This window comes from Harmonia axyridis, chromosome X (genome assembly GCF_914767665.1).
Source record: "Harmonia axyridis chromosome X, icHarAxyr1.1, whole genome shotgun sequence".
Classification (NCBI taxonomy): domain Eukaryota; kingdom Metazoa; phylum Arthropoda; class Insecta; order Coleoptera; family Coccinellidae; genus Harmonia; species Harmonia axyridis.
Genome location: NC_059508.1, coordinates 18168445 through 18240533, shown reverse-complemented (window position 1 = coordinate 18240533; position 72089 = coordinate 18168445). Strand labels below are relative to the sequence as shown.

Sequence of the window (72089 nt, the reverse complement as noted above, 5' to 3'; positions counted from 1 at the left end):
ATCACTGGAATTTGTTGCCAATTATTTTAAAGATAAGAATCATCAATATAATTTTTAAAAATCATGATTCATGAATTACTTACGATTGTCAAGCAACATAGAAGAGACTGGTTATATTGGATATGAGTATGAACGAACATATTAAACACTCATTTATTCCTTAGTTAAATGTATATTACAACGACAAAAATATGATCATAACAAATTAATAACATTTGGCAAAAACTAAACTTCTAAAACAAGGAGTAACTACACAGTACCCTCGAAAATATCCATTAGAAATAATAATAAATTACAGTCTTGATAAGAAACTTTTCGTCAATACTTTCCATTATGAAATGGGAGCTACATTCAGGTCTTTCAAATTACAAAAAATATTATTTTACCTACTTTCATTTCGTTGTTAAAAAAAATCAGATCATTCCACATTATTACAAAGAACTTCGAAATTACTCATTTTTTACATATACCAGATTCTGTTGTGTAGCCTCGAATTTGGCATTGTGCAAAAATATTTCGTCTTCTTCGAGGAACCTTAGTACAGAAGCAATTCACTAAATATTCGACTTCAATTGTTGTCCCTGATGTGCTGGGTATAATTCTGATTGAAGATAGATCTGATCCTTGAGGAACCAATCTCCTAAATTGTTGTTTCACATGGTACATTGCTTGGCATCCAGTTTCGTAAGTTCCAGCATTGTTATTAAAAATCCCAATCCATCTATGAGGATTTCTTCCGAGTCTCACTTCGGGTCGGACTCCTATATTTGTGAATCCTGGAGGAGTGGCATCTTTTATTATCCTGCATGCTTCTTCTTCAGCTTGGGGTGTGATATTTTCTGTACATGGTAGCAGATTAACCATATCAACTACCGGACAAAAAAAAAAGTTTGCCACAATGATAATAACTGCTCTGATCATCTGTAACCAAACAAAAGAATTGTTTTCAGCGAATATAGAACACATAATTTGATACTAAATTATTCTACAGAATAATTTAGTATCGAAGTGAAATATTCAAATAATTCCTCATTATGTATATAAAATTTTCGTGCAAATAATTCATAACTAAAATAAATAATGTTCTAATTCAAATTGATTCAATGAACTTGAACTTACATTTTTGTCTTGATGGCTCAACAACACAAACTACTTCTGCGAAAAGATTCCTGCATTATGCAAATTTATATGGTCCGTTGTTCACCCCTCTCGTCTCACTATATAAGATGTCTGAATAATGGTTCAGGCGAAAATGGACTGAAATAACATGGATCTCTTTTCTCTTCGAATTCTCACAATATGTAAAGTTATTGAATCCAAACATTTTTCGAGAATTGATAAATATTCAACATTTATATATTTTGGCGAATAGTTGTATAATACTCACCTTCTCAAACTATTACGAAGCTTTATAATCAAATAAAGCATTCTATTTCTGAAGAAAAAAACATATTCTTCATGATCCGATGAACAGAACCACAGTTGAATATGTTTCAATTTGATTATGGTTATCATTACTAGAAGTCATATAATAATCACATATTAATTTATCATTTGTAAAAATACGCTGTTGAGATTCTTACTGTCATTTTTATTTTGGACGAATCATCAAATTTAATTTCGAATGAATTTGGTCTTAACGTTCATTATAAATAAAATAAAGTAATTTCCACAAATATTTTTCTCTCTATGAAAATTGCCTGTTACTTGACGAAGTCACGAAGTGTGTGTACACAAAAAAGGACTATTTATTTACCGGGTGATTCACTATTCATGGAAAACTAATCATGATTTTGTGCTGATAATTGGCATATTGGGGTTTGAGACAATGATCTCTCCCTCTGAAATAAACCTCTACAACTTCCGGTTATACAGGAAACAGACTACTACTTCCTTATTTCCAATTGCACAGCCAGTATATCATTGCATCATTACTAAAACTAAAAGTCGATGTTTCGATAACTATATTCGACAGTTTTAGAATGAAGTACCAGATTTCAATTAAATCAACTTTGTAGGTTAGAAAACATTGGGAAAATAACATTTCAAAGTAGGTACCCATATATCAAAGGAATCAGAGAATGGATTCAACCCTTTCATGAGTTTGTTCTGCATAAAACAAGTTGACTTGAAGACTCGATATTAATTGTTGAGCAGCTTCAGAATTCGAAATGAACTGTGGACTTTTTAGTAGGATCGTGACCTACATAATTGTTTTGATTGATTCCAATTTGATGTAATTTTTTTATATTTTAGAAATGACGTGAAGTACATAATTTATTTAGGATATTATGAATTGAAAATTATTATGGCAAATAATATTCTATCCATCCGCCAGCCGTCCATGTAAACGATAATTGTTGTAAATAATGAGCTGAAGACTTGAGATCTTCATGGTTATAGAGGTTGCAAAAATCTTGATTGAGGTAGTTGGTTGACAAAATCTACAGTTTAGGCCATCTGAAATACTGTATTCAATAATTCGAACAAATCCGAAAAAATCCAAACTCGGAAATTAGTTGTAAATAGTGGCAATGAAAGTTTGTGCAAAATTTCGGTGAAACCAGAAAAAAAAATTTTTAGAGACACCTCAAACCTCACAAATATTTTTACCAACAGAAATTCTATAGAACTTATTCCATCAACGACCTATACCTATATGAACAAAAAATTTTATCGACGACAACAGATATTCTCTCAGATATGTTCTTTGAAGAAAAATAGAAGTTTTTTTTAATATTATTCAATGGTACAATTTCCACTGAATTCAAAATTGAGCTTTGTTATGTTCCGATAAAACTTGTTTTTCTATATCATAGGTTAATTATATTCTGTTTTCTTGAGGAAACCAAATTTCAGATATCTTCAACTCCTAAACCATGTAGTCCAATATTGAACCTAACCGACTTCCTATTTTCAAAAGTTTCTACGTCATTCTGTTAGAGAGTTATAGTGTATACACACACAGATGGTTGGACGGCCATATGTGATTTTGACCTATTATTCTTCATCGGTGGGACGAACCCAATAATCTGAATCTATTATCAGCTTGATAGTAGAAAAGCACGAATATTCGGACAAATTATCGAGTATAGCCCTTGGTACAGGCGCAAAAAAATGAGATTCATCTTATTTTTCAACTTTTGGAAACAAGTCTACTTAGTAATATCAGATATCATTCATCATAAGGGATCGAAATCGAACATAAAATTCCAATAATTTTTCTGTTTCTTTCTCTAAATTGTCATGGAGAATGGCAGTCTTTGGATGGAAAATAAAGGTACCTACATACAGCACAATTCGATTTTGCAGTGAGTTATATAATTTTTCATTCATCCATATAATTCCCAAAGCAAAAAAGAATTTATAGATTATCATGAATAATCATAACATCATATTCGCACTGAAATGTTCATCGCAGATCTTAGGTACGAAAATATTTTCATTCGCATATCCGCAAGATAAGGAATCTCTTATCTATAAATAACTCGACTTATCGCAGCGCGCTGATAAATACCTTCAATGGGATCAAGAATGAGATGTTGCCGGATTCAACGTAGTGATTCTGTACAAATTGAAATCTATATACAAACAGCGATCTTGGAGACGCCTAACAGCGATTTGAAGAACTAAGTAAAACGACAATGTATGGCTCTCCAAAGGCGGTTTAATGTATATATATATATATATATATATATATATATATATATATATATATATATATATATATATATATATATATATATATATATATATATATATATATATATATATATATATATATATATATATATATATATATATATATATATATATATATATATATATATATATATATATATATATATATATATATATATATATATATATATATATATACATTAAACCGCCTTTGGAGAGCCATACATTGTCGTTTTACCGTCCTCTTGCAATCCGACGTCCGATATACGGACGTCGAATTGTTTTGCCCAATTCTCAATGTATTATGACTTCATGGCACGTCCTGAGTGCGTATGTCAATTTTTGCCGATGACGTCAGGTATTCTCATCGTGTACAAAATCGTATATTTCAGTTCAAACAACGAACGACCGTAGCGCTGACTACTACCTCTCGCGTATATGTTATATACATCTTCCCCGTTTCATATTGAGAGCATTTGACGACATAAAGTTTGGCAACATAGTCTCATAATAATTCTTATACAGTGCGATCAAGGGACGTCCGTTATACTTTGTTATCTAAAAAAAACTGTTTTCCATGCGTAGCGTCGCTTCTCGATGAAGTGCTTGGAGCTGCATTTATGAATACTCACGAAAATCGTCTATCCACATATCACCGTGTGATGAAGTGATGATGATGTGAGAGACAGAAAGGAGATGATAGTATATAGATTAACTAACTTCGTGAATTTCATAACGACCAACCGTTATGGGATGTTTAATTGATATCTTTGTTTTTTATGGAAATTGTTGATCTGCTATATAAATTATTTTTTTTAAATATTATTGATATTAAATGAAAAATAACAAATAATAAGGGTGTGGTAGAAAAATCTATCACAGAAATTGGAATGACCGTCGATAAAAACAAACAACTCGAATCATTGATTCTCTAGATTGAATGTATGATATTTTCGAAAGTAATATATCTTTTATTCCTGAAGGCTACCTCACACGGTCAATATTATTGAAGCAATATCCATATTTATCAATATAATTAACGTGTGAGGAGTACATAGAAATAATCATATCTATTGATGGCGATAATTTAAAAAAAATAAAGAAGCACTGACCTGAAATCAGAAGCTTTTGCGCGTTTGTCTATATTGGGAAAAAGATAAATCCAATTTGAATACCCTGAGGGCTATTGATTTGATTCTACTGGTTCATGAATTCATCTTTCCTTTTTGAATCTTAATTCTACGCTGAAAGTTTTGAAGTCGTTCCTTCCACCCTGTATACCTCGCGGACTATTTTCATACCTACAAACTACATTTTCATAAAAATTGGTCGAGTCGTTTCGGAAAAGTTCGTAAATTATCACCGTAACACGGAATTTTTACATATAATATTTTCCTCGTTGAAATTTCAAAGTTCATCAACTTCAATGGTTAGTTCGAAAAAAACGTTGTCTCAGAATTAGTATCTCATTATTCTCAACCCACATTGGAATTGATATACATTAATGCTCCGATCGGTCATGAATTATAACACAATATATTAAATTCTATTGCTTATACATCTTCACGAAAAAAAAATGTGATACAACTAATTCTTGGAATAACATTAGGCGAAAATATAGGGACCAATATGAATAAATTTCCAATTCAATTTCAATTTGACGACATACATCAATTCAATAATTGCAACCAAATGAGAGATTTAGGGTTTTTTAACAAAACTACAAAGAATCTATAGAGGCACTTGTATAGATCTATATATTAACTTATTTTGGTTAATCAGAATTGGGGAAAACATTCTTTTGACTTATTCGAATGTTATTATTTTTTTTATGATATTCCGTTACTAGCGTAACTATACACATATCTTATCACACTATTCCTAATAGTCAAATATATACATGTACGGCTTTTTCTGATAACTTTGGATTTACATCTTCCGAACGAATTAAAAAACTCTGCATGCTGAATTTTATCGAATGGAATTTGATGTAAGCAGTATATACTGACATAAGATACTATTTTTTCATCCAGAAAAATCTTATCATTTATGAATATTTCAATATTTTAGAAAGTATGCATCCCCACATTCTTTTTTGTTCTTTCACAACCCTCTTATTAATTTGATTGGAATTTACCAGCTCTTGAATGAGTGTATCAACAGGTCCGACTACTGTATATACTCAGTACAGAGTCAGCTTTTTCGACGTCCATTTCATTAGGGTGTATTTTCATGGGTCGCTTTTTGGACGTCCATATATAACAAAATGTTATTATGAATTAATTTATGTTGATGAATTTCTCTGAGAAATATTCGAAAACGGAAACATGATTCAAAACAGAAACTGTTCTTATATTAGAACATTGAACAACAAACCCTAACTAGAATATTTGAAAGAAACAAATACGGCATTGCATCATTTGAATTCTTACGATGATTCCTATTAATTTGGATCGGACTAAACCGGAAAAATGCGAAATTTTAGCGGGAAAAGATCTGGAATTGAGGAGTTCCTATGATATCGTTTCAGTGTTGTTGTGAGAGTGTAGGTATAAGAAAGTGCAAGATGAACCGCCACCTAACCAGAGCACGAAAAATTTTATCGAGCGCATTGGGTAAGTAGCTATTTTATTATAATTTCGGAAAACATATAATAATAACATATAATAGGAGAGTAATATTATGTAATACCAACAGAGACCAAATTCTATAGTCTATACCCAAAGTTTCTCGATTTTAATATGGAAATAGGCAATAAATATTGCTTAGCAATTTCGCGGAAGACGTTTTATCGAAATTTTGAAATATAACAATCGAGAAATTTCACCTGCTGAGATTTTATCTCGAGTGGTATTCGGAAACACTATACATGGAAAAATTATTCGCAAAGTAATATGATCACTTTCGACAAATTTTCATTTCCTAAACTATTTTGAATTTGGAGAAATGACCAAATAATGGCTAAACGAAGTTGTTAGTCTAGCCGGCTTGCATTGTCTTTCATTTTCTAAATAAAAATGGAATGAGAATGTCTAATTACTGAAGAATGAAAGGATAATTTTCACATCATATTTTTCTTTTTCGGAACTTTTTTTTCATTTTGGCTTTTCACTTCTTTAGGAGAACGAGAAGCAGACCTAAAAATGAATGAAGAATTGAAAAACAATTCATGGAGAAAGTTTTGTAATGTTGACCCTAAAGAATCTTTCAAAAACTCTGACTTTGAAGTACCAAAAGAGGTAAGCTTCTTAGAAAATTGCAATTCATTATTCGAAAATGGAACTAAATCGAGAATCAGAACTCAGTCCAATGTGACAGTGTATCAATATTGTCATATCCTCTAGAAAAATTAATCGATCAATTTTGTATTGATCATTTTATATTGATCTATCGATTTTATATGTGAACTGAAAGTCTTCGATTTTCTAGATGGAATTTGTTGAAAAAATCCCAGAGAATGAAAATGAGGCAGATGATGCTGGAGTCCAAGAAAACTTGTCTTATTCTTTATCCTTTTCGGATTTAGACGTTGACTACGTTCCGTCCAGTTTTGAGGTATATGAATATTTTTTGAGATTTTGCAACTTCATACGACTGCTTTCATGTTTCAGATCTCGAATGAGGATAATTGCAATTCCCAGGTTAGTGAAGCATTCTCTGTAGCATGTTACATTTTTTTTTCATTATGGTAATTTTTATTCTCTCATATGCACATATTAATATTTTGAGTATGATTCAACTAGCACTCCTCACTCGAAAAGTGCTAGTTGTATTATGTAAACTTCCATACTGCCATACTGGTAAAATGGGGTGAGTAGAAACAAAATATTTTTTCTGAGGGATCAATGAACGCCAAGAGGTTTTCAAGAACGAAAACAACGGACTATACGAAAACCAAACTTTCTAACAGTCGGTGGAGTGGGGAGCTTTTGAAAAAAACCTGTGTGGTATTTCGAGCTTACAAGATTACTTAGAGCTGATTTCAAAATACAACAAAGAAAAAAATATTGATCAAATTTTCGAAAAATTGTTTTGAAATGTTCATTTGCGGTTTTGTATAGAATAAAGAACGATCTTTTCCAAAAGCTCAATACCCAAAATGGACAACTCAGAGAAAAAAATAATTGTGTTTTCGCTTTTTGAGTGCTCGTTCTATTTAAATGAGTGCTATAATCGTTTCGCCTAAATGTCTGTAATTTTCGATTTTCGAACCGATAATGGTCTCATCTCAAACAACAAGGTTCGATTCACTGATGAAGAATCCGTAGTCAAATTCAATTTCGCCCGTAGGGCCGTCCGTTTACACGATTACTGTCAAAGGAAATGTCCTAGAGACTGGAAATTTTCAGTTGAGTTCGTTAACGACCAAAATAATCAGGGTGTTCCATAAAAGTGGGCATTCGAAATTTTGTTCCCTCAATATCTTAGACAATACTGAACCCATCAAATTGAAATTTTGAGGTCATTTGTACCATATCCATTTCAAGCTTCATACGAAATTATGTGGCAATCGCTTTACCAGAACCATAGAAAATTCAATTGAAATATCGAAAAAAAATTCAATTTTTTTAACAACTAAAATCAATTGGCACATGCAAAATATCAAAGGGATTGCATGATCAGAACCATAGAATTAAATTTTTTTAAATTATCGATTTTTCAGATAATCATAAAATTGTGAATTCGATCATGCTAAAATTTCACAGTCATATATTTAACACCAATCATCAGCCTCATACAAAATTTTGTGGCAATAGTACAATGAACGATTGCTCAAAATTTTCTGCACAGGACTTCTCATAATTTTTTTTAACAACTAGAATTGAACCAAATATTGATAAATTTCAGAACTTTCCTTTTTTTCTGACTCGTTCACGTGGAATGCCCCCAATTCCAGTTTTCCTTTACTTCATTAGAATCTCTGAAAATGGATTTTTCATCATTAAAACTTTCTGAGTTTCCACAAAATGAATAAAAGTTATATACAGTGTGTCCATTTAATAAAGTGCCACTTTTAATATCTCGGCCATGATGAAAAATCAGAAAAAATGCAAAAAGAACTAGGTTAGGATTTCATGGGAAACATTTTATACGGTAGATTTCAATCCATTTGTATCAACCCTGTGAGCATGCAACAGCTAAAATCTTGAATAGGAAGGGCTTTAAATGTCACTTTATTTCAAAGGTGATCCCGTTTATGGTTAGTAATTCCGAAAAAAAAAATGGAATTTTGAGCAAATTGGATTGGTAGAATGTTCACTACACTCCCCATTTTTACCACCCTTAGAATTCTTTTTCCGGAGACATTTGAAGGTGGTTGGGTATAAAACACATCCCAGAGATGTAAATGAATTCAATGTAAGAAAAGGCACTGCAAGCCGAGGAATTCAAGTTTTTCAAAACCTAAGGTTCAAATTTTTGTCTACAAAATAATGAACAACATTTTCAAAATCTTTTATAGTAATTGCAACTTTTGCTATCGTAACTAGGTATGCTACCGTTTTTATTTTTCGGAAGTTCTGACAAGGAAGGGCCAGTGTTTCGTTTTTGTAAGAAGGCATTATAATTACGGTTGAAACAAGGTGACACGTAACCACCTTTTCATTTAAAATTTTAGGGTTTGATGTCTTCACTTTTGCAGGGCTGATACAAATTGATTGGAAAAATCCCTACGAACTAAACTTTATCTCTTTATGCGTTTTTTCTGTTTTTGCATGGGGATCGAGATATTGACGGTGGTTCTTTTTCAAATTGACACACCTTATCTCATTGGTACTTCTTCCAGGATTCAGATATACTTAATTTCGACACGACCTCTGAAGCAAAGGACTTGGAAATTGTGGAAAAAGAAAAAAATATGAAACAGAAAAAAAAATATAAAAAGAAGGCACCTGAGAGGGACAATTGCTACTTTTGTGAGACTGAGGTTCTTAATTTTAGTAGACACATTGCAAGATGTCACTCAGCTGAGATAGAGGTGCAGCGATTACTTGCGAAGCCTGTGAAGAGTAAGGAAAGAAAAAATCTAATAACGAGCCTAAGAAAAAAAGGAAATTATTTGAGAAATTCCGAGGTATGTTCCAAGCCGATGAAAAAACCACCAGGTGGAGATACCAGTGAATATTTGCCTTGCCTTTACTGTCTCGGATTTTACTCTCGTAAGCAGTTGTGGCGACACAAGAAGAGGTGCACAGAAAATCTTCACTTGGAGAATAACATAAGCTCCACTTCAGCATTATACTTCAAAAATCATAAAACAGATCCTGATTTACGTGACAAAGTATTTCCTAGAATGAGGCCTGATAAAGTGTCTATAGTTGCCCAACAAGATGCACTTATTTGTGCTTTTGGGTCACGTTATTTGAGGGTTCACCGAGAGAAGCATTTCATAAATGTGACTTCAAGAAAAATGAGGGAACTCTCCCGATTATTAATCGAAGCCAAGAAACTCGATAAATCAATCAACACAATGATGGATATGCTCCAACCTAAATATTATGACACAGTTGTAACAGCTACCAAACTTTGTGCTAAGTATGATAAGTCTACAGAATGTTTTCTGTCGCCAACATTCGCCATGAACATAGCAACTTCATTAAAGCAATGTTGTGACTTGGCAATAGTATTCGCTCTAAAAAGAAAACATATTTATGCAACGGTATCTGCAGCAAACGCTGAATCGGCAATGAAAACTTTCGCACAGCTCATTGAAGCCAACTGGAGGTATGATATCTCAACCGTTGCATCGAATAATCTGCACATAAAAAGATGGAATAAAATAACCATCATACCCTTAGCCAAAGACTTGAAACTGATGAAAAATTACCTGACTACTGAAGCTGATAAAGCCAAACAAAAGTTAAGTAGTGAAAATGAAAACAAATCGGCATACAAAGTTTTAACTGAAACTGTCTATTGTAGGGTGTTATTACTTAATAGAAAGAGGCCAGGAGAATTACAGAGACTATTAATCGATTTATATAATCAATCATCCAAAAGACAAAATTATGAAGAATTTTCCGATGCTATTTCACCTACGGAAAAATTTTTAATGAATCGATTCAAGAGAATTGTTATAAGAGGAAAGAGAAATCGCGGCGTTCCTGTCCTATTCAGCACAGAAGTTCAGAAAGACATCTCAATAATGAATGAAATAAGACACAAATATGTCAGAGAGGAAAACAGATTTTTATTCGCCCTTCCTGACAGCGATTCACATATCGTGGGTTATAAGGTTCTGGCGAAATATGCAAAAGCCTGTGGGGCAGAAAGACACGATGCACTTACATCTACGAGACTAAGGAAGCACCTAGCCACCCTATCACAGATATTCAGCATGACAGATTCGGACTTGGAGCAATTATCAACATTTATGGGACACACTCCTGGAACCCATAAGAATTCTTATAGATTGCCTGATGACGTTTACCAATCATCTAAAATTGTGAAAATTTTGCTCCTCATGGAACAAGGTAATGTATTTGAAACACATAACTCATTGAAAATATTATTGCAACTATTAGTAAGCCAATACTAAATTGGTCAATTATCTTATCATTGCAGTTCAGAAATCACTTACGAAACAATCTCTACGTGGAATTTTATTATTTTATCCCAGAAATAGTATTATATAATACAGTACTTCTCACATGGCAACATGATTGAAGAAGAAATGATGAAAAAGAAAGAATTGATCTATACCTACCATGCATGCATAAGCATATTTGTAAAATAATGATGATTAATATTGTTGGTGGTGAATTAATGTATTTGCTATCAGAATGAAAATAATGAGAGCTTTTCAGAGCAATTTGAATTTCAAAAAAATTTCATGGATTTTTTGTTGTAAGTTGTGTGTACCGTTTATCTTCAATTCCCAAAAAAAAAGCACTAAAAGAGCGCGAATAAACTATTTTCATTCTGAAACCAGGTAAGGTAAACGAGTAGTAACCAAATTTCGAAACAAAATAGTCATATCTGAGATTATTTATTGAATTCTTTTACTAAGCGAGATATGTCAGACTCAGATTCTGTCCTCTTTTCGATTTTGCTCTGAAGTTCTGTATCTAGTATAGTGTCTACAATTTTGCCAGATTTTCGAAAGATTATCATCCTTCAAATCAGTTAATTTTGTTTATGAATTTGAAATACTCAAACATTTTCGCATTGAAAAAATTTCATTCGGATGATTAAAAACCGATTCAATGGAATTCATTCATTCATTTTGTTAAATCTAGATGCATTAGCCCAGATTAATAAACTTCAGAGCTAAATTCATACAAGAATTATATAGCATGTCATGAAATATTTTCAGGTACATCTGCTTCTTTCAAAGGGAAAACTCTTGATGAAATCGAAGTTGATTTGGAACAGAACCTAGAAGATGAACTAGAACCAGATGAAGATGCCATTTCAAGCGATGTGAATGATGATAGTAATATGGACTACGAAACACTTGAAAGGAGTAGTAGGCAGATTAACATTGAAAGAAGAGAAGAATCTGAGAACGAAAACCAGAAGGATGAGGTTCTGAAAAGAAAGAATAAGAGAAAAAACAACAAAATTCAAAGAACGCCGTGGACAGAGGAACAGAAGAAGGTTGTTAAAGAATTTTTCCAAACCAATATCCGAAATAAAGTAGATACCACCCAAAAGAATCGAGTGTGAAAAACTCATAAGCCAGAATAATGAATTATTGAAGAACAAGGACTGGCTTAAAATTAAGGTTTTCATACAGAATGTATATACCCTTAAATGTAAGGGTTGAAATTGAAAAATTGTATCAATTTCAATAGTTTTTTCTTGAATAAAGGTTCACGAATAGACGAGGTTTCATTTTTTCTTCTTCTTTTTCCTCAGTCAGGATATTGGGGATTCTAGAGCTGACCAGGCATATTATTCTTCTTTTGAATTACATTTGATATTCCTATCCGAATTTTTCTTCGAGAATAAGTATTATTCAATATAAAGCAATCGTTTTTCCACCCCAAGATTAATTTATTCACCCTGCCGAAGAATAAACAATATGAGTCGAATGAAAATAAGTGTTATTTTTCCAAAAAACAGATTAGGAAAATACTCGTTCCAGAAGATTAACTATTGATAGATGGGGAATAAAAATGGGGATTATATCATATCAACATCCAATGGTTTTGCATTGTATCGAATAATATATATTATGATATATAGGTATTTATTTTTAGTACTTAGGGCAATTCTTCCTTCTGAATTATTTCACTATAGATCAATGGCGTAACTAGAGTTGACTCATGGGAGGGGTAACCCCACTTTGGAAAAGCAAAATCTTTCTTTCTTTCTTTTTTAAAAAATTTTTGTATTGTTACTTAGAATTTTTTTATTTCTTCTAATCAATGGTGAGGTTATGTCCCCAATAACCACTTCTCGTTACGCCTATGCTATAAATATATACAAATCATCTATCTGAACCTCAACTCGCATAAAAATAATCGTTGAAATTCTGTTGCACTCTCAAATTCTGTGAATTACTTACCGATTCTTGGTAATGAAAATAACTATGGAGGATTTTTTTCTCATTACCAAGCAACGCTAAGTTATTCACAGAATTTGACTGTGTAATCCTATTTTCCTGAATATTATTATTCAAGTACCTAGAGGTTTTTCGGTCAACTCCATTTTGATTTGATATAAAAAAAAATCGCTAAATGAAAAAATTAAAATTTCGTCAAGTTATTGACAAATCTGACAAAATCGAAGTTCAAGACATTTATGTTTAGGTATGTTGTTATTTTTTGAATATTTCTGTGAAGGGTTCACCTTGGTTATAATTATAGAAAAATTATGCATTAATAGGAGATCGTCGATTTCATATACCTACATGAAATTACCGCATTCCTTTGTGATTATTTCATATCAACATCTGGTATTTTATGACAAATTTTTTCAAAGTCTTGGCCCTATTAACCTAACCAGCCTTGCTTCAAAAAGTAAGTTAGGATTTGTAAGGAGTTATTCGCATGGCTTCGATGGAGAAACCGTTTGATATTTAATGATTCTGTGTACATGTTCCTGTTGGGTAAGAAAGAAAGTAAAATCGTGAGGAATATAACAGAAAAATTTTGTGCTGAAGACATTAAAAAAAAATCGTGTTCCATGTTAGAAAAATTTCTTCAAAGAAAATCTCAGAAAAAAATATGAAATTCAAATTGCCAAACAAAAACAAATCATAAACTTTGTAGCTTTTTTTTCATTTCGATTTTGTTTTCAAAAATCCTCACCCTTTCCGTATTGAGTACACAAAAATACTGAGATATGACCTGAATCTGATATTTCTTGAAAGCTTGCACATAACTGACTCCACTCAATTCAATATTTCTCAAGAATGATGTTCAACCCTTGTATCTGGCTTATACTTCGAAAACAAGTCATATGTCATTGGACAAAAAAAATTAGACAGTTGATGGTGAGACACTTATTGTATTTATTCAATAATTTCCTACTGAATATGTTCGATGAAGGTGAACATAAATTTTCTCATTGAAAAATCCAATTTATGCTATTTGTTATTTGAAACACAATTTCATATTCTGTGATCACTTTACATTTTTCAATCCTTCCTAAATCAAAATGTCATCCCTTAAAGCAAAAAAAAAACGGTGGTCATATGGAACATAAGATTAGATATATGAAACTATTGATTGAATTCTTGTTTTTCTTTACCATACTTCTGAAAATGGATGAAACTTCAATAATACAAACGAGAAGCACCATAATATTCTACCCTATATTTTAGAGAATAAGCATTTCAAATTAGTAGTATTATGTATAACTCTTACACACTAGTTCTCAACATAGATTTTAGCTGACCAATAAAAAAAATGGGTTCTCATTTGAAAAAAATTTTTGGTTGTCTGACTCTGACATTAAAATAGAAACAATCTGCATGTTCAATAGAATTTTCAATCAACGTAGGAGAAGCATTGGTATGTCTTCTGATAGAAACTAGAAAATCAGGAATTTTTATGCAAAAATCTGCAAATTGATATCTAACATTGGAATTTTGGGGGTTTTTTCAGATTTCACACAACTTTTCTGAGAACAATATATAAATAAAATTAAAACAATGTAGAATTCAATGGGTAATCTGATTATCAATGATAAAATGATCAATGAAAGTTAGTATCAATTCCAGTTAAACCGAAAGTCGAACGAATCTGAAATTATTTCCAAGTATTTATCTCTTATAACAGAGCTTAAATATAAGAGTTTATCTTTAGTCTTTCTCTGAAATATTCTAACGAACGGTCTTTGCGAATCACCCTGGAGGTATCGGGTTGTCAGTCAATGAGCTTGATGTTCATATTAACCTCTTCATTGTTACAGCCTGTAATATTTCAATGTTCATTTTTGTGCTCTGAAGAAGGCAAAGTGTTCATCCGAAAGCTAGGCTGGTCAATATGAACATATGAACAAGTTTGAAAGCATATTCCTAATTTCCATGATTCTCAAGTGAGAATTCAATGAAGTCTACTGATTATGAGCTGAAAATGAAAGAAATTCCTGCGATGGACCATAAAATCTATCTGTTATGATTATTCCTAATATTTTCTTAACTGACTTGAGCAAAGGAAGTGGAAATTGAGAGGGAAGAAGACTGAAATCGAGGTTACTCGATAGGTGAAGTCATCTCATTAATTCTTTCTCTCTAAGTCTAGTTGTCATTGAATTACGATTGACTTATGTTTTTCCTATTAATTCATCACAAAGAATGAGAATATTCATAATAAATAATGATCCGAAATTTGTAAATCATGAATCCCTGATGAAAATATGGAGGTTTTGAAGGTTTCGAGAATGAAAAAATGTGAAAAATTAGATGAAATATATTCCCATTTCCTCAAAAAGTAAAAAATTCGATGAACTGATAATAAAAAAGAGGTATTTTAAGTAGATACCAATATCAATAGAATTTTAGAGGGAAAGAAACTTCAATTTTGGGGAAGTTTCACACGGAAAAGCTTTTTTTATGCATTTTCATATTTTGAAAACTTGGTTCTTCATAGGCGGTTATCTCATCACTCATCAATGAAGCAAACTGACAGAAATATAATAATCATTTCATAAAATGTTTACAATACATGATTATTCATAACTGAAACCTCATTTTTTGGAATATGACAATTAGGAACTTTCCAAGTAAATATGACATAACCTGTTAATCAATAATCAATTACAATAATTATTTTCTACCATTCAGAACTGAATTCGTTATAATTCGATGTGAAAATCTCGGCACCGTCCATGTATACTGCATTTCGTTTTCATTTTTAGAGAAAAATATCCTGCATATAAAATCGTATAACGTTACACCATAACCCCCCCCCCCCCCCCAATATTAATGAAGGAACAGAATAACGAAGCAGGCACCTCTCCGAATGCGTAATACAAATAAAACGTTTGGTCGTCAAATGAACTCATTGAATACAGTTGGGTGCATATACGTATCCGAGTCAATAGAACTTGTGCAGACGCTAAAAGGCAACACTGTGGGACGTCTAAGATACACAGGATGTACGCATTATATACTTTCGGTCGTCAAATTGAAAGAGGATGAAAGGGTATGAGATAGCACTGAAATAACTGAAAAAAAAATTGGTGTATGAGAAAAACTGAGTACGGTTACTGAACCCACAGGGGCACACTTCATTATATACCTGATGAAATTTACAAAAAGCCGACTATTTCTGATGGACGTTGTAAGCCTAGATTTATACTGGACGTCTATCAGCACCAGGATTTATATATATATATATATATATATATATATATATATATATATATACAAAGAGGCTGCAACTTGATACTTACTTGATTAGTCAAGCCCAAAAGCAAGTGATTTTGGGCACTACGCGGATAGTCAGGAGGTTCTTGACCAGCTCCTGAGAACAATCTTGGCTGAAGAATCAGCCCGGTTGTCTCACGTACCAACCCGATAAATGGTGGAAAAAAAAAAAAAAAAAAAAAAAAAAATATATATATATATATATATATATATATATATATATATATATATATATATATATATATATATATATATATAAATATATATATATATAGGAAAAGTAATATTTCTTGTGCTATATTTGATGTATTGAAAGTGTAATTTTCTTGGGTTTAGAGCATATTAAAATTCAAATATTTATATTTTATTCAGTGAAATCGACATATGTTTCGGCGTAAATAAGCCTTTTTCAAGATTGTATAATATCAGTTGGACATCAACATCTAAAATTAATTAAAATTGATTATTATTCATTTTTTTTTCCCTTATGTCTATGCTAACTTACTAGTCTAGCAATATTCCTATAATAAAAGTTGTACAAGTCAAATCAATAAAATTTAATCTTTACGAGGGTACTGTCAAATAAAATTTGATTTGTTTAATTCTTGACAATGCAGTTTCCCAGTTTATGAATTGCCATCTGTGTTTATCTATCTATATTAATAAATATGTTATTGAAGTTTTCATTTCATTTTGATTTTGTTTTACAATTGTAGTCACAGATGCCTCCTCTAGATAGGTTTTATATTATTGCAGGATGTTATGGTAAATTTTTGCTAAATTTTTCAGGTCGGTTCTGTCGTTTATAGAGTTTTTTTCCTTTTGAATGTAAATCATTTCCAGAAAAGTCCTAATTTTGCTGTTGGTTTCTTTGTGTAAGATTTCACAGTTGTCGAAGTCGAACCCATGGTTAGTTGTTAATTCATGTTTCTTTAAGGCTGTAGAATTTTTTGCATATTTGTGGCCGTTGATTCTTTCTTTTATATATTGGGTTGTTTGGCCTATGTAAACTCCTGAACATTCTTTGCATTTTAGTTTGTAAACACAATTGGATATTTTATCTTGCACATAAATCCAAAAACAATTTGAAACATCTCTACACCAAGCTAAAATCCAAAATTCCAAAAGATAAAATATCCAATTGTGTTTACAAACTAAAATGCAAAGAATGTTCAGGAGTTTACATAGGCCAAACAACCCAATATATAAAAGAAAGAATCAACGGCCACAAATATGCAAAAAATTCTACAGCCTTAAAGAAACATGAATTAACAACTAACCATGGGTTCGACTTCGACAACTGTGAAATCTTACACAAAGAAACCAACAGCAAAATTAGGACTTTTCTGGAAATGATTTACATTCAAAAGGAAAAAAACTCTATAAACGACAGAACCGACCTGAAAAATTTAGCAAAAATTTACCATAACATCCTGCAATAATATAAAACCTATCTAGAGGAGGCATCTGTGACTACAATTGTAAAACAAAATCAAAATGAAATGAAAACTTCAATAACATATTTATTAATATAGATAGATAAACACAGATGGCAATTCATAAACTGGGAAACTGCATTGTCAAGAATTAAACAAATCAAATTTTATTTGACAGTACCCTCGTAAAGATTAAATTTTATTGATTTGACTTGTACAACTTTTATTATAGGAATATTGCTAGACTAGTAAGTTAGCATAGACATAAGGAAAAAAAAAATGAATAATAATCAATTTTAATTAATTTTAGATGTTGATGTCCAACTGTTATTATACAATCTTGAAAAAGGCTTATTTACGCCGAAACATATATCGATTTCACTGAATAAAATATAAATATTTGAATTTTAATGTGCTCTAAACCCAAGAAAATTACACTTTCTATATATATATATATATATATATATATATATATATATATATATATATATATATATATATATATATATATATATATATATATATATATATATATATATATATATATATATATATATATATATATATATATATATATATATATATATATATATATATATATATATATATATATATATATATATATATATATATATATATATATATATATATATATATATATATATATATATATATATATATAACAATTCCTAGTAGCACAGCTTACCTTTGGCCTACTGGCCCGGGTAAACTGGGAAATAACTCCACGAAAGTGTGAAGCAAAAAAAAATATATATATATATCTGGAGACAATATATATATATATATATATATATATATATATATATATATATATATATATATATATATATATATATATATATATATATATATATATATATATATATATATATATATATATATATATATATATATATATATATATATATATATATATATATATATATATATATATATATATATATATATATATATATATATATATATATATATATATATATATATATATATATATATATATATATATATATATATATATATATATATATATATATATATATATATATATTTTTTTTTTTTTACCACCTTTATAGGGTATGGCTTGAGGAGCGAGAATGCCGGGCCGAGTTGGCCAAGGCATTGTTACTCACTGGTCAAAAATCCGCGTACAATTCTTGTCGTCCACAAAATCACCTCTCTTTGTGCATCCGATATGAGTCTCTCTTCCAATCCAAGATGGTGAGTATTTTCAACTAAATGTTCCTCAACCAGTCCATTCGTGCTGATGATAAGGGGAAGTATCGTAGTGCTGGTGAGTTTGTAGATTTCTTTTAATTCGAATGACAGGTCATGATATTTAGTCCTTTTTTCAGTGTAAGCTCTTTCGATGTTGTCATCCGCTGGAATGGTGATGTCGATGATTATCACCTTCCTGTTCGCTTTGTCGAATATGACAATGTCGGGTCGATTGTGTGGAACAGGCCTGTCCGTGGTAAGTAGAGAATCCCAATATAACCTAGTTCCATCATTCTCCAGTATTTCCCTTGGTATATACTCATGCACCTTCTTTGTTTCTTTTATTAGTCCGGCTTGGATGGCAATGGCCTGGTGGTATATCTTGGCCATAGCGTTGTGGCGATCTGTGTACTCTCTGGGAGCCATTACCGAACAGGACGAGGTGATGTGCTGAATGGTTTCAAGCGACTGAGCACACTTGCGGCATCTATCATTAGGTATGTTTTTCCCTATTATATTTTTCAGGTACGCTCTTGTGGGGACCACCTGATCTTGGTTGCCCTCCGTCTCGGCAAATAGATATCCAGATTTGAGGTAGGAGACTGATTTTTCTTTATTGACTGTTCTTCGTTTCAGGGCCGTCGGATATCTACCATGAAGGGCTCTGCCATGCCATTCTTCAGATAATTTCTCAGATGTAGGAGGTTCAGTTGGTTGGTTGCTGGATGCAAGGTTCAATGCTGTGATGTTCTCATCTTCTTTACACAGAACTCTGGAGAATGGTGTGTTTTTTTTGTAGAAATAGTTCCTCATTTCTATTACAGCTTTATGGTGTGCTGTTTCGACGCTTTGCAAACCTCTCCCACCATCTTTCCTCGGTATGTATAGCCTATTAACTGATGCGCGTGGGTGGTGTATTCCATGCCTCGTTAGGAGCTTTCTCACCTGTATGTCAATGTCCTTAAGGTCTGCTGCGGACCATTTAACAACTCCGAAGGAATAGGCCAAGTAAGGCATCGCCCAGGTGTTTATCGATGTGACCATTGCCTTGGCATTCAGTTTGCATTGCAGGATTTTGTTCACTGTATTCAGAAATTTAATCCTGAACGTGGTTTTGGTTTCAGCAGTCTTTATTTCCAACCCTTGTTTGATGCCCAGATACTTATAGGTTTCTTCTGTGTTTAGTCTTTGGATCTCTATTCCGTCCTGCACCAGCATTCCTTCTCCCTGCATGAGTTTACCCCTTTTCACATGTACGACCGCACACTTGTCAAGCCCCATCTCCATTTTGATTGTTTCAGTGAAGGATGCCACCACTCTAAGCTGACTCATCAGTTGGTCCTCATTGGCGGCGTAAAGTTTGAGGTCATCAATGTAAAGCTGGTGATTTATCTTTGTATTATGCCTCTTCTCTATTATATACCCATGGTGGCTTTTATTTAGGAGCTTGCTCAAAAAATTGATCGATAGGCAAAACCAAAGGGTACTAAGCCTGTCTCCTTGGAATATTCCCCTTCTGATTAGCAGTTCTTCTGTTGTGTATGTGCGCCCGTTGATATTCACATGCAGCCTCGTTCGCCATGAGTTCATCAAGTGTCTGAGAAGCCTGACCAAAGCCTCCGACACACCATAGAGCTGCAGGGTTTTCAGCAACCATGAGTGTGGTATCGAGTCAAAGGCTTTTTTGTAGTCTATCCACGCCATTGATATATTTCGTTGTTTCCTTTTAGCCTGTCTTGTGATGAGAGAGTCAACGGTAAGCAATTCCTTACAACCACGCGCGTCCCTACGGCACCCATTTTGTTCTCGTGCCAGTATGTTATGTTGTCCTATGTGTCTTGAAATGTGAAGCGTGAGCACTCCGGTGAGTACTTTGTACACCGTCGATAAACATGTTATTGGCCGGTAGTTCCTCGGATTTCCACTTTTTTCGCCTTTAGGAAGCATGTGGGTTATGCCAACAGTGAGTGATTCCGGTATGACAGACGGATTTGTTAACGCTCTCTGGAATATGTTCGCCAGGATTCTGTGGGTGCAGTCAAAATACTTCCACCAATAACTGTGTATACCGTCGGGGCCTGGAGCAGACCAGTTGTTTGTCTTTTTGAGTATTGTTCTTATGTCGTCTTCTGTGATTCTCATTTCTCCCATTGTATACTTGTTGGCTTCTAGTTCCGCCTCCCGGATCCAGAAGGCCGTATCATCATGCTCCCCTTCATTTGTTTCCAGGTTCTGTGCATATTTTCAGCTGTTGGTGGTTCTTCTTGTGCTGTTGTGGTACCCTCAAGAGATCTAAAGAATTGTTTGGGATTTTTTTGGTATAACTGATTGTTCTTATATCTTTTCACCCTGTCATTATATCGTTTTAAGCGATTACCTAATGCTTTTACCTTTTGTTTCAGGGTGTCGCAGGCCATTTGAAGTTTCTGCCTGAAGTTTACGCCTCTTTCCTGAATGTGAATCTCCGATGATATGCGGTGAATGGATTTGAGAAGTTTTCTCGTTGGTGAGTCTGTTTGCAGGTAAGTATGTAGTTTGCCAATTTTTTTTCTGATGTTCTTTATTTTTGTCTCCAGTCGTATTTTCCAGGGTGGTGTTGTCTCTCTTCTCGGCGTTGATTCTGTACTTCTGAGTCGTATTTTGTTCACTTCACAGACGGTGATTGCTCCAGCGTATACACAATCTGTGGTTTCGTCCAGATTGGATTGGCTGCTGAGGATGGTTCCTATTATATCATTGACATTCTGTACACTTTCAAGGATTTTACGTGAGCCCTTTAATCTCGGTATTTGTGGTCTTTCTTGAGGAGAAATTCTTGTGTACATTTGAAAGTTACTCTCGAAGATTTGTTGGATTTTGCTACGTTTCTGGCTCGTTTCATTATTTACATCAGTTTCTTGGTGTGTGAGTGTTTCTGATGGTGAACATTCAGTGTTTTGGTCATCATCCTCTGGAACCGGGGCAAAAGGTCTCGTGCTCCGCTCGATATTATTCAATTCTACTCTGGAGAATTTTCCACTTTCGAGCATCCGCCTGACTCTGTTCGAGAGGAGGTTTGGGTACGATTGCCTTTCTGGCTTGATCTCGTTCCAGATGGTTGTCAGAATTTCACGGTATGTTCTCTCAGTTGTCTGTTGCAGTTCTTGAGCAATGAAATGAGTGCGCATTATAAGAATATTTTCCTCCTCTGTCCAGCGCACTCTCCCATCTCGTGTTCTTGGAGCCTCAGCGGGACGGTACTGTGTTCCGTCCAAGCTTTGGTTCCCTCCTCTGCTAGGAGGATCTGATATTGGGCTTACGGTGCCATCTCGGGGGGCTGCGCCGCTTGCCCCACAGCTTACCCCATCGGGCTCTTCCTCAGGACGGCTCCGAAGAAGGCCAGCCCGCTGCCCTCTACCGCCCTGACACATACTTCTTGTAATAGGAGCAACAGTTCAACAACTCCCAGGCTGCTGACCTGGGGAGCTGGGTGACTCGGGTACGCGGGGTCGTCACTCCCCGAAAGCATTACGCTCCCCTGCGGGGAGCGTAATGCTTTTATAATGCGTAATATATATATATATATATATATATATATATATATATATATATATATATATATATATATATATATATATATATATAAATATATATATATATATATATATATATATATATATATATATATATATATATATATATATAAATATATATATATATATATATATATATATATATATATATATATAAATATATATATATATATAAATATATATATATATATATATATATATATATATATATATAAATATATATATATATATAAATATATATATATATATATATATATATATATATATATATATATTGTAGGAGAAAGACCTGGTAAAAATAGTTGTAGAATGAAGAGTCGGAGCGAGCAGTCTCCGCTGTCGAAGCTTCAAAGTATGGACATCGGAGTGGAATTTTATTTTATTATAAAGATATGGAGGGGTTTTATAGAGAATAATTGAATGGATTAATGAAACAGAGTGAAACTTTCTACGTTTCTCCATATCCAGCCAATTGCATTTAGCACCGGTTGATATTTCCTAATTCCTACACTCTTTTTATACGTAGAATCAACTGAAATAATGAAGAATAAATGTTTCAATTTGTGAATCTTTAGTTTTGATGAATTCGAGTTCTCAAAGTTCATGGTCTTCTGATAAACACTATGTACATTTTTGGAGCAAACTGCAAACAGTCTTATAATTCTACGTATTTGTAGAATCGAAAATGAAAAAGGGTTTTGAAAAAAACTTTTTCTGCAGAAATATTTGAAAAGAATACGAGTCCTTTGCGTCACCATTTTTTCACAGGAATCCCATTAACTCACGAACCATTGAGTAAATACCCAAGGTAAGGCATATTACTGAAATTTTCATCAAATAAGCTATCTAATGATGCAATGATATACTGGGTGTGCCATTTGAAATAGAAAGTAGTAGTCTGTTTCCGGTATAACCAGAAATTGTAGAGATCTGAAAATATTTCAGAGTGAAAGGTCATTGTCTCACATCCCAACATTTAAATTTTCAGCACAAAATTATGATTAGTTTTCTATAAATGCCTATTAGGACATCGCGGTGAACAGTACTATGTAGTCGGTGCTGATTGTCAAATTATCATAATTTAATAAGTTTGATGGCATTTTATGGATATCTGAAACAAATTGCCATAGCAACCATGGAATTTTTCTAAAAAAGTGACCTACGTCAAAAAGTACCACAGATAAATGATGACAAGTGGGGTATTTTGAAATCGGAATTTCATAGAGATCATGAGTACGATATAAAAATTGGACATTCTCACTGAAAAAGATAAGGTGGTATCGTGTTTCTTCACTTTCTCATGCTCTAAGTGCAGTCGATTTCTACATAAATTGAATCATTCTCCTAGCCCCAAATTTACAGGAGTTATCGACCGATCAAGCACTATTCAGCATTGACTCACCCTATATATAGACCCAAAATCTCATCCCAATAATAGGAAAAATTCATTTGATGGCTATGGATTTAGGCCCTTTTAATTCTGTTTTCGTAAGTATTGAAAAAATAAATTCGGAAACGAATATTGGAGCAAATTTCATCAAGTATTAATAATAATAAAACTAATAATCGTTTTTATTGTATAGATTGTTGAAAAACAATTCGTTTCATCAATATCCAAATAATCAGAATCTATTCATCAGATTCCACTGAAATTTTGTATGTAGATATACTCACATAGTCTAAAGTCTTGGCCCCTCCTATCAACTCTCAACTTGTTGAATATAACATGACAATTATTGTATGTGGAATCTGCACTTCTTTATCACTTAAATGAAAACAATCAACAAAAATGTTCCTTGTTCGGGAGAATATATAGATGTATTCGAAGTTAATAAGTTTTCAGCGAATAACGAGAGCTGTAATATTGAGAATATTCCGTGAAAAATGCCAGGACATCTAATTTCTCATTTTGACCGGGCAAGTGTAGTGCCCGGGAATAAGCTTTATCGAACCACCAGATTGCGCAATATATCACGGACTTCAGAAGGCGCACAGTGGATCGTTACCTGGAGACCAATGCCTGGATGACCCAGATGAACGCCTGCAAGGGAATCGTATTATATTGTATCGCAAATTTCACTCGAAGGAATCTAACGGAATCTGTAACAGTTCGAAGTCATTTTTTGAGGAGCTATAGACGGGTGGTCTCAACCAGTACCATGAGGAGATGGTTGCATTCCTCAAATTTGAGGGCAAGAAAACCTTTAAGAGTATTTCGGTTATCACCTGGACATAGAGCTACCTGTCGGCAATTGGCAGAACACCACCGAAACTGGCTTTTGCCACCATGCCGTAACGTACTTTCATCGGACGAGTCACGATTCGGTTTATAAAGTGATAGTCGACGAGAAAGGGTTTGGAAAGGTCCAAGCAGACTAGAGCGATGCAATTTCGCCCGGGAAGTTGTACCTTTTCAAGGCGGATCGATAATGTGCAGAGGTGTATAATATTCGGTCGCCGTAGCCCTCTTATTATAGTTGAAGGAACAATGGCAGAAAACATTATTGAACAAATCATTTTATATCAGAGCAACGAATTTAAAGCTTATTTCATTCATCAGGATGATAATGCCTTACAAGAAGGGCTCAAAATATCATTAAAAAAAACAATATCCAGAGAATGAGCTGGCCAACATCTTCAGGTATTGAGATATACCTGGAAATTCCATTTAATACTTGATTCGTGGGATGCCTAGCTGTATTGGGCAGTTGATTGAAAGAAGAGAGGGTAATACGGACTATTAATTCAGTTGTGGAATAACTTTAATTAATAATAAAAAATAGATAATCGATAAATTGAGATTTTTTCTATTTTGTCTCATTCCACATAAAGCAAAGAGTAACAAACAAAGATTTTTCTATCAAATATATTGCAGTAGAAATACAGGAAAATATTCATCTCATTTCCATACATAGACTGTTTATTTCTTGAGGTACCTAGGCGGCAAGACATTTGAAGATGTGTCATTCATCGATGGAGTTATATCTAAAATTCAGACTGGACTGAAAGGTCGATTATAGTTCCAAAGATGCCAGGTTCGAATCCTGGATGTTGTACATGTCTGGTGATGGTTAAGGCGGCCACTCACGAGACACCCATGTTCGAGCGTTCGGATCATTTTAAACCTGCCACTCACGAAGCGTTTTTTCGAGCGTTTGTAAGCAGGCAACCAAGAGATTCCAGCCGGGCAGTCAAGTTCATTCTCTGATTTACTGTCGTGCGGTCGTGTCCCGAGCTGCCCGACTGTAAAATTATCCGAACACTCAAACATGGGCGCATCGTGAGTGGCTGCCTTTACAGTCGGGCAGCTCGGGACACGGCCGCACGACTGTAAATCAGAGAATGAACTTGACTGCCCGACTGGAATCTCTTGGTTGCCTGGCTTCCCAAAGTCTCAAGCAAACGCCTCGTAAGTGGCGGGCATTAGGTTGGAGGCTAATGACCGTAGCAGTCGATGCCTTCAACAAAATTAAAAAACTGTAAAATTCAACTATGTATATCATAAGACAAAACAAATGCAACACCAATAATGGTGCATAAATTTTTTGATGATACTTGATAGAAATGTTTCACTGGTTGTGGTTGTTCAAAACTTCATTGATTCAAAATAATCTAGGAGCGATGAAAAATTGGACGTTTTACTTGTTACATTCGAACGTTCTGGTGTTCCATTTTACAAGTTGAATAAGTAATTATAATAACGGTTTTATGTAAAATTCCAACAGAAAAGCACCTCAATACAGAATTGAACAAGCGTGCAACATTCCTTGAAATCTTATTTTTTTATTAATAACATATATGTATTTATTTACAGGGGATCGTATGGAGAAACTCTCATCAATAACAATGAAAAAGTCGACAACGATATCTAAGTCAAACTAGATATATTAAATCAATACTGCGAGCTGTTAGAACAATTGAAAAATTCCAAATATGAATTGGTTCAGAAAAATCTTGTAATAAATTCGTTTCTTCGACAATCTGAAAATTTGGAATATTGGTTGGTTGATAAAGAAGCACTTCTGAACACTTCTGATGACAATGATACACTCATCACGATGCACAAAAAAATGGAAGAATCCCTGAACAAGAAAGTGAGTCTATCAAAGAAAAAAACCTTTAATTCCAATTTTTAGTTCCATTTCTCTAATAGATTCAATGTGAGGACCACTGTGAAAAAAATCGTCTAGAATCCTGATTATATTGAAAACGAAAGTAATTTCAATATGTTTTCCTACAACTGCTATGAAAAGTAGGGTATTCTTCATAGCTTACTCAATTTCTCATACTTATTTCTCACGACACTTTGCCCACACCTTGGTAGACCAATGAAATTGAGCTTTTAAGTCGTTTCTATGGAAACGCAATAAATTAGCACTTACTGTCAACGAAGGCCATTTTGATTTGGATCAAATCCATTATTTGAATTATTGAAATTTGTGCAGTTGTAGGAAAAGTATAGTGTGCAACATGTGGAGAAAGTTGGACTTTCCTCACTTGTTGTACAATATACCATTTCACTACAAATATTTTTGAGCGCTCGTTTATTGAACAAGTAATATTTTTTGTTAATGAACAGAACTAGGAGTCTGTAAATATGACCGTTACAAATTTTGTTTTCCTGATGATTTAAAAATCTTCCAAATCTATCGAAATGGAACTTGTCATGGATTGATTAATAAGTTCCTTATAAATGATAATTTTAAAGAAATAAAATAATTCCAAAGATCATTATTTGTAACGAATGAATATTGAATCGCTTCTCTAATTTATAAGAAATAGAATTCATAGTTATGGAACAAGACATGCGTAAACTGTAATATTCTGGTTATAATGATATAGAAGAAGTATTTAAAAGAACTACAAATATATCTGCTCGTTGGGAAAATTCGAGAACCTGTCATTCAAAGAAACGTTTGCATATAAAGGAAACTCAAACTCTACAACAATTTTCCCTAGAAGCGGACGGAATTGAATATTGGATTGACGAGAAACTTCAACTCAAGAAAATAACAGAGATACGGTTAACATTAAATCCAAATTGTGGAAGCATCAGGTAAGTCGAATAGATGTTCAGTAACAACATAAAATACTCAAACAAATAAAACCACGTAATTTACTTTCAAAAACCCTTGAGTTATTGATTTCAAGCCCCCAGAATTGATGAACCGATTCCACACAGGCGTACAACTTTGCTTCCGTCGTTTTTTTTCAATTCGAGGATTTATTGTGAAAAAACTGGTTATACAATTATCATCCAAAGTATTGTTCATCGCTGGCCACTACTTTCTCCCACCTCTCGGGCAGCGTACGAAAAACGCGTTGAAAAACTGGTCATCTTTTGAAGCAATCCACGAATCGATTCAATTTTTTACTTCTTCATAAGACCGGTGCTGGTCAGCCAGGCCGTGTGCCACTGATCGAAACAAGTGATAGTCCGAGAGAGCAACATTTGGAGAATACGGCGGGGTAGGAATTCCCATTTCAACGCTTCCAAGTATGTCTTGACCACTTTCGCAACATGGGATCGAGCATTGTCATACATTTTATGATGTCTGTCATTGTATTGCGTATGTATTTCAATACTCGACTCAAACGCATTGATTGCGTCCGATAACGGTTGCCTGGGATTGTTTCAGTCAGTTTTAACTCATAATACACTACGCCGAGCTGGTCCCACCAAAACATGAGCATGACATTTTAACCGTGAATATTCGGTTCAGCCGTCGACGGGGAAGCATAGCGGGGATATCCCCATGAATTTATGAGCTTAGGATTATCGTAATGAACCCATTCTTTCGTCTCCAGTCACAAAGCGACAAAGAAATCCCTTCCGTCTTTGTCTTGCAAGCAGCTATTCACAAGCAAACAAACGCCGTTCAACATCTCTCGGCTTCACTTCGTACGGCACCTAATTTCCTTGTTCCTGAATCATGACTTTCAGGCGTTTCATAATGGCTTTTTGCGTCACTTTCAATGATCCTGCCAATTCTTGCTGCGTTTGACACGAGTCTTGATCAAATAAAGGTATGAACAGACCGACGCGAACTGCGGGAGTGGAAACGGAAACGGATGCTATGCGTTAGATGCGGTAGTGGACAGATTTCATAGCATGCACACCAACGCGATAATAATAGGATAAAACTACTGTGCGAACTGCGAGAAAACACTGCAATTCACATGCGTTCTATTCGTACCGATATGCATTCCTTCATATCCCGCCGTTCATTTCAATCTCGCAAAAGTTTCGTTCCCGTCTCGCTCCTGCAGTTCCGCGTCAGTCTGTTTATACCTTAATGTTAATGCTTCCGAATCTGCATCTTCGCAAACCTTCTCTCCTTCACCGCCATGCTCGTCTTCGACGTCAAAATTCCCGTTCTTGAAAGGTTGAAACCACTCTCGGCATGTTCTTTCGCCATACCTCGTGGCCTCACCATAGGTATTTTAGAGCATTCGATGAGCCTCTCCCGCAGATTTATTCATATGAATGCAGAAAATTAAAACCTCCCACAAATAACGAGAACTTGGCTCGTAAGCTGACATGTTGAATCAAGAATAACTTTATGATGCAGACAGACACAAATCGACTAACATTTCGATGGGCTGAAATTGAATCACTAGAAGCGTTATGGAAGTTTTGGGAAATGGTCGTCATTTAATATACAGGGTGTTTCCTAAACATGCGGCAAAAATTCAGAGGGTTGTTCCTTGGACTATTCTAAGAATATTTTGTCCTTTGATGATTTTTGAAAAACCTATTTGTTTCGAAGATATAGGGGAAACAAAATTTCAGATAATAACAGTTTATTATGAAAAATTACATGAAAATTCAACTCAACCTACAAAAACTGTTGAAAATGACCACCTCTAGCCAGCGTACAAGCATCCAATCTTCTCCTCATTGACTGCCGAACCCTTTCAAAAATGTTAATTGCTAATACATCACAAAACGAATTCAAATGAAAACCGTGTTTAATCTGTATTCCTTTACCATCTGCACTTATCAATTTTTAGTCAAAAAACTGTCCGTTTTTAGTAATTGGAATGTTGTTAAACAAATTTAAAAATAAATTGTACCTACTTAGTAAACACAGTGCGGTACGCATTTTTATTTAAACTATTATTAATTTTAAAAATATGAAAAATGTTGTTCGCCCTGTATCTTCGAAACAAAGAGGTTTTTCAAAAATCATCCAAGGACAAAACATGCTTAAAATAGTCCAAGGAACAACCCCCTGAATTTTTGCCGCATGTTTAGGAAACACCCTGTATAACGAATCTGAAAAATTGAAGCAAGCAGTTCGCGAACGCTTAGGGAATATTTCTAGTCAGTGGGATACCTTCAAGAAAAGACCAAGGAAAATAATGAAAAACTCAAGGAAGTTTCTAAACAATATGATCATATAATGGGCATCATATATATCAACTTTTGGATGGGCGATATTGAGACCCTCTTGATAAATCAGGACATAGGGAAAGGCCTGAATGCTGTTAAGAACTTGTTAGGACAACGTGAGGTCATTGAGGAAGATATAGCAGCCCATTGGATGAAAATTTAAATTTTTTAAGTCAATATCAATGTTGTACTGATGAGGAATCATTATTTCAATCTTCACTTTTTTCATGGAACTAGTATGAAAAATCGAAATCAAAATACCTACTACGTGACCTGTCGATCCAAATTGTCGGTTTTCAGATCGTCAGTTTTCTCTCAGCGATCGTCAGGTTGAGATCTTCAGTTTAGAGCGGGATCGTCCAATCTAAACGACAGTCCTGAATTTCAAACCGTTCGGAATTCTATCCGTTGAAAATGAACGGGGTCTTCAGTTTCAGACGTCTTCAGCTCCAATCGACAGTTCTGGATCGACGGGTTTTATCTTTCTTTGTAAATATTCCCCAGAAATTTATAACGATAATAGTATTTTAAAATCAGATTCGGTAAAAGAAGCCGACAAATTATTCACCTGCGACAGTATTTTCGACATCGTATCGATTGAAGAAGAATACGAAAATATGGTTCTCCGTTACACAAGAATTAATTGATGAATAAGCTTCTCAAAGAAAGGCGCGATTGAAGGAAAAAGATGCGATTTCCCAATTTTTCGAAGTAATTGCCGATAAATAGGCTTGGATGGAGTGGGTTTCCCAATTTTTCAAACCCAACATGTGTGGAGAGCTCGTTTACACATTCGATGCTTTTTAGGGATACTGCTCTGAGAATCGATGAAAAAAATCAACCGAAATTCAAATGCGACAAAACACACCCGACGTTTAGATTTCAAATATAAGAGATAGAACAAATGAAGGGAATTCCTGAATCTGGTTTTATTCATAAAATTAACGCAATTTCAACAAATTATTTATGTATTTTTTTATGTGTGATGTATTTTATATTGTAAGTATTTATTTATGTTTCTCTGGCTATCAAAATGATAGTTCGCTGTTCCTTTTGAACAAATATATAATTACATTATGGATTTTTTGCTGAATGTCTGAATTACTGTCCTTGTAGATTCGTAACCATGAAGTGCATCAGACCAGATGATTTTCGTGGAGAGATATAAATTACGCCTTGAATATGTATATAGATTGATACTCGCTTATTCATTAGTTAATATGACTATATTTATCGTTTGACGTAATGTTGTAATCCCCATGAGATATTCACGAAATTTCTTTTAATTTTCTCACTATGTCCTTTCGAATGACTCCCACGTCGGCCACACCTCGCCTTCACTATGGCAGTGAGGGTAAAATATGAAATCTTTCAGCATGAAATTTACATGAATATTTAGTCACATTTCTCCTTTATCAGGAAGTCACCTATCATTTCCGAAATTGTAGATAATTTGAATGAAATTTTCAACGTACGCATTCAAATAATTACAAATGAGTTACTAGGAGCATAACCTTGTGAATTTCCTAATGTCAATCAATAAAAAGAAGAATAATAAGCATTAGGTTTGACTAATGATACAAAATTATTGAACCTCATCGAAAAAAAATTCAAAAACAAAATATTACATGGATAATCGTTGATTATTTTTGGTAACCCGTTTGACTTGATTGGATTATAAGCATTGCCTGAAGTTGAACTAACGTCTCAAAAACTGGTGATTTCAATTTTTTTTTCGAAGTCCTTTGCCAAATCTTCAATAATAATAAATTTTCTGGTATTCAATTCACTATAAAATGTGTTAATATTTTGTCATAATTCTCCAGTTTGCAATCGCAAGCGGAAACTGATAATGCGAAGTTCAATCTGATAATATATAATTCCGCATTATTCATATATGAATATTTCTGCAATTTATTTTCAAATTACAACATTCTAGATAATGAATCGCAAATTTCCGCAAACAGTCATTTTTCAGCATAATTATTGATTACTTGAAGAATTGTGTTCCTCTTACTGATCATTTTCTGCGATAGTAAAGATATTATGGGAATTACGGATTAGATTATTTGAAAGAAGTTAATAGCATTAATTCATTATCTAATTATGCATCAATTTTCATTCGATCAATAATTTTTCTCATAAAAATTATAAAATGCTGAGCTCAGATTTCATGAATTCATGTTGTCATTTAGGAATTGGAACTGGAAAAATACCACAAATTATTTGATTAGTTAAATGCTCAGGAATATACCTAAATTATTGGCACAAGAATTATAATTATGATGAGTTAATTATATTTTCAGCTTGTGATTGATTATTTTTTCAGTATATAATAAGTTATACGATAGATAATGTGACTTCATCTGTTATTTAACAAACACTGTAACAGTAAACAAGTAAAATGATTTTTCTGTGCGATTCAGATTAGAGAGTAGGACGTCTGTTTCAGTGTTACCACAATTTGAAGCCGATTTTGCGAAAAATTCAATGAAATCTTCGACTATTTTCGTTGGATCTCCAGAAGGCAATGGATGATGTGTATTTTACTCCTTCTAGTTATAGATATCACAATTTGCTAGACTTTTTTTGTTTTGTTTTGTGAGATGTATATTTGGTCAGCATAATACTTTTGTTTATATTCTGTTATAGTGTAATCATATTTTCTCTTTAGTGCCTTATGTTCATTCAAATATTTAGGATTGACCTTGGAAATCGTGAAAAGTTTATCAAGCTGAGCATTTGGATGTTTTATTTTTTTTTTATTTATTTTCTTCGAAAATTTCTTCATACTTTGAAGTGAAAGGAATTCATTTAGAGTTCATATCTGTTGGAGCACTATCGATACCATCGTCTCAATTGACATTTGTTAATTTATGTCGAATGTTCGTGAGTGAGCAGTTAGACGTGTAGGTTCACCAACTGAGACTTCAACTTTTAAATTCTCGAATAAAGTTGAAAAAGATTTGAATAATTAAAGAACATTTCAAGAATTTTAATGTTCACAAAAATTATATACTAGTATTATCTGATAGTGTTCCCAAAATACTAGAAATTTAGATTATAAAACTTTAATGAGTCTTCTTGATAAAGGATATTTAATATAAATCAAATAATTTGACAACTTTGTGTCTAATCCTCCACAATAATATATCTGTATGATATATTTAGTTTATTTTTGTCTTGGAATATATTCCAATTCTAAAAATGACAATTTTAATAATCAACCAAAAGAAAATTCAAAATGACTAAAACTGTACAAATTGAGTGAACGGTTAACAAATTGAACAACTAAATTAACATAAAGCTAGAGCAATCGGTACGTTTAGTTAGTTTGTAGTTTCTTGCTTGCAATTTTGGTGAATTGGATATACACGTGGTGAGTTTGTAAATTCAATAAATTCGTTCAACTATAAGGCACTGATGAGGAGAAATTGTATTATTAAATACAAAAATTCCGAAACGTACGTCTGTCTTTATGTTAATTCAGTTGTTCAGTTTGTTAACCGTTTACTTAATAAGTACAGTTTTAGTCATATTGAATTTTCTTTTGATTGATTATTAAATTTGTCATTTTAAGAATTGGAATATATTCCTTGACAAAAATAAACTAAATATATCATACAGATATATTATTGTGAAGGATTAGACACAAAGTTATCAAATTATTTGATTTATTGAAATTTAGACTTTATATTTTACAACAAGTGGTTATGTAACAACAAATTGACAATACATATTGCAGAGAATATCTATATGGTTATAAAACAATTATGACTCATATGAATTTGTACCTGAACAGACACAAGCTGAAAGAAGTAGCTGAATATAATTACATGATTAGTTAGAATATGCTTGTTGAAAACATTCAAAAGAAAATAATTCCTTTTTGATGCTTGAATAAGAAGGCCATACTGAAAAGTTAATTTATAGCACTTCTTCTCAGATATCTGATCCCTTATTGAGGAAACATGCTGAGCTATCCGTTCAATAAATTACAGAGTTCAAAATGTCACATCGAGTTTATCATCAAACAAAAATCTGCTATCTAAAAAGAATAAAAACATTTGAACAGACTTAATTTGAAGAATAAATTACTAAAATCTAACTCAACAATGAAATATCTCAATGAATCCCAATATTATAACGTAAGAAATGATCCAATTTGAAGAAATTATGACTAATGACTCAAAATTAACTGTTATATGCAAGCGTAAGGGGTTAAATCAAAATTGTTGAATTAAGGCCCTGATACCAGCAATGAAATACTTGTTTGGGGGTCAGCAATGAATAAAATAGATATAATAATAATATAATTATCAGTATACATTCCACCAAATATTTCTATTAATGAGTATGATGAATTTTTTGAATTAATAGAAAATAAGGAAGAGATAGACAGGATAACAATTATGGGTGACTTCAATATTCCAGAACTTCAAAATTTTTATGATTGTGATCTCCAAACTAACTTGACAGCCCGTTTCAACAGCTTTCTCAATTTTTGTGATATGAAGCAATGTAACGAGGTTAGGAACCATAATAATAGATTGCTGGATTTGGTTTTCACAAATAAGGAAACAATTTGTGAAGTGCTACCCCATGACGATCTATTAGTGCCAGTTGATCCACATAATCCAGTGTTTATTGTGCAAGTTCCAGCATGCCCCACTGTCCCTGGAAATTTCTCCTCCAGAGCAAAACGGTATGATTTTAGAAATTTAGATGACCAAAAATTTTGTCGGCTTCTCAGTAAAGTGGACTGGTGTCAACAATTAGGTAAAATTAAAGATGTGAACTCTGCTAGTGATAGTTTTGACCATATTATTCAGAATATAATTGCCAAGTGTGTACCCTTAAAAAAATGCTGCTCCCGTAATTATCCATTGTGGTATTCAAATGAATTGATTACTCAAATAAAAACGAAAAATCATTACCTAAAAATGTACAGAAAACACAAACTACTTTTTTATCTCGAGCGTTTCAAAAGTCTGAGACGTTCTGTGAAGCGCGGTGTTAAATTTTCTTACGGAGAGTTCATTCAAAGGTCTGAGAACGATTTGAAGGGAGATCCTCGGGGATTTTGGAACTACGTAAATTCTAAAAAAAACAAGTCTCGAATTCCCGGACAGATGCACTTTGATGAGGAGACTTTAACAACTCCAGAGTCGATAGTCAATGCATTTGCAAAAAAATTTAGAAAAGTATACGTCATGAATGACGATAAAAATCTGTCAGATATCAACGGTGGAAATGAGGAACTTATTAACTCCAACAGTTTTTTGAATATTTCCAACGTTTCCGAGGACCTTGTCATATCAGCATCCAAAAGGCTTAAGAACAGACTGACTGTGGGACCAGATGGTATCCCGGTTAGACTCGTAAAATCTCATATAGATTTGTTCGCCCGACCCCTATGCAACATATACAATTTGATGATAAAATCCGGCATTTTTCCGAATATATGTAAAATTTCGCGCATTGGCCCAATTTTAAAGTCGGGAAAGAATTCGGAGATTTTTAATTACAGACCAATTGCTCTTATATCAGTTTTTTCTAAGTTGATTGAGATAGTTTTGTCTGATATAATTTATGACCACGTTCGAACATCATTATCTGAGTATCAACACGGTTTTGTCAGGTCTCGGAGTACTGCATCGAATCTATGTATATTCACTCAATATGTTTCCAAGTCACTAGATTCCCAAAATCAGGTAGATGTGGTCTATACGGACTTTAGCAAGGCGTTCGATCGTGTCTCGCATCAGCAACTGCTGAGGAAGCTGTCCAACTTTGGTATTGCGGGTGCTCTCCTGTCTCTGCTGGAATCTTATCTAAGAGATCGGAAACAATTTGTAGAATATGAGGGAGTAAGGTCGTTTTCATTTGTTTCGACCTCGGGCGTACCACAAGGTTCTAATTTAGGACCACTGTTATTTCTCCTGTTCATCAATGACATTTCGGATATTTTTTGTTTTTTGTTCTCAAAAATTTTTTTTGCGGATGATTTAAAGATTTACAGGGAGATTGGGGATCGCCAGGATTGTTTATTGTTGCAAGGTGACCTCGACAGATTGCATACATGGTGTATCGAGAATAAGTTATTCCTAAACATAAGTAAATGTAAAACTTTGACGTTCACTAGGAGGCCATCCCCTATTGCTTATGATTACCACCTTAATAACACGCTATTACGATAAGTAAATGAGTCAAGGGACCTGGGTATTGTTTTCGACCCGAAACTCACATTTTCTTTCCATATCGGAGATATAACAGCAAGTGCTATGAGGATGATGGGTTTTGCGATTCGTAATTGTAGAGAATTTTCATCATTTGAAGCGATTTCCTCTGTGTACCAAGCTTTGGTGAGGAGTAAATTGACTTATTGCAGTTCAGTGTGGAATCCTTGCCAGGCAAAATATGTAACTTGCATTGAGGGTGTACAGAGGAGGTTTCTCAAATTCGGTTTTCAGAGAAAACATGGTTTTTATCCCGATAGAGGATACAATTACGACTCTCTTTTGGATGAGTTCGATTTCATTTCGCTCAGAAAGGTCCGCGAAATTAATGATTTGGTCTTCCTTTATAAGATAATTCACGGACGGATCGATTCGACAATTCTTCTTTCGTCAATATATATGAATGTTCCTCGTTTTACATCCAGATCACATTTAAACTTTCATATTGATGTACCTAATACTCAGCATCATTTTTATTGTCCACCTACGTCAATGTGCAGGAGTTATAATAATCTTCAGAGTGTAGATATATTTTTCTTGTCTTTATACCAATTTAGGCACTTATTGTTCAGTGCACTTCAGAATTGAATTATATTTTCAAAAGTTTTATCATGATTTGTTTCTTTCTTTTTTTTTTTGATAGTGTGGTTATTGTATAGTTTTATAAGATAGTTTAATTATGTACACCTGTAATTGGGCTTTATGGCCTGTTGAATGTATTATTTTCAAACTAAAATAAATAAAATAACGCCTCACATGAATATTCGGTTCAGTCGTAGTCGTGGAAGCATAGCCGGGATATCCCCATGAATTTCTGCGCTTGAGATTAACTTAATCAACCCAGTCACACTGAGATGCAGAAATCCCTTCCGTCTTCGCCTTGCAAGCAGCTATTCACAAGCAAACAAACGCCGTTCCACTTCTCTCGGCTTCAACTCGTACGGCACCCAATTTCCTTGTTTCTGAATCATGACTTTCAGGCGTTTCATAATGGCTTGTTGCGTCACTTCCAATGATCCTGCCAATTCTTGTTGCTTTTGACACGAGTCTTGATCAAGTAAAGGTATGAACAGACCGACGCGGACTGCGGGAGCGGAAGCGATGCGTTAGATGCTGTAGCGGACAGATTGCATAGCATACACCAACGCGATAATAATAGGACAAAACTATTGTGCGAACTGCGGGAAAACACTGCAACTCGATATGCACTCCTTCATATCACTCAATAGTCAATACTGCTCTGAGAATCGATGAAAAAAATCAACCGGAATTCAAATGAGACAAAACACACCTGACGTTTAGATTTCAAACATAATAGATAGAACAAATTTAGGGAATTCCTAGATCTGGTTTTATTCATAAAATTAAAGCAAATTCAACAAATCATTTATGTACCAGACCAGATGATTTTCGTGGAGAGATATAAATTACATCTTGAAAATGTATATAGATTGATTCTTGCTTACATTAGTAAATATTATTAAATTCATCGTTTGACGCAGTGTTGGAATAACCACGAAATTTCTATTGATTTTCTCACTATGTTCATTCGTATATCTGAATTATTGATTACTTTAACTCCCACACCGGCCACACCTCGCCTTCACTATGGCAGTGACGAAGATATATGAAGTCTATCAGCATGAAATTTCATGAATATCTAGTCATATTTCTCCTTTAACAGTAAATCAATTATTATTTCCGAAATTGTAGATGATTTGAATAAAATTTTCGAGGTACGCATTCAAAGAATTACAAATGAATTACTAGGAGCATAACCTTGTCAATTTCCTAATGTCAATCAATAACAAGATGAATAATAAGAAAAATGTTTGACTGATAATGATACAAAATTATTGAACTCCATCGAAAAAAAAATTAAATCATAAAATAGTAGATAGACAATCGTGGATTTTTTGTGGAAACCCGTTTGATTTGATTGGATTATTAGCATTGCCTGAAGTTGAACTAACGTCTGAGAAACTGGTAATTTCAATTTGTTTTTCGAAGTCCTTTGCCAATTCGTCAATAATAATTCATTCGATCATGTCCTATGGAATCATAGCTTGGGGTAACGGTTCGGATGTTGGGAGGATTTTTGTGGTCCAAAAAAGAGCACTCAGAACCATGCTTGGTTTCACTGCGAGGACATCTTGTCGCGGACATTTTAAAAGTCAGGGAATACTTACAACTGCCGGAACTTATATTCTAAAATGCTTATTATTTTTTAAGAACAACCATGATCTGTTTCGGGAATATGAGAATTCCAATAGAACAAGGCGCATCCACCCGTTTCACTTTCCCAGATATTCACTTTCACTGACGCAGAGAAATGTGGAATATATGTGCTTGAAGCTGTTTGATAAGCTCCCGAGGAGTTATCAAATACTAAAAGGAAACCTTTTCAAAAATCAAATAAAAAAATTATTGATAAATCTGGAACCATACAATGTCGAGGAGTACTTGATTTCTGTTTTTCAAATCTGAACGTTTTAGTTTTGCATAGTTTCTTAAGTTATATTGACGTATTTTCTTTTCAATGTATGTTTTGATTATGGAAATAAATATTATTATTATTATAATAAATTTTCAGGTATTGAATTCACTATGAAATCTGTCATGATTTTATAATAATTCCCCAAATTGCAATCGAAAGCGGAAACTGCAGATAATGCGAAGTCTAATCTGATAATATCTAATTCCGCATTATTCATATATGAATATTTCTGAAACTTTATTTCAAATTACAACATATAATGAATCGCAAATTTCAGCAGTCAGTCATGTTCAGAATAATTATTGATTACTTGAAGAATTGTGTTCCTCTTACTGATCATTTTCTGCGATGGTAAAGATATTATGGGAATGACGGATTGGATTGTCTGAAAGAAGTTAAAAGCATTAATTCATTATCGAATTATGCATCAATTTTCATTCGTTCTATAATTTTTCTTATAAAAATCATAAAATGCTGAGCTCAGATTTCATGAATTCATGTTGTAATTTAGGAATTGGAACTGAAAAAATATCAGATATTATTTGAATCGTTAAATCCTCAGGAATATACCCGAATTATTGGCACAAGAATTATATTTGTGATGAGTTGATTATATTTTCAGTTTTTGATCGATAATTATTTCAGTATATAATAAGTTATACGATAGATAATGTGACTTTCATTTGTTATTCAAGAAACAATGTTTCTCGCACTTGTACCGTGTTTGTGCTACAGTTTGAATAAATAAATTAAATTATCATTAGATTAAACTTCAAACTCAATTCCAAAATGTTTGCTACGACTGGGTTGTTTGCAACCTGTTTTCTCAATTCATTGTTCCTCGAAAATAAGCACTAATAAGAATATTGTCCGTCCTATTTATTGATATCCTCAGAGATTAGACTTTAGAGAAAGATAAGACATCAATTTGACACAAAAAGATACTATGAATATAAGATCTTCCTAAATTGGAGGTACGATCTGAAATGAGAGATTCCTTGGAACCGCAATCGATTTGTTTTCCAGATACAGGGTAGGGGAAATGCGAACAAAATTACCTACTGTTTAGTTTTTCAATCATATATTTTTAGTTATTGCATTAATACTCCCATTTTGGTAATAAATACTACCGTTGGTTAATTGCTAACCTTCGGTAGCACAGTGGTTTGGGAGTGAAAACACTGAATGCAACGTAGCAAGAGCCGTATCAAGGGCGTGGCAAAGATGGTATTTGACAGGGACCCGAGGTCAGCAGGGGCGCCTAAAAAATATCAAAAGAAAAATTATTGGAGCACCAGGCGAAATAATTCGAAAGTTCCAACTCGGTTTTCATGTATACGCTTCGCAACGAGCGATGCCGAGGAATCTGGAAACATTTAAAATATTCAAAATATTTCTAGCCTTCCCTAGAATTTGCATGCTGAGCCTAAAATAATTACAAGAAATCAACAAAACCTAAGGTCAGAAATAATATAAATATGGCTATGTTTAAGCGTGCCGTAATCTAGTCATAAGTATTACGGTCGGCATGTGTGCTTACCCCTATTTTCGCGAGTTTTTTGCGCTTCATCAAGATTGTCTTTATTTCTTCGACAAACGGTACCATCTATTTTTGTGTGAATTGTGTCTGCTTCTTCTTTGATACAATTTATAACGATCGGTTTTTTAGATATTCAGGAGTTATATCTTTACTTATATCTTATGTGTCTTTCAATGGTTTCAATAAAAATAAGTGAATATATACAGGGTGTTTATGAATGGATCCGAAACAAATGAGGGGGTGATTCCTTATCAAAAAATAGGGTGGGTCTACTATATAAATTTTTTTTCTAAACCCTTTTCTGCTTATTTACAGCTCCCTGAAAATGGCACCTAAAAAATAGTTTTTAATTTTTTCCTTGAAAACCAGAAATTTCGCAAAAATGAAATTAGGCTGATATTTTATGCGAGCGAGAAGGTATTTAAAAAAAATGTTGGTGGTGTTCCTTTATGATTCCAAGGGGTAGAAAAAGCCACCCCTCCAACTTGTTTCGCAATAACATTTTCATTATTCATCTTTTACAATATAAAAATTAATTTTGGATAGACTGATCCATTTTTAACGAATAACGTCTCTTGTAATTTTTTACTAAAATTCACGGTTTTTGACAAAGAAAAATATCAACGGATAATACGCCTGAGATGTGGGGGTTGGAATTATTTTCGACCTCGAAATTATCCAATTATCGGATGTCAAAATGATATTTCATTTAGAACTGGTACAAATATACATAAGTATATAAAAAATGTAACAAAAAAAAAATAACATATAATCTTTTCACAAATTGAAAACTGAAAGACCACCCTATTTTTTGACAAGGAATCGTTCCCTGAATGTTTTCGCTACTATTCATATACACCCTGTATAAAATTGTGTATTATTTCAAAACTTCAACGCAAAGATATGACTTGAATTATGAACAAAAAATACCATGGGGCCATGCACTCCCCCTCGCGGACCTGATAAATATAAAAATGTATCCTGAAAAATCGAAAAATATGCGTTGGCACTCACAAGGGTGAAAGATTGGATATGATCTAGAATGGTTGAAGACAGGTTGAATTTGTTGACATTATTCTGAATATGGTAATTGAGGCCTTGTCCTTTATGCAAAAATAATGGTTTTCCTTCTACTTTCTTGCGCCTGAGTTTTCTTATGAAATAAATTCACATATATTTATGAAATATATCAAATTTTTTTTGAACTTGTTTTTATCCTACAAAAATTTGTAAACTGAATATGATATGATTCACTTAAATCCATCTTTCTATAAAAAAACACATGATCACTGGGTCAAGTGTTTTTTTATAGAAAGATCAGGTACCAACAAAAATTTCCGCTATATTGGTAACTTATATGAGCCGTGACTTTCCATGCCCCCCCTCAAACATCGTCTGGATCCGCCCCTGAATGAATATGAGACGTTTTTTTTGTGCTAACTTCGTATCACCCTTTTTATATATCATTTTGATAACCGCAATTTTGAGAATATTCGGATAAATTCGATCAGATAATATTTTATATCTCGAAATGGTCAATATTGGTACAATACATAGATTATGAATAAATATTCCCTGTTATTTGATCAACACCTGATGAATTCGATTTATTTGAGTCATGGATAATATTCAAAACCTCTGACCCTGTAGCTGAAAAAAAAAACATAGAAGAACTCACCCTATACGTTGACCAAATTTTTATATGGAATCTTATCATTTATTTCCTGTATTATATTAATGTAAAAGCTGATCATTGAAATAATTAAAGACCTGACAAGAATCATACAAAAATATGCGGTCAATCTACAATTTATATTTACCATGTCTAACTTCAACAGCAGAACCTATACTCTCACCAATGATTGCAAAATGATTTGTTTGAAGACTGCTTGAATAACTTGACAACGAACTGTCTTTCAGCTGCCAGCAGAATTTCTTATAGATTCGAAATTATTTTAAAAACCACAAAAAATATTATTATTTTTGACCGATCTGATGAAATTTTCTAATATAGAATTAATTGAGGAACAAGAAGGCCTTTACCAATCGAGACTGGAGTTCCGAAAACTCAATCGGAAATACGACGAAATTAAAAATTGGCTAAAACAAAAGAAGGCATTCCTAGTTCTTGAGGAGGATGTGTTGAATTGCTTCGATAGTGTACAAAAATTGATAGAGGAACACAAGGAATTTGAAATTGTTTTTGATAACGAGGAAAAAAGAATCACATTTCTAGTTGGAGAGGAACCTGATGTTGAGAAATTGACTGAAATTCAAGATTCAGTGATAAATCTAAGAAGAACATCGGTAAGCGATTCATTTAATCCTATTCGAATTAGATGATTACACAAAAATAGTTTATGGATTGGTAGTCAGAGAACTGAGGTTGAAGAATGAAAAACATTTTGCAGCTGGTAAGTCTCTTACAATGGAAAGGAAGAAATATAATATTCTTAAGACTATTTGACAGATTCTATCAAGTGACTTTTGTAAAGATCGTTTCGAAATTAAGGAATGAACTATTGTTAAATTCCAACTATAACACTTCATTAAATTTCGTCAAATACTGGGCCTAACCGTTAAAAACTTTGTTAAAAATACGACTTTATTTTCAACACAGTCACCTTAAAGAGTGATACATGTACTGTACTCCAATGCTTCTCCAACTTTTCAATACTTTTTCTGTTGTAGGATTCGTCTTTGATTTCGGAATAGGCTTCAACTCGGCATATTATACCACACCAGAAGAGTTTTATGCATAAACTAATAAACAGTAGTAGTACTAGTAACTGTTATTTATTGTTGAACAAATGGCCACCGACCTAGGGTCTTTCAGCCTTTAAATTTACATTTTTTATACTTAAATATAATACACTTTATAACATAAAATAATTATTTAATTGGTATTCAAAATTTTTAATAGAATTTGTGTAGTGTTTTCTTGTTGACTTATTCATTCCATCGTCATGGTATTGTTCAATTATATTCTGATGTTTAATGAGTTTAGATTGAAACTTCTTGTTGAGTCTCTTGATCTTTTCATTTATCTGTTCAATTCCTGTCTTTTCATATAAAAGTTGGTTAGGGGGATTATGTAGAACATTATTTGGATGTCGCATTCTCGTTATTTTTCTCAGGGCTACTGTTTCTGCGACTTGTAGATTTTTCATTGCTCTAGATTTGCAGTTTGCATACAGTGGGCGAGCATATTCGATCAAAGGCCTGCAAATTGTTTTGTATATTTTTGCTGCGGTATGGATGTTGATTCCTTGTGTCTTATATGTCAATTTGGCGAAATATGTGGCTCTGGAAATAGTCTTTTTCTTTATCATCTTTGTGTGAGCATTAAAGTTGTATCTGTTGTCTATTTGAACTCCTAAATATTTTATAGTTGGTGACGGTTTTATATTTATTCCATTGATTATTATAGATGGTGAATTTGGGCTGATTAAGTGATCAGAGATGATAAACTGAGACTTATTTGGATTTGGTTTCAATCTCCATTTGTGGAACCATGTTGTGATCGTATTTACTTGTTCTTGTAGGTTTTGTATGCAACCTTGTATTGTTTTTTCATGTACCATCAATGTTGTATCGTCAGCAAATTGTAGCAGATATTGATTTCTAGATGGATTAGTGTACATATCATAACAATAAAAATTGTACAGTGATGACGAAAGTGGAGATCCTTGAGGTGTGCCTTGATCTGGACTAAAGTGGTTGGAAACAGTATTATTTATTTTAACAGTTAGTTTTCTGTTTTCTAGGAAATGTTGACATATCTTTATTAGGTAGTAAGGGCATTTTGTTTCATTTAACTTATATAAAAGTCCTCTGTGCCACACACTGTCAAAGGTTTTATTGGATGTCCAAGCATAAAGCAGCAGATCTTGATTTTCCTAACGTTGAGTTCTGTACATTAGATATAAAAATTGAGAGAGGATGGTTTGTTGAATTTTGTTCCTTGAATCCAAACTGAAAATTTGGTATATGTTTATTTATATGTACATCTAACACTTTCTTCATTAATTTTTCGTAAAATTTTCCTAGTACTGGAAGCAGGGTGATAGGTCTGTAGTTTTCAACTTTCCGGGTATCTGTATTTGGTTTATGAATATTTATTATGATGCCTGTTTTCCAAATTTTAGGGAATATGCTGTTATTCAAACAATACTCATAAATTTCCCTCAGTTTCTTATGTGTACTCTCATTCAGTGCCTTGACAATGGACCATGAGATGTTGTCGACTCCTGGTGTAGTATTTTTAGATTTATGAAGGATTTGGTAGTAATCTTCTTCATTAATTTCGATTGACTCACTATTGATGTTTCTAGTCTTGTTAGAATCACTCTCATACCATTTATTTACCCTGTCGAAATGATTTTTATCAAAGTTGGCATCTTCATTTAGTTTGAAGGTGTTCTGATGATGATTTGCAAACAATTCACATTTTTCCTTATCTGACTGATATTCTTTCACATCATCTTCAAGTGTGGGAATTTCATATGTCTGTTTGTATCAAGACAGTTTGTTGACTTCTTGGAAAAATATTTTACCCTTGTAATCATTGATCTTGTTACAAATTATTATCCAGTTATGTTCTTTATACTGTTGTATCATCTTGTGAATATTTTTGTTGTAATCATTCAGGTCTTTTTTGAAACTAGGATCTCCTTTTATACGATATTCTCTGTCCATTTTTCTTTTATATCTGATCATTTTAATGATATATGGAGGAAGTTCATGTATGAATGGATGTCTTGAAATCATGGGTGTGTGTTTTTTTACACTATCGGATAAGGCATTGTTGAATCTTTCTATATATTCCTCATTTAAAAGTACATCTTTGTTCTCTTCAATGAATGCTTCTACTTCCTCGTTTACTTTTTCTATTTTGCACTTGCTGTAATTAGGTATAATCTTTTTCAGTTCTTCTTTTGGTTCTTTAATCAGGTCAATTTCAACAACCATTGCCAGATGATCTGATCCCAAATCAGGGGTTAATTCAATTTGCTTAATATTCTGCTTCATATTGTTAGTATAAAATATTAAGTCAGGAGTACTATCTTCATTCTCATTCATCAAAAATTTTGGTGGTGTTTCAGCTTTGGTGAACTGTTTGCTTTTCAAAAAGTTGTTGATTTGTTGCTTCTTGGCTTTGTTCACGTTGAAGTCTCCTATTATAATAGCATATTTGCAGAGGGACGCTTTTATGAAGATACTTTCTTCTATCTTGGATGAAGGGTGAACGTATACAAGGAATATATTATGTAATTTTCCTTTTTTGAAAGGTAGAGAGGAATGGGTGACTTCATTCAGCGGATTGTTGATAATTGGTGAATTAGCTTTTCCACATCTTATGCTTGGATGACACTGTACAAGGCTGCCACCTCTCGTATTTTGTATTTGGTGTCCAATCTCTTGAAGTTTTGTCCAATTTCGGTATTGTGTGTTGTCTGAATCTTTATTTTTTGCTTCAACAAACATTGTGCATGAAATATTGTTATGTTCTATAAAGTGGTTAATTAAGTGCTTTTTTGGAATATAACTGTTTATGTTGTTGTATAGCAATTTAATTGTCGACGTGAATTTGACTATTGTTCTTGCTGTTGATAGGTTCAGTTGGGGAGGGTTCTTCTGGATCTTCTAAATCAAACAACAGCACATAAAATCTATTCCTTGTAAACACCACTGTTGTATCTACATTATATGGACTAATGAACCTCTTCTTGATTTTATGTAAGAGTTCATTTCTATTGGTGTTTTTTGGTTTGTTGAGTTTACGGCAATATGTATTTACTATGTCATCGTGTATTGTTATGTGGGAATGTATTCTCGTCATTTTCTTCGTTAGATTTTCTATTTCTCTAGTTTTTTTATTTATATTTTTTACGTTGACGTTTGGAATGCCTTCGATTGGTTTCCTTGGATGATTGGGACATTTTATGGACCATGCTAAGTGATCTTCAGCATAGCAAGAAGTGCATTTTGGTGTATTGGTCGACTTACATTGGGACATTTTATGTGGTCCCTGACATTTTGAGCATTTAGGTAGGCTTTTGCAATTTTCAGTTGTATGGTCAAACATCAAGCATTTGCTGCAAGGGACAGGTGTTGGTTCTGGTGCATGGCTGGGGAACACCATGTAGTGGCGATTCATATAAAATAGAGCATTATTCAGTAGTGTCTCAAAAGCATTTATTTCTCTTGTAATAATTCGTATGTATCCTGTTGGGGAACTGTGTATTCTTGAAATAATTCTTTAACAGTATCGATGTTGAATTCCGATTGAAGTTAGACGTTGACTTATTTCTTCATCCTTGATGTTCTTTTCTACTGATGCAACAACCACTGAATGAGTTTGTTGAGGTTCTTTTCTTTCGATTTTTTGTTTTTGGTTTTTAGTTTCTTTATAGCTTGTAATTTTTTTCTCTGATTTTAATTCATTTAGGGCTTTTTCTAGTTTTATTTTATCATTATTTGGGTTTAAAAGAAATCCCAATTTGGTTTTCAGAACAACGTCTTCTGAATTCGGAAATTTGGAGTTCCACATGATAGCCATTTGGATTCTATTTATCTCATTATTTTCAGGAATAATGTAAAATAAATTGGAGTATTCTGTGTATTTAATTTCATTCATCTTTGGTGAAAAGTATTTGTTTATATTTTTTGTTGGATTGTTATTTATTTGTTGGGTTGTTTTTTGTGTTGTTCCTGTAGCAGTTATTGATGTCACATTATTCATGTTATCTATTTCCATGTGTTCAGAGTTGTTTTCATTTGTATTTGTTTCCCTTATTAGTTGTGATTGTTCGAATATGACATCTGGGGATTTGCTTTCATTTTTCTTCTTTGCAGTAGTATTTTTAATATTCTTCTATTTCTCTTTCTCTTGGAAGTACCTTCCTGTAAAAGGTTTTTCTTTTTCTTCATCTCCCTCCGAAGTCCCGTAGGAAGTGGTACCGCTAATCTGAGACATTTCAGAAAGATAGAAATCCTCAAATTTTGCAGCGTTCGCCGAGATATAAGAGTCAATTTTATTTGTTTATATTTTAATTCAAAAGCTGTCAATTTATTCGCTATCAATTTAAATTCTTATCAATGAGAACGTAGATTATAATTACATATGCTCAGCATGAAAGCCAGACATAGACTGACTAATAAACATTTTTCCAATATTTAGAAACTGTAAGCAAACGAGAGCAAAAAATCCGCTAGATCATGTTTGAGTAAGAGCACTTTCACAGATATAGGTATCACCATCCGTCTTGATCACTGTTCTCTGAATCCTATTTTCCAAATATGATTTCATTAATTTGATTTGATTATCTCTAATTCCGTGAGCTTCAAGTTTTTTCGGCAATATTGCATGATCGATAGAGTCAAAAGCATTGGAAAAATCAATGAACACAGTCAGCGGTATATTGCCATTCTCCAAGGAACCCATTACGTTCTTCACCAAGTTGAAAATAGCGGTCTCTGTACTTCTCTCCTTCATAAATCCATGCTGGTGAGGAGAAAAAATTCCAAACCTCCTGAAGATATTAAATCTATTTGAAAGTATATTCTCAAATATTTTGGAGAAACCGGTGAAAATGTCAATTTGGTAATCGGTAATTTGATAAATCCTCTTTATATCCCTTTTTATATTAAGACGTGTGACGTCTGTTTCAGTGCTACCACAATTTGAACACGAATTTTCGAAAAACTCACTGAAACCTTTGACTATTTTCCTTGGATCTCCAGAAGGCAATGGATATTGTATATTTTCACTCCTTATAGATCTCACAATTTGCCAGACTTTTTTTGTTTCGTTTTGTGACATGTATATATTTGAGCAGCATAATACTTTTGTTTATATTCTCTTATAGTGTAATCATATTTCCTCTTTAGTGCCTTATATTCATTCAAATATTTAGGATTGACCTTGGAAATCGTAAAAAGTTTATCAGGCTGAGCTTTCAGATGTTTTATTTTAGTGTCAAATTTGTACTTTGATGAATGCCTCATTTTGATGTCATGCTATGGAAAATTTTCTTCAATAAATTTTTCTCGAGAAAAGTTGAAAAAGATTTGAATAATTAAAGATAATTTCCAGAATTAAAATGTTCACAAGAATTATTTACTAGTATTATCTGAAAGTATTCCCAAAATAGTAGAAATTTAGACCTTATTTTTCACAACAAGTGGTTATGTAACAACAAATTGACAATAAATATAGCAAAGAATATCTACATGGTTATAAAACAATTATGATTGATATAAATTTGTACCTGAACAGATACAAGCTGAAAGAGGTAGCTGAATATAATTACATAATAAGTTAGAATATGCTTGTTGAAAACATTCGAAAAGAAAATAATTCTTTTTTGATACTCGAATAAGAAGGCCATACTAAAAATTAATTTATAGCACTTCTTCTCAGATATCTCATCCCTTATTGAGGAAACATGCTGAGCTATCCGTTCAATAAATTACAGAGTTCAAAATATCACATCTAGTTTATCAACAAACAAAAATTTGCAATATAGAAAGAATAAAAACATTTGAGCAGACTGAATTGAATCATAAACTGCTAACATCTAACTCAACAATAAAAGATCTTAACCCTGGAATGCTACCCATATTTTATACTCCTCAAATAGTACCCTGGGGTACAGGTGTACCCCAAAATAAAATGACATTTTTTCAGTAAAATTTTTATTTCATTCTAAAATAATATGGAATTCTGGAAACTTTGAACTATAAATGTGAGGATATTATTCACAAGATGAAATTTTAGTTCTTCACCCACAGTTGGGACATATTTTTTTCTGATGCTCTAAACACACGAACTTTTTACAGATCGAACATTTCACCCTTGATTTTCGGTCTTGGGACCTTGTACAGAAGGCACATCTTCCAGTTAATTGCTCAGGTTTATTAGGTGCTTGAATTTCCTCATTCATTTTCAGCACGCGACATATAGTTTCGCGGAGGTGACGAGGCAAAGTTGGAGTATTCAGTCGGCTCATCATATGCGGTCTCACTAAGGCCATGGCAAGCTCTTTCAGAAATAATCTTCTATTTATGATTATTTCCTTTTCTCGGGTGTTTGAACCATTCAAAAGAATCATACCATTGATTCCTATAATATTTAGCAAGTTGTAGAACAAGCATAGTGGCCAGCGTCTAGTTTTTCTGGAACAGGAGTATGTGTGACAAAGCTGGTCCAAAGTATCAACTCCTCCTTTAGTGTCATTGTAGAATTGAATGATATCTGGCAAATTCTTATTTTCGTTTGCTTCGTCTCCTTTCTCATGCATAGTGGAGAGCATAAGAACTATTTTTTTATTCTTCTTTGCTGGACAGTACGACAAAAGTGTGAGTTGATGGCTATAAGCAAACATAGCAGAATTTTTTCGTCTCTCTTTCACTTCCAAAAACAGAGGAGGAATCTCTTTTTTATTTTTTCTCAAGGTTCCAACTACTGTAATTTTTTTCTCTAGCAATTGCTGTGAAGTCTTCACTGAAGTGAACCAGTTATCTGTTGTTAAGTTTCTATTGGTGCCATGAAAAGAAGCGGTTAGCTTTTCACAATAATATTGAGATGCTGGAACGTTTTCCGGCGTTGAACCCCTTCCTGTATATATTTCAGCACTGAGTGCATAAAACGTTTTGGAATCACAACACATCAAAATCTTGATCCCATACTTATCAGGTTTCGACGGAATATACATTTTGAATGGGCAGCGACCCCTGAATCCTACCAGCTGTTCGTCAATAGTGGTAAATTCTGATGGAACATACAGTTCATTCATTTTCGAAAATGATCCCTCGAACACTTCTCGGAAAGCGGCCAACTTGTCACTTTTTTTTCTTTCATTCCGAGTTTCTTTATCGTCAAACCTGATACAGTTTAGTAAAAACCGGAAACGACTCTCTGACATCGTTGCACGAAATATTGGTATCCCAGAATCCTTGTCAAATAATTCCTTTGTTGATACTCCTTTCATTTTCATAACACCAGCATAATATAATAACCCAATCAAAGCTAAAATTTCTGTTTCATTAGTATCTCGGGAGAATGATGGCCTTACAGAAGTTTCCACATCTTTATCTTCCGGAGAACGGTCGTTTCTGTACTTCATTCGCTGTATTACTATTTCTTTGTTCGTAAACTCTGTGATCCATTTCAAATTTTCTTCAGTAAAACATAATTTCCATGCTTCCAAACCTGATTTTATATTTTTAGCCTCCCTCCTATTGCCTGGTAAATGAACGATCAAATTTTTCTTTGGTGTTCCATGAAGTTTTCCTTTTTTGCCACTCCATTTGAAGCGGTCTTTACCAAGAAGTTTTGATGGTGCATTCACAACTAGAAGTTTATCTTCGTTTGAGACAGATGCGCGGTTCTCGTTCGCGTGTGCAGTTGGATTTTCATCCTCACTGCTGTCGGATGTTTCAAATTGCGCACTTTGAGGTTGAGATAAGCTCGTAAAATTATCCAGTAATAATTCTTTTTGGTTCTCAGTATTTTCTCTGAAATCAGGAATAATTGCATCTTCTTCAGATTCGTTATCTCCTTCAGAATCTGAATCGAAAAGTATTTTGTGGATTTCGGCTATATCTCTGTCATTCTCCAAATTGAAAAACTTTTTGAAACTCATTTTTCCCCTTGAAATGAAAACTATCAACCTAAGAAATTTGTTTCGGTTAAAACGTTATTTTATTGTATTAGAAATTCTTTTTACCTATTTGGTATAATTCATATATAATATACGTTTATATAGCGATTCTGCTACCTTGGGGTTCAGGTGTACCCCGAAAAACCCGTGCGTGGAGTAATAATTCACAAACACCTATAACCAATGCTTCACTACGACTGACTAGACGTCACACGAAACTACTAGGATGGTCATTCCTCTTGCGCTATCTTTCGGAAAGTAGCAGAACTTTGTTCCGGTTCTGGGGTACGGGTGTACCCCGGGTAGCATTCCAGGGTTAATGAGTGCCATAATTATAACGTAAGAAATTGTCCAATTTGAAGAAATTATTACTCCTGGTCACAAATGAATCAAAATTCACTGTTATATGCAAGAGTAAGGGGTTAAATCAAAAATTGTTGAATTTAGGCCCTGATAATAGCAATGAAATACTTGTTTGGGGGTCAGCAATAAATAATAATAGATATAATAAGTTCTATTTTGATTGAATTGAGACTAAATTGCTTCTCTCTGCAAAAATAGAGGAATTTATTCACAAAAGCAACAATAATAATACAATAACAAACCTGCAAAAATAGAGGGAAAACAAATTTTAAGCCTCTAATTCCTTTGCACAATTCTCAAATAAAACAATATTTTGACAATTCTGCAGATTCAATTTGACATTTAAAGAAAATCACACTAATGGAAACGTGATTTTCTTTACATCTCTCAGAGAGAGAAAAATTTGCAATTGATAATGTACATTATTTTTCATTCATTAACAACTACTGTATCAAGATCATAGATTGAACTATAAATCAAATAGTTTGACAACGTTGTGTCTAATCCTTCACAATAATACCTATATCTGTATGATATATTCAGTTTATATTTGTCTTGAAATATATTCCAATTCTAAAAATGACAAATTTAATAATCAACCAATAGAAAATTCAAAATGACTAAAATTGTACCAATTGAGTAAACGGTTAATAAATTGAACAACTAAAATAACATAAAGACAGACGTAGGTTTCGGAATTTTTGTATGTTATAATACAATTTTTCCTCATCGGTGCCTTATAGTTCTACGAAATTATTGAATTTACAAACTCATCACGTGTATATCCACTCCATCAGAATTGCAAGCAAGAAACTACTAACTAACTAAACGTAACGGTTACTCTAGTGAGGATTCACAGATCAAGCCATTACTGAAGGTAGTCATAGATTTCTCTCTTTTTATTCTATTGAAATACATATACAAATCGACATTCACAGTTGAATCAACAATTTCAGGAATTTTAAATTTATGAATTAGTTGTTACATACTCTCTTATCAATTAATGATAACATCAAATTATAAAAGTTGAATGAGTCTTCTTGATAATGGATATTTAATATAAATCAAATAATTTAACTTTGTGTCTAATCCTTCCCAATAATATATCTGTATGATATATTTAGTTCATTTTTGTCTTGGAATATATTGCAATTCTAAAAATGACAAATTCAATAATCAACCAATAGAAAATTCAAAATAAATAAATCTGTACAAATTGAGTAGACGGTTAATAAATTTAACAACTAAATTAACATAAAGACAGACGTACGTTTCGGAATTTTCTGTATGTAATAATACAATTTTTCCTCATCAGTGCCTTATAGTTCTACGAAATTATTGAATTTACAAACTCATCACGTGTATATCCACTCCACCAAAATTGCAAACAAGAAACTAATATCTAACTGAACGTAACGGTTACTCTTGTGAGGATTCACAGATCAAGCCATTACTGAAGGTAGTCATAGATTTCTTTCTTGTTATTCTATTGAAATACATATACAAATCGACATTTATAGTTGAATCAACAATTTCCGAAATTTTAAATTTATCAATTGGTTGATACTGACTCTCTAATCAATAAATGATTACATCAAATTATAAAAGTTGAATGAGTCTTCTTGATAAAGGATATTTAATATAAATTAAATAATTTGACAACTTTGTGTCTAATCTTTCACAACAATATATCTGTATGATATATTTAGTTTGTTTTTGTCTTGGAATATATTCCAATTCTAAAAATGACAATTTACATAATCAACCAATAGAAAATTCAAAATGACTAAAACTGTACAAATTGAGTAAACGGTTAATAAATTGAACAACTTAATTAACATAAAGACTGACACTAAGTTTTGGAGTGATTCCAAGTCATCGATCTAAATTACATTTCTACTGATATGACTGCAATCCCAATTTTTCTCTTGTTGCTCAGATTGTGTTTCATCTGTTTTGTCAGTTGAAACTTGTAAAACTTTCTCTTTAGATGAAGAGATGAGATTATACTCTTTCTCCCTCCCAATCGCAGATTCCGGTTCTCCCTCTGAACCTAATAACTCGTTATTGGAATGTGTCTGCGATAGTAAGCTCATCTCATCTTCTTCGCTTATCGTTGCTCTGTAACAATAAATTTGAAGTTTAGAATCCAGTTCTGTTTTTCATACTGACTCTCTAAAACAATCTAATTCTTAACCTTATTGTAAACTCTTAGGACTTGGATTTGTTCTCTAAAACAATCTCATTATTAACCTTATTTTAAACTCTTAGGGCTTGGAATTGTTCTCTAAAACAATTTCATTATTAACCTCATTGTAAACTCTGAGGAACTTGTACTTCTAAGTAAATATTGAACCCAGAATTTGCGAGTTTATGTAAGGAAAGCAAATTCTCAGAACTCTCTTTCCCTGCAAATACATTTTGCAATTTCTTAGTGAATATGATAAAATGCAGATCTCATCTCTTGAGCAGTTAGCTCAATCACATCCTCAATACTCTCATGCTTCATACTCTCATGCTATCGAGTCGAATCTTTCTCAGAAATCATCGACCAATTTATGTTTCTCCATTTATATGGAGTACAAGCGAGCTCTTACCTGAAGTGTGTGTCACATTTGACTGCACTTCGTGGAGAACCTCAAACCTCTATTTACTTCAACAGGGTCTCGGATATTGAGAATTTTCTTGTGATAATTCTCCTCATTTCTGTTTATGATAATGTCTCGTACCCAATTACTTCTCTCGGATTTCTTGGCCTCTGATCAAGTTTGGTTACTCGTACTTGGCTCTATGACGTCCAACAAATCATTCATCAAAAAGCTCAGATCTTAGACTGTCGATCCAGATTTCGAATTTGAATAATTCTCTGTAACATGGATTAATTTTAAATACCTGGGTTTTTTGTACTCTAGAATTTAACCAAAAAAAATATTCTCTCAATTCTAATTACCTCTGTAATATGAATTGATTTTTGAAAACCTAGGTTTTCTACTACTCTAGAATTTAATCCCAGGAAAATATTCTCTCATTTCTTATGACCTCTGTAACATGAATTAATTTTTAAATACCTGGGTTTTCTAATACTCTAGAATTCAATCTCAAAAAATATTCTCTCAACTCTGATTAACTCTGTAGCATGAATTCATTTTTATATACCTGGGTTTTCTAATACTCTAAATCTCTAATATTCTCATAACTCTAATGTCGACAATTTCTCGTCTCCCAGATCTCTAATATCTCGAAAGGGGGTTTCGTCTAATGTCTCTAAAATTTCTCTAGCATCTTTCATCTAGTCTCTTAGGTATCACTCATTGATACTGCTCTAGTCAGCTAAAATCAAGGAAATGGCAATTATTGATTGTACGAAACGGACTTATATTGGTTCTGACAATTCTCTCTTTCCTCGTATTGCATGAAACGTCTATCTTCTGCACTTACGGAAATGATGGAATCTGAATCTTAATTCACCAATGGTTTTTGTTTGATTTCCATTGGCTGCCATTTCAATTTCAGGATTAATGAAACAAAAATATTCATATTATGTATTTTAAGATTTTTGTGCATTATATGCTCTCTTAGTACATCAACATCTACTACCATATATAAGATATAAAATTTTGTTTCCTGCTTCTGAATTGCCTCATACGCACAGCGATCTGATACAATTCGAAACAGGACTATCAAGTTTTCAAGCAGCACCACCTCGTACATGTACACCTTACTTCAAAAGTGGTATCACGCACTGCAATGAATACCTGTTGCGTTAGGTATGGCCATTGTACATGTACGGGATGAATATTTGAATCCTCTAATATCCCTAGCTTACAAACAAACAACACGGCACAGTAAGCATTGTATGAAAGAAGCCCTGAAATATTGATTATCACAAATCTTACCATACTGCAGTTCTTGTAGTTTAGTGAAATAAATAATTCTCCAAATTTTTCAACAAGTATGATGAATCTATTCTCTCAAAATATCTGAATCTCTGGGTTATGTATGTGGAATGTGAAATATCCAATTTCACATGCTCCAAGCGATGTATGTATAATCTCTAAATCTACATCCAAACTTCTAGGTGTTGTATGTGAAATCTCTAACATTATCTAATCTAAAAAAGACAGTATGTTAGCCAAATCTCTAAAGTTAACATAATCTCAACCTCTGAATGGTTTAAGTGAAACTCTAAAATGTTCTCATCTAAACCTCTCAAATGATGTATGTACATCACCTAAATCTCTCAAACGGTGGATGTGACATCTCTCGTTGACGATGAATATGTAAAATCTCTACATTTACATCTCAAATGACTTATGTACATCACCTAAATCTCTCAAACGGTGGATGTGACATCTCTCGTAAATGATTAATGTGAAATCTCTACATTCATATCATCTGAATCTCTCTAAATGATGAATGTGAAGTCTCCAAATTCACATCATCTAAATCTATAAAACATGTGTATAGTAAAGTATCTCATTTCCCTAAGCATCAACGGCCAATAACCGTTAAGAATCAAAGTTGATTCCTTCCCTGATAGATAGGTAAACACATTATTTCCGAATACCGTAAATACTGTATAATAGGAATTCTCTATTTCAGCAATGAATATGAAATAAATCATTTTTATTCACTGAACTAAATAAAATACCTCTAGCCTCGTGATTAAGTTGAAATTCAACTTACCTCAATTGATATTTTTCCCGTTGTGTACACAACAGATTTTCAGAATTAGTGTTCACCTCGTTGCGCAGTTAAGCGTGCACTGGAGCCTATAACTTGTTGGATTTATAGGTTTTGCAGAGGATTCACTAATACACCGTTTAGGTTTTATAGTTTAATATAATCTCTAGTATGTCTCTCTCCGAGCAAAGCTCGATGTCGAAGAGTCTCATCTCTTAGGTTAGACCTCTGTCATTCGCTCTTGATCATTGAAGATCTATTCTTGTTTTTTCTCTCGATAGCCCTCGATGGCCTCGTCACTTCGCAACGCCGCGGTGGTGAGATGAAGTAATACTACGAATGGGTAGAATGTAATGTTGGTTGTCTCTCGTAATTTGTTCGGATGAAGTAATATTCTAACATGTACCAATTTGCACCGGAATATTGCAAAAAATATTTTAAAATTTTAATTGTCTTTTTGCCCTCATTGATTTGAAAACGGTCACATTATTTATTGAAATCTCCAATCCATTGATTTGCATTTAAATTTCTGCCAGTAAATTTTCCTATCATAAAATCATTTGCAATCTGTCCTACATTGTGTTCTAATTATGCTGGCTTATTGTCAATTAATTTCTCTAAAAGTTCTTCCAAACTTTGCACTGAGCCAGTGCCAGTAAGTAAGTAATTAGGTAAATACTTATTTGTAGAATTTACAAATTATGATACATCATAATATCTATATAAAACGAAACAAGAAAAAAGAAATACATACTGTCTGCAAAAGGGATACTTTCGACAGTATGAACAGATTATGAGTAAGTTCCCAGGAACTATTAGATTTCACAGAAAAATCAACAAAAATCACACTCTAGAGCTGAAAATATATATTGAATTTGAAATAGAGTAACCACAAAAAATCATAATCATCAAGTGAAGCCAAACATAATGAAACAGAGAAAAAAAATCGGGAAAAAGGGGCCCTGATGCGTACCTATACCCTCACAGAATCAACCATGGAATGTATCATCCAACAAAAACCTCCTATATCTTCTCTTAAAGGAAGGCAAACTATATGACTTCAAGAGGAGAGTCAGATCATTATATTCTTTACATATATATATATATATATATATATATATATATATATATATATATATATATATATATATATATATATATATATATATATATATATATATATATATATATATATATATATATATATATATATATATCTATATATATATATATATATATATATATATATATATATATATATATATATATATCAACAATTTTAATTCCCAATATACAACAATAGTTATAAGTATGATAAGGGGTGTGGGAAAATTGATAAGTGTTATAATTTCACTCTTCTTTATTTCATTTAGTCGACGTTTCGATCCCGATGGGGACCTTCTTCAGGACTCTACAATAGCAATAGAAAACAGTCAAAAACATGGCAATCACAAAACATGTAAAAATAGTACATACCGAAATACAGAGTTGTAAAGATCTTATTTGAACACAAATCAATAGCTCTCAAGAAAGCAATGAACAAGAACATCAACAAATTTAGCGAAAAAAGATCTGATATTTCGTTAGCACAAGAGTAGAAATCAATTATCATATGTAAATAAGGTAAACAGAAAAATCAACAAAATGAGAGGTTGTCAAAAATGCTGTCAACCAGACTTGCCACAGAATACACGCACATGACAAATGAAACATAGAATAGCATTAAATCACACTTGGTCGCAGTAATTCACTCTCACTGAACTCAGAACAAATGCGATTATTGAAAGACTCCATGAACCGAATCCAATCCCCTCTCACAGAAATAGTCCGGAACACAGATTTCATTATTACGTTATCCCGACTGTAGAACTTGTGAAAATATTCATTCCATTTGATCCGTCCAATTCTCTGCCACCAAACTGGTCATAATGAATCAAATAAGTATAGATGGAACTAATATTGTTTACATCCCTTCTGTAATTCATAGAACAAGTGTGTCGTTTAATATGGTACATCTCTAAGAAACATCTTTTCTTTCCACTAACTGCACATTCAAGAATTTTGGTGGAATCATAATCCATTGGGTGATCTTTGTCCCGGGTATGGTCTGCTAGGGCACAAATCTTATTAGGATTCTTGATGTCGCTCTTGTGTTGAGCAATCCTTCTCTTCAAAAGCTGAGATGTCTGACCAATATACACCTCACTACATATTGAACATGGAATACAATACACCACACCACTCATATTATCAACAGTCATCCTATCTTTCACTCGACTGTATAGTCTGTCAATTTTAAAATAAGATTTCGGAATCAATTTAATTTGTGTGGTCTTTAGGAGGTTAATTAATGCATTAGTCATACCATTTATTAGGGGAATAGAAGAGTAAAGAATTCTATCTACGTTCCCAGTGTCCACAGTGGTGGATGCGCCCCTCTCTCCATTCGTTGGCTGTCTCGAAGGAGTGGTATTGTATATCAATCTGGACAACAACCTCTTTGGGTATCCATTCTCTAGCATCAATTGTAACAATAACCTCAGATTCTGCTGCCTTAGACTTGGATGAGCAACTTTTTCGATGCGATTCTTCAATCCTAAAATCATGTTTACCTTTTGTCCATGTGGATGATTGGAAAAATAGTGTAAGTATCTCCCTGAACTTGTTGGCTTTCGGTACCAATCCAGAATCAGCCTATTTTCCGGTGTTCGAATCACCCTTGTATCCAGGAATGGGACACCACTCGCTGTTTCTTCCTCCAACGTAAACTGTATACTTTCATGTTCACTGTTGAACCTGTTTAGAACGAAAGCAACCTGGTCTTTAGGTACAGCACATATTAGATCATCAACATATTTCTTGATGAAAGGAATGTGAAAAGGAATGCTAACAAGAATGCAGTCCAGAAGGAAATCCATTACTACTTCAGCAATGGACGGACTGAAGTTGGAACCCATAGGGGAACCGAGCACCTGTTTGAAGAACCTACCATTAAAAAGAAAATAGTTAGAAGAAAACAGGAACTTAATGGCATATATGAATTCTTCTTTTGGTAGACTAGTGTGGTTTTTGATAGTATCCCACTTGTTCTCAACAGCTGAGACTGCCAACTCTACAGGAATGTTGGTGAAAAGAGATACAACGTCCAGGCTGATCAGGACATAATCAACAGGTAACTGAAAACCATTCACACATTGGGCAAAAGCAAAGGAATCTTCAATAAAATATCTACTTCTGGTGGAAGAAAGATATTTAGACAGGATGTCTGAAACAAAAACTGACAGTTTAGAAGTGGGGGTGTTAACAGATGATATTATTGGTCTCAAGGCAAGAATGGGTTTGTGGATTTTTGGTAAACCGTAGAATCTAGCGGGAACTGAATTATAAATGTACAGTAATTTACCTTGTACTTGTGTTATGTGGCCCCCACTGACCCATCGCTTAATCAATGCATTACATTTACCTTGTATTGTAATGGTTGGATCTCTGTTAGGAAGAAGTTGGTAATATTGTTCATTGAGCAAAATTGTGTTGGAGAGCTCTATGTACTGATCCTTATCCATCAATACCGTAACATTGCCTTTATCAGCCCGTAACACAAGCAATTCTTGATGTTGACTTAGGTACCTCTTACAGTGGTAAAATTCTCTCTGGAAAACATTATTAGTCCTTTTTCCAGGTTTGATGTAGTTGGTTATAATATTAGCGGCTTGGGAACGTTTGATGTTCTTCCCCTCATCTGACAGTCTATCATTAAGGTCTATAATGCTCTCTACATCTGCCAACAGTCCCGACATGGAAACCTCCTTCAAAGGAATATCAATGCCGAATCTGGGGCCCAGTGCTAGGAATTTCAATATTCTATCTGGTATAATCACAGAACTAACATTCCTAACCCACCTTTCTTGTGGTTCTACTCTCTTTAGAAGTTCATCCGATAGAGCTCTCACCTTCATCAGATTTCTCTCCCTGATAGCAGCAAATTCTCTTCTGTACCTTCTGGACTGGTAAGATTCGAAACGAATTAGCATCTCTGGTGGAAGCAACCCCTCCAAGATCTGCCACAACCTGGAAGACTCACACTCCATTCTTCCTATCCTGGTCACAGTCACAGTGATCTCAAATTGAAGAACGAGACGCCTTGATTTCTCCAACATAGCTTGAACCTGTCTGGACGAACCTGAATCACTTGCTGAGCTGAACAAATAATTCATATTGCTGGAAATATGTTTGGGAAGTAAACCCTGTCTTTTGCATTCCAAAAGGAACACTCTTCGGTTTCTATAAGATGCCAGTTTCATATTGTATGAAGACCATGACTTCAACGCCTCATATGCTACTCTTCCATAGTTGTTTCTCACTTCTGCATAAAACCCCATGCTTAAATATCAACAATTTTAATTCCCAATATACAACAATAGTTATAAGTATGATAAGGGGTGTGGGAAAATTGATAAGTGTTATAATTTCACTCTTCTTTATTTCATTTAGTCGACGTTTCGATCCCGATGGGGACCTTCTTCAGGACTCTACAATAGCAATAGAAAACAGTCAAAAACATGGCAATCACAAAACATGTAAAAATAGTACATACCGAAATACAGAGTTGTAAAGATCTTATTTGAACACAAACTCTGTATTTCGGTATGTACTATTTTTACATGTTTTGTGATTGCCATGTTTTTGACTGTTTTCTATTGCTATTGTAGAGTCCTGAAGAAGGTCCCCATCGGGATCGAAACGTCGACTAAATGAAATAAAGAAGAGTGAAATTATAACACTTATCAATTTTCCCACACCCCTTATCATACTTATAACTATTGTTGTATATTGGGAATTAAAATTGTTGATATATATATATATATATATATATATATATATATATATATATATATATATATATGTAAAGAATATACCGGTGATAGATAAGCTCTGATTGCGATTGGCTGGATATGGAAAAACGTAGTTTCACTCTGTTTCATTATTTCATTCAATTATTCTCTATAAAACCCCTCCATATCTTTATAATAAAATAAAATTCCGCTCCGATGTCCATACTTTGAAGTATGGACTTACAAGTATGAAGTATATATATATATATATATATATATATATATATATATATATATACTTCATATCATTGTTTATTGTTTATTTATTGTTTATTGTTTATATATATATATATATATATATATATATATATATATATATATATATATATATATATATACTTCATACTTGTAAGTCCATACTTCAAAGTATGGACATCGGAGCGGAATTTTATTTTATTATAAAGATATGGAGGGGTTTTATAGAGAATAATTGAATGAAATAATGAAACAGAGTGAAACTACGTTTTTCCATATCCAGCCAATCGCAATCAGAGCTTATCTATCACCGGTTGATATTTCCTAATTCCTACACTCGTTTTATACGTAGAATCAACTGAAATAATGAAGAATAAAGGTTTTAATTTGTAAATCTTTCGTTTTGATGAATTCGAGTTCTCAAAGTTCATGGTCTTCTGATAAACACTATGTACACTTTTGGAGCAACCGGAAACAGTCTTATAATTCTACGTATTTGTAGAATCGAAAATGAAAAAGGGTTTTTAAAAAAAACCTCTTTCTGCAGAAATATTCGAAAAAAATATGAGTCCTTTGCGTCACCTTTTGTCACAGGAATCTCATTAACTCACGAACCATTGAGTAAATAACCGAGGTGAGGCATATTACTGAAATTTTCATCAAATAAGCTATCTAATGATGCAATGATATACTGGGTGTGCCATTTGAAATAGAAAGTAGTAGTCTGTTTCCGGTATAACCAGATGTTGTAGAGATCTGAAAATATTTTAGAGTGAAAGGCCATTGTCTCACATCCCAACATGCAAATTTTCAGCACAAAATTATGATTAGTTTTCTATAAATGCCTAATAGGCCATCGCGGTGAAAAGTACTATGTAGTCGGTGCTGATTGTCAAATCATCATAATTTAATTAGTTCTATGGCATTTTATGGATATCTGAAACAAATTGCCATAGCAACCATGAAATTTTTCTGAAAAAGTGACCTACGTCAAAAAGTACCACAGATAAATGATGACAAGTGAGGTATTTTGAAATCAGAATTTCATAGAGATCATGAGTACGATATAAAAATTGGGCATCCTCACTGAAAAAGATAGGTTGGTATGGTGTTTCTCCACTTTCTTATGCTCTAAGTGCTGTCGATTCCGACAAAAATTGAATCATTCTCCTTGCTTCAAATTTACAGGAGTTATCGACCGATCAAGCACTATTCAGCATTGACTCACCCTATATATAGACCCAAAATCTCATCCCGATAATAGGCAAAATTCATTTGATGGCTATGGATTTAGACCCTTTTAATTCTGTTTTCGTAATTATTGAAAAAATAAATTCGGAAACGAATTTTGGCGGAAATTTTATCAAGTATTAATAAAAATAAACATAATAATCGTCTTTATTGTATAGATTGTTGAAAAACAATTCGTTTCGTCAACATCCAATTAATCAGAACCTATTCATCAGATTCCACTGAAATTTAGTATGTAGATATACTCACATAGTCAAAAGTCTTGGCCCCTCCTATCAACTCTCAACTTGTTGAATATAACATGACAATTTTTGTATGTGGAATCTGCACTTCTTTATCACTTAAATGAAAACCATCAACAAAAATGTTCCTTGTTCGGGAGAATATATAGATGTATTCGAAGTTAATAAGTTGTCAGCGAATAACGAGAGTTGTAATATTGAGAATATTCCGTGAAAAATGACAGGACATCCAATTTCTCATTTTGATTGGCAAGTATAGTGCCCGGGAATAAGCTTTATCGAACCACCAGATTGCGCAATATTTCACGGTTTATAAAGTGATAGTCGACGAGAAAGGGTTGGGAAAGGTCCATTCAGACTAGATTGCCTCAATTTCGCCCGGGAAGTTGTACCTTTTCAAGGCGGATCGATAATGTGCAGAGGTGTATAATATTCCGCCGCCTCTTATTATAGTTGAACGAACAATGGCAGAAAATATTATTGAACAAATCATTTTATATCTGCGCAACGAATTTGAGGCTAATTTCATTAATCAGGATGATAACGCCTTACACGAAGGGCTCAAAATATCGTTAAAAAAACAATATCTAGAGAATGAGCTGGCTAACAACTTCAGGTATTGAGATATGCCTGGAAATTCCATTTAATACTTAATTCGTGGGATGCCTAGCTGTATTGGGCAGTTGATTGAAAGAAGAGGTGGTAATACGGACTATTGATTCAGTTTTGGAATAGCTATAATTAATAATAAAAAATAGATAATCGATAAATTGAGATTTTTTCTATTATGTCCAATTCCACATAAAGCAAAAAGTAACAAAAAAAGATTTTTCTATCAAATATATTCCAGTAGAAATAGAGGAAAATATTCATCTCATTTCCATACATAGACTGTTTATTTCTTGAGGTACCTAGGCGGCAAGACATTTAACGATGTGTCATTCATCGATGGAGTTATATCTAAAATTCAGACTGGACTGAAAGGTCGACTATAGTGCCAAAAATACTAGGTTCGAATCCTAGATGTTGTACATGTCTGGTGATGGTTCAGGCGGCCACTCACGAGACACCCATGTTCGAGCGTTCGGATCATTTTAAACCCGCCACTCACGAAGCGTTTTTTCGAGCGTTTGGAAGCAGGCGTCCAAGAGATTCCAGTCGGGCAGTCAAGTTCATTCCCTGATTTACAGTCGTGCGGTCGTGTCCCGAGCTGCCCGACTGTAAAATTATCCGAATGCTCGAACATGGGTGCCTCGTGAGTGGCCGCCTTTATGCCCGCCACGCACGAAGTGTTTCTTCCAGTGGTAGCTAGCGTCGAAGAGATTACAGTCAGACAGCTCGGGACACGGCCGTACGACTGTAAATCAGAGTATGAACTTGACTGCCCGACTGGAATCTCTTCGACGCTAGCTACCAAACGCTGGAAGAAACGCTTCGTGAGTGGCTGGCATTACAGTCGGGCAGCTCGGGACACGGTCGCACGACTGTAAATCAGAGAATGAACTTGACTGCCCGACTGGAATCTCTTGGTTGCCTGGCTTCCCAAAGTCTCGAGCAAACGCCTCGTAAGTGGCGGGTATTAGGTTGGTGGCTAATGACCGTAGCAGTCGATGCCAAAATAAAAAAACTCTAAAATTCAACTATGTATATCCTAAGACAAAACAAATGCAACACCAATAATAGTGCATAAATTTTTTTATGAAACTTGATAGGAATGTTTCACTGGTTGTGGTTGTTCGAAACGTCATTAATTCAAAATAATCTAGGAGCGATGAAAAATTGGACGTTCAACTTGATAAATTCAAAGAAAAAAACCTTTAATTCCAATTTTTAGTTCCCTCCGTCTAATAGATTCAATGTGAGGGCCACTGTGAAAGAAATCGTCTAGAATCTTAATTATATTGAAAACGAAAGTAATTTTAATATGTTTTCCTACAACTGCTATGAAAAGTAGAGTTTTCTTCATAGCTTACTCAATTTCTCATACTTATTTTTCCCGACACTTTGCCCGCACCCCGCTTGGTAGACCAATGAAATTGGGCTTTTGAGTCGTTTCTATGGAAACGCAATAAATAAGCACATACTGTCAACGAAGGCCATTTTGATTTTAATCAAATCCATTATTTGAATTATTGAAATTTGTGCAGTTATAGGAAAAGTATAGTGTGCAACATGTGGAGAAAGTTGGACTTTCCCCACTTGTTGCACAATATACCATTTTACTACAAATATTTTTGAGCGCTCGTTTATTGAACAAGTAATATTTTTTGTTAATGAACAGAACTACGAGTCTGTAAATATGACCGTTACAAATTTTGCTTTCCTGATGATTTAAAAAAACTTCCAAATCTATCGAAATGGAACTTGTCATGGATTGATAATTAAGTTCCTTATAAATGATAATCTTAAAGAAATAAAATAATTTCAAAGATCATTATTTGTAACGAATGAAAATTGAATCACTTCTCTCATTTATAAGAAATAGAATTCATAGTTATGGAACAAGACATGCGTAAACTGTTATATTCTGGTTATAATGATATAGAAAGAGTATTTGAAAGAACTACAAATATATCTGCTCGTTGGGAAAATTCGAGAACCTGTCATTCAAAGAAACGTTTGCATTTAAAGGAAACTCAAACTCTACAACAATTTGCCCTAGAAGCGGACGGAATTGAATATTGGATTGACGAGAAACTTCAACTCAAGATAATTACAGAGATACGGTTAACATTAAATCCAAATTGTGGAAGCATCAGGTTAGTCGAATAGATGTTCAGTAACAACATGAAATACTCAATCAAATAAAACCACGTAATTCACTTCCAAAAACTCTTGGGTTATTGATTTCAAGCCCTCAGAATTGATGAACCGATTCCACAGGCGTACAACTTTGCTTCCGTCGTTATGATCCAAAGTATTGTTCATCGCTGGCCACTACTTTCTCCCACCTCTCGGGCAGCGTACGAAAAACGCGTTGAAAAACTGGTCATCTTTTGAAGCAATCCACGAATAGATTCAATTTTTTACTTCTTCATAAGACCGGTGCTGGTCAGCCAGGCCGTGTGGCACTGATCGAAACAAGAGATAGTCCGAGAGAGCAACGTTTGGAGAATACGACGGGGTAAGAATTCCCATTTCAACGTTTCCAAGTATGTCTTGACCAAGTATGTCTTGACCACTTTCGCAATATGAGGTCGAGCATTGTCATACATTTTATAATGTCTGTCATTGTATTGCGAATGTATTTCAATACTCGACTCAAACGTATTAATTGCGTCCGATAACGGTTGCCTGTGATTGTTTCAGTCAGTTTTAACTCATAATACACTACGCCCCGCTGGTCCCACCAAAACATGAGCATGACATTTTATCCGTGAATATTCGGTTCAGCCGTCGATGGGGAAGCATAGCTGGGATATCCCCATGAATTTATGAGCTTGGGATTATCGTAATTGTGATAATTTAGGTAACTGAGATGTATCTCAAACGAGGTTTGGATTAAAACTGATTTATTTTATCAGTAATAACAACAGATGTGAAATCAACATATGTTCTACCTAAGAATTAAACTCACAACGTTACAGTAATGAACACATTCTTTCGTCTCCAGTCTCAAAGTGACAAAGAAATCTCTTCCGTCTTTGTCTTGCAAGCAGCTATTCACAAGGAAACAAACGCTGTTCAACATCGCTCGGCTTCACTTCGTACGGCACCTAATTTCCTTGATTCTGAATCATGTCTTTCAGGCGTTTCATAATGGCTGTTTGCGACACTTCTAATGATCCTGCCAATTCTTTTTGCGTTTGACACGAGACTTGATCAAATAAAGGTATGAAAAGACCGACGCGAACTGCGTTAGCGGAAACGGGAAAGGGTGCTATGCGTTAGATGCGGTAGTGGACAGATTTCATAGCATGCACACCAACGCGATAATAATAAGACAAAACTACTGTGCGAACTGCGAGAAAACACTGCAATTCACATGCGTTCTATTCGTACCGATATGCACTCCTCCATATCCCGCCGTTCATTTCAATCTCGCAAAAGTTTCGTTCCCGTCTCGCTCCTGCAGTTCCGCGTCGGTCTGTTTATACCTTAATGTTAATGCTTCCAATTCTGCATCTTCGCAAACCTTCTCTCTTTCACCGCCATGCTGGTCTTCGACGTCAAAATTCCCGTTTTTGGTAGGTTGAAACCACTCTCGGCATGTTCTTTCGCAAATAGCGGACTCACGATAGGTATTTTAGAGCATTAGGTGAGCCTCTGCCGCAGATTTATTCATATGAATGCAGAAAATTAAAACCTCCCACAAATAACGAGAACTTGGCTCGTAAGCTGACATGTTGAATCAAGAATAAATTTATGATGCAGACAGACACAAATCGACTAACATTTCGATGGGTTGAAATTGAATCTAACACTAGACGCGTTATGGAAGTTTTGGGCAATGGTCGTAATTTAATATATAACGAATCTGAAAAGTTGAACCCAGCAGTTCGCGAACGCTTAGGGAATATTTCTAGTAAGTGGGATTACCTTCAAGAAAAGACCAAGAAAAAGAATGAAAAACTCAAAGGAGTTTCAAAACAATATGATCATATAATGGGCATCAAATACATCAACTTTTGGATGGGCGATATTGAGACCCTTTTGATAAATCAGGACATAGGGAATGCTGAATGCTGTAAAGAACTTGTTAGGACAACATAAGGTCATTGAGGAAGATATAGCAGCCCATTGGATAAAAATTTAAATTTTTTAAGTCAATATCAATGTTGTACTGATGAGGAATCATTATTTCAATCTTCACTTTTTTTATGGAACTAGTATGAAAAATCGAAATCAAAATACCTACTACGGGACCTGTCGATCCAAATTGTCGGTTTTCAGATCGTCAGTTTTCTCTCAGCGATCGTCAGGTTGAGATCTTCAGTTAAGAGGGGAATCGTCCAATCTAAACGACAGTCCTGAATTTCAAACCGTTCGGAATTCTATCCGTTGAAAATGAACGGGGTCTTCAGTTTCAGACGTCTTCAGCTCCAATCGACAGTTCTGGATCGACGGGTTTCATCTTTCTTTGTGAATATTCCCCAGAAATTCATAACGATAATAGTATTTTAAAATCAGATTTGGAAAAAGAAGCCGACAAAATATTCACCAGCGACAGTATTTTCGACATCGTATCGATTAAAGAAGAATAAGAAAATATGGTTCTCCGTTACAGAAGAATTGATGAATAAGCATCTCAAAGAAAGGCGCGATTGAAGGAAGAAAGGTTTACACATTCGATGTTTTTTAGGGATACTGCTCAGAGAATCGATGAAAAAAATCAACCGAAATTCAAAAGCGACAAAACACACCCGACGTTTAGATTTCAAACATAAGAGATAGAACAAATGAAGGGAATTCCTAAATCTGGTTTTATTCATAAAATTAACGCAATTTCAACAAATTATTTATGTATTTTTTTATGTGTGATGTATTTTATATTGTAAGTATTTTTTTATGTTTCTCTGGCTATCAAAATGATAGTTCGCTGTTCCTTTTGATCAAATATATAATTACATTATGGATTTTTTGCTGAATGTCTGAATTACTGCCCTTGTAGATTCGTAACCATGAAGTGCATCAGACCAGATGATTTTCGTGCAGAGATATAAATTACGCCTTGAATATGTATATATGTAGATTGATACTCGCTTATTCGTTAGTAAATATGACTATATTGATCGTTTGACGCAGTGTTGTAATCCCCATGAGATATTCACGAAATTTCTTTTAATTTTCTCACTATGTCCTTTCGAATATCTGAATTATTGATTACCTTAACTCCCACGACGGCCACACCTCGCCTTCACTATGGCAGTGAAGTTAAAATATGAAATCTTTCAGCATTAAATTTTCATGAATATTCAGTCACATTTCTCCTTTATCAGGAAGTCACTTATCATTTCCGAAATTGTAGATAATTTGAATGAAATTTTCAACGTACGCATTCAAATAATCACAAATGAGTTACTAGGAGCATAACCTTGTCAATTTCCTAATGTCAATCAATAACAAGAAGAATAATAAGCATGAGGTTTGACTAATGATACAAAATTATTGAACTTCATCGAAAAAAAATTCAACCACAAAATATTACCTACATAGATAATCGTTGATTATTTTTGAAAACCCGTTTGACTTGATTGGATTATAAGCATTGCCTGAAGTTGAACTAACGTTTCAGAAACTGGTGCTTTCAATTTGTTTTTCGAAGTCCTTTGCCAAATCTTCAATAATAATAAATTTCCTGGTATTCAATTCACTATGAAATGTGTTAATATTTTGTCATAATTCTCCAATTTTCAATCGCAAGCGGAAACTGATAATGCGAAGTTCAATCTGATAATATATAATTCCGCATTATTCATATATGAATATTTCTGCAATTTTTTTTTCAAATTACAACATTCTAGGTAATGAATCGCAAATTTCAGCAGTCAGTCATTTTTCAGAATAATTATTGACTACTTGAAGAATTGTGTTCCTCTTACTGATCATTTTCTGCGATAGTAAAGATATTATGCGAATTATGGATTAGATCATTCGAAAGAAGTTAATAGCATTAATTCATTATCTAATTATGCATCAATTTCCATTCGTACAATAATTTTTCTTATAAAAATTATAAAATGCTGGGCTCATATTTCATGAATTCATGTTGTATTTAGGAATTGGAACTGAAAAAATACCACAAATTATTTGATCAGTTAAATCCTCAGGAATATACCTAAATTATTGGAACAAGAAGAATGGAACAAGTTTGTGATTGATTATTTTTTCAGTATATAATAAGTTATACGATAGATATAATGTAACTTCCATTTGTTATTCAACAAACACTGTAACAGTAAACAAGCAAAATGATTTTTCTGTGCGATTCAGATTAGAGAGTAGGACGTCTGTTTCAGTGTTACCACAATTTGAAGCCGATTTTGCGAAAAATTCAATGAAATCTTCGACTATTTTCGTTGGATCTCCAGAAGGCAATGGATGTTGTGTATTTTAGTCCTTCTAGTTGTAGATATCACAATTTGCTAGACTTTTTTTGTTTTGTTTTGTGAGATGTATATTTGGTCAGCATAATACTTTCGTTTATATTCTGTTATAGTGTAATCATATTTTCTCTTTAGTGCCTTATATTCATTCAAATATTTAGGATTGACCTTGGAAATCGTGAAAAGTTTATCAAGCTGAGCATTTAGATGTTTTATTTTAGGGTCAAATTTGTACTTTGATGAATGCCTCATTTTGATGTCATGCTATGGAAAATTTTCTTCTCGTTATGACCAATTTCATCGCCCTCCCTTCTGTAATAAAGCATACAGGGGGTATAAAGAAGATGATAAATTTTTGATAAATTTTCCATAATAATTAATTAAACCAAGAAATAACTGTAATTGCTCAACATTGGTTGGTCTAGGTGCTCTTAAAATAGCTTCAATTTTACTTTCGCAAGGGTGAATGCCCTGTGCATCAATTTTATAACCTAAATATTCAATAGATTTTTGGAAAAGATACATTTTTCCAATTGAATCTTTAACCCTGAACTTTCAAGAATTTCTAAAACTTTTCTCAACCGAGATAAATGTTCAGCACGATTTCTACCCGTGACACAAATGTCATCGATAAACACAACAACACCTTCTATACCTGCTAATAATTTTTCCATGAATTTTTGAAAAATAGAGGGTGCACTATTAATGCCAAATGGTAATCTTTTATATTTAAATAAGCCTAAATGAGTTGAAATTACCAAAAATTTCTCAGAATCTTCATCTACCAAAATTTGTTGATATGCATTAGTTAAATCAATTTTTGAAAATTCTATTCCTCCTCTTAATTTATCGAATAATTCTTGTGGTTTTGGAAGAGGATGTTTATCTAATAAAAGATGGGGGTTGATCGTAACTTTAAAATCTCCGCACAATCTTATATCACCATTTTTTTATGACTGGTACCACCGGGGTACCTCATTTTGCATAATCGATTGGTGTAATAATATTCTACTTCAGCAATTTATTAATTTCCTTTTCTACCATACCTCGTAAAGCATAAGGCACTGCACGAGCCTTGAAGAATTTTGGATGTACCGACTCTGGGTTTTTCAGTAATAACTTAGCTTTACCCTTATTGAAGGTTCCCAAGCCAGAAGAAAATAATTCAGGATACTCATCAAAAAGTTGTAAAGCTTCTGGAGAAAATTCAGTGCTGAAGTGAAATAAACTATCAAATACTATATCAAATGCATTCAAAAAATTCCTTCCTAAAATTGGTGGACCTCCATTCTCAATTACATAAATGGTCAATCTAGAATCCACTCCTCTAAAGTTTACAGGAAGAATGATACAGCCCATTGGCTTAAATTTTTGACCAGTATAAAGAGAAAGAATGGTACTAGTTTTAATCAATTCAAAATTAAGAAAATGATCAAAATAAAATGCATCAGAGACTGCGGAAACTGCAGCTCCAGTATCTAATTGAAACGAAAATGTTCTACCTAAAATTTGAAGTTGAACAGAAATTGAATTGACCTTATCAATTTCTTTAAGGTGACTCATTGAATATAATTCTTCAGAATTCAATTTTTCAATAAAATTATTACAATTTTTAAATTTGTTACCAGACTTCCTATTTCTCCAATTATTTGAATTGGAATTCGAAAAAGAATTGTTATTCTTCTTGGAATAACACATTGGAGCTAAATGCCCTTGTTTACCACAGATGTGGCACAAACACTCGCGAAATTGACACTTATAAGCTTCGTGATTCTCACTACCACAAACAGCGCAGCAAACCGCACGTGACCCACTGGCTTCTTTTTGATTTGCTGGTTTCACCTGACTACGGCTGCGTACTTGAAACATTTCCTGGGCTTCTTTCTTGAGCGAAAATGGCGGTGATTTTCCGGATTTCCTACTGCCGCTTCTCTGCTTTCCGCTATCTTGACTGCTTCTGTCATGAACGGGTTGGTCAGAGAAAGTTGACCAATCGTTCACTTATCTCCGGTTGGGATGTTCTTTTAACCTCTGGAAGAGCGGCTTTCCAGAGGTCTCGGAGAATTAATAATTATGTAAGTTTACCAAAGATTTTATACGTAAGTCCGGCCTGTCGCTTTAATGGACAGGTCTTATTAGTTGAATTTCCTTCTCTAGGGATAGGATTAGTTTATTGGGTCAATGAAAATCGATTTAAATTTTTTAACTAAATATAATAAAGAAAAATAAAAAATAACCAAAGTTACAATATCCCTTGAAATGTTGACTCAACGGCCAAAATTTTATAAAAACAAAAAAAATGTCTCAAATAATCTGTTATTCAAACAAACAAA

At 33.5% G+C, this 72089-nt stretch overlaps 3 protein-coding genes and 2 long non-coding RNA genes across 9 annotated transcripts; 1 reads left to right on the top strand and 4 right to left on the bottom strand.

Moving 5' to 3' along the window:
- Positions 1-139: 139 nt before the first annotated feature.
- On the bottom strand, positions 140-1684 carry LOC123685918. Its single transcript, XR_006748382.1, has 2 exons — positions 1120-1684; positions 140-921 (listed from the first exon to the last, which is right to left on the bottom strand). It is a non-coding gene; the product is annotated as an uncharacterized LOC123685918 (long non-coding RNA).
- Positions 1685-6060: 4376 nt separating this feature from the next.
- On the top strand, positions 6061-13047 carry LOC123686105. Its single transcript, XM_045626087.1, has 5 exons — positions 6061-6920; positions 7111-7236; positions 7293-7322; positions 9467-11153; positions 11996-13047. The coding sequence occupies exons 1-5, from the start codon at positions 6825-6827 to the stop codon at positions 12346-12348; spliced, it is 2292 nt and encodes a 763-aa protein (XP_045482043.1). The 5' UTR covers positions 6061-6824; the 3' UTR covers positions 12349-13047.
- An 8294-nt stretch (positions 13048-21341) lies between these two features.
- On the bottom strand, positions 21342-22340 carry LOC123686207. The gene has a single exon (XM_045626221.1). It carries the CDS (start codon positions 22338-22340, stop codon positions 21342-21344), a length of 999 nt encoding a protein of 332 aa, XP_045482177.1.
- A 26863-nt stretch (positions 22341-49203) lies between these two features.
- On the bottom strand, positions 49204-51066 carry LOC123686205 (piggyBac transposable element-derived protein 1-like). The gene has a single exon (XM_045626220.1). The coding sequence runs from the start codon at positions 51064-51066 to the stop codon at positions 49204-49206; it is 1863 nt and encodes a 620-aa protein (XP_045482176.1).
- Positions 51067-53168: 2102 nt separating this feature from the next.
- LOC123686133 lies at positions 53169-57243 on the bottom strand. 5 transcript variants are annotated; one of them, XR_006748412.1, is made up of 5 exons: positions 55344-57243; positions 54604-54942; positions 54398-54488; positions 54045-54313; positions 53169-53568 (listed from the first exon to the last, which is right to left on the bottom strand). It is a non-coding gene; the product is annotated as an uncharacterized LOC123686133 (long non-coding RNA). The 5 variants fall into 5 exon arrangements; XR_006748410.1 differs by having other exon boundaries at positions 54604-55558; positions 55679-57243; XR_006748411.1 differs by having other exon boundaries at positions 54604-55558; positions 55772-57243.
- Positions 57244-72089: the final 14846 nt, after the last annotated feature.

Excerpts from the sequence above, each read along its gene's own strand:
- LOC123686205 (XM_045626220.1), bottom strand. The coding sequence starts at position 51,066 with ATGAGTTTCAAAAAGTTTTTCAATTTGGAGAATGACAGAGATATAGCC.
- LOC123686105 (XM_045626087.1), top strand. The coding sequence starts at position 6,825 with ATGAATGAAGAATTGAAAAACAATTCATGGAGAAAGTTTTGTAATGTT. Across the intron at positions 7,237-7,292 it reads ACGTTCCGTCCAGTTTTGAG|ATCTCGAATGAGGATAATTG; the intron begins GTATATGAATAT and ends TTCATGTTTCAG. Across the intron at positions 7,323-9,466 it reads AGGATAATTGCAATTCCCAG|GATTCAGATATACTTAATTT; the intron begins GTTAGTGAAGCA and ends TACTTCTTCCAG.
- LOC123686207 (XM_045626221.1), bottom strand. The coding sequence starts at position 22,340 with ATGCGCACTCATTTCATTGCTCAAGAACTGCAACAGACAACTGAGAGA.